The sequence below is a fragment of the Diplotaxodon limnothrissa genome, linkage group LG14, assembly GCF_057381915.1.
Source record: "Diplotaxodon limnothrissa isolate DT_005_m linkage group LG14, D_limnothrissa_male_GT1.1, whole genome shotgun sequence".
Lineage (NCBI taxonomy): Eukaryota > Metazoa > Chordata > Actinopteri > Cichliformes > Cichlidae > Diplotaxodon > Diplotaxodon limnothrissa.
The window spans coordinates 9,083,470-9,155,558 of NC_140609.1; the positions used below are offsets into that span (position 1 = coordinate 9,083,470).

Sequence of the window (72,089 nt, forward strand, 5' to 3'; positions counted from 1 at the left end):
AAAGAAACTGGCAGTTTTTCTAATGGCACCCATTGACAGGCAGACCCTGTAGACTTCTATGTTAAAATATCAAAATTGAGCAGGAAAATAGCACATTTACAGTTATTTTATTTTATTTTTATTGTTTCAAACTCTGTCTCTATGTTAGAGTGAAAGTGAAAGTAAGAGAAGCGTTTTTTCAATTCCCAATACAGCCTCACAGTGAGAATCGGGAAATGTATCATAATTTATCTATAAGTCTTAAAATAACTTGGGGAAAGTTTCAGTAACATTAATACTTCAAAATTTCAAAATTCACACCTAACAACATTCGTATTTTTCATGCGCCTCGTTTCATATAAATCTCTTATATAAGAAAAATGATGGGAATTCACAATTTATGCCATTAGGTCCGTTAAAAACGAATCTCGAATAGTTGTTGTGTCTGAGTAGCCAAATGATGTCTTTTATTCACATGCGTTATGGGGCTTAATGATGAGGAGGGTTTAAAGAAGGCATAAAAAAGCCTCACAGCAATTTACAGCTAATTTAACCAAGTCTTAATGAAAATATGTGGATCTTGCTTTTTTAAAATGCATCATATTCACTGAACACTCTACGCAGCTTTTCCTCCCCGAGTTAATCATATCGTATTTATCACGATGAGCTTACTTTCAATTCAACCTGCAATTCATTGTTTAAATAAACATGCTCTGGTCATCTCTGGCCTTCAGACTGCACTGTAACATGTGTTTCAAGATCTCGTTGACTTTGTACTTTAGTGGCAACACACCTATGCATGTGTAAATCCCCCAGCTTCCTGCCACCTAATAGCCAGCGCAGAGAAAATGTATTCCGCACTGAACCAGCAAAACCAAACCTTTTCTTTCCCCACCTCACTTTCACTCTTACTTTCTATCAATCACATCAACACCTATTTAAATCCCACCCACAATATTGAAACAAAATACCCTCTCTGGCTTTAGCACAGTGTCTTCTCACCTCAGTGCCTCCCATCCTCACTGCTTTATCAGTGACAGACCTGCTTTTTGGTGAAAGTACAACACAGAAGAAGAAAAAATACGTCAAGGCTGCCATGGCATTTTCTCCCCTCCACATTCTCCTTGCCAGGCTTGTGCTCCGCTCTGCCATTTCCATCCAAGCCGCCAACTCACAACCCAGCCCACTACCATCTTATGTATTGGCCAGGAAAAGTAGATTACAGAGCGGAAATGTCATAAACTCTATGGAGAGGAAGCATAGGTTGTCAATTATACATGCGCCACTCTGCTGCTATCTCTGACTCTCTTTTTCCACCCACTCCAAGCGACTTGGCCAAGGCTGGCCTGCTCTCCTCTTTTTTATGCTATCTCTGTCTAGGTCTGACATCTGTCTTTTATCACACTGCCACATGCGCGCGCACACACACACACACACACACACACTGGAGCAGTAATGGGATAGCTAGCTGTTTTGCAGGAGATAGAACCACGTATGTCTACATGCAGATGGCTCTATAAATAAACCTCTTCAGAGGGACACACAAAGAGAAGATGAAACTGGTGCGGAGAACATGGCTTTGCTCCTGCTAAAAACCTTCTTCAGTAGGATTTTCCGTCACGCCAAACATCTTTGGAGCATTTCTTTCCACCCCAAATGGCATTAAAGTCTAGGTGCTTTGGAAAATAAGAACAAAGGAAAATGACTTCCTGCAACTAAAATCTCATACACGGCAGCATGAAATGGAACTACTTGTGTCCAATACTCGTGCTTCTCATAAGAAAATTTAAAAAGGACTAAACACATTTTCTCCGCATTAAATTTTTAGGCGTGTTCCTAAAAAATCCTGCCAGGCTGTCAGTGTCCCTCCACTTCACAACAAACTCAGCCCATTTAGGAGGCAATGTAGCAAGTTTTCAAGTTTTAGTTAAGTTTGGAGAAAATGGGTTACTTTGCTTGTTTACAATAAACATAAGGTCATTAGAAAAAGAAAAAGAGGCTCAGCAACTGAAACACACTACTGGTACAACATGTCGGGAAGATACTGATGTAAATGTACTGTAGGATTACAGAACAACATTTTCATACTTCATGCCTTTACAAACTTAAATTCAAATTTTATTCGTCACACACACAACCATACACAGTATGACGTGGTGAAATGCCCGACCATTAAACTACAATAAAGAAATTTACAGTAAAAAATAATGTGCAAGTAACATTTAGGAAAGAAAAAGTGTGCAAGAAAATACAAAGTGTGCAATTATAAGAAGTGTGCAAATAAACAGAGTGCATATGGTGACGCGATGTATGAAAGTAGCAGGTCAGGAAGCTCTGATCGAATGATGCGTTCGGCCGAGCGCACCACTCTTTGCAGATCTCATCTGTCCTGCTTGGTGCTGTTCCCAAACCAGGTGCAGATGTATCCCATCAGGATGCTCTCGATGGTGCATGAGTAGAAGTTAAGCACCCTCAGTGGCAGATGAAAGTCTCTAAGTCTTTCTTGAACAGGATGTTGATGTGACATGACCATGAGAGGTCCTGAGTGATGTGTACACCCAGGTACTGGAAGCCGTCCATTGTCTCCACTGGTGCACCACTGATGATCAGGGCTCGTAATTCCTCGCCTGCTTTGTAGTGAAGTCCACGATCAGCTCCATAGTCTTGCTGATGCTTAGGAGGAGGTTGTTCTCTTGACACCAGTTGTCCAGGTTCCTAATCTCCTGCAGGTAGACCTTCTCTGTGTTGTCAGAGATCAGGCCCACAACAACAGTGTCGTCAGCAAACTTGACAATGGAGGTGGTGTCTGATGTGGCTACACAGTCATAAGTGTACAGTGAGTAAAGCAGGGGCACAGCCCTGAGGCACTCCAGTGTTGAGTGAGATGGAGGGGTAGACTTGTTTTTTTTACCCTCGCTGATTGTGAGGAAGTTGAGGAGCCACTGGCACAGTGATGAGCTCAGCCCTAGATCCTTCAACTTGGTAAAAAGCTTTGAGGGAATTGTTGTGTTGAATGCTAAACTGTAGTCCACAAACAGCATCCTAGCATAATTCCCTCTGCCAGTGTCCAGGTGACTCAGGGATGTGTGGGGCAGGTGAGATATGGCATGGTCTGTGGAACAATTAGTCTGGTATGCAGACTGAAGTGGGTCAATGGTGGCAGGAAGTGAAGAAGTGATGTTGTCTCTTATCAGTTTCTCAAAACACTTCATCACTATTGAAGTCAGTGCTACTGGGCGGTAATCATTGTGGAAAGCGGGCTATTGTTTCTTTGGGACAGGGACGATGATGGACCATTTAAAGCACGTGGAAACTACTGCTTGTGCCAGGGAGAGGTTGAAGATCTCAGTGAACATCGGTGCTAGCTGGTCAGCGCAGGCTCTGAGGACCCCAGATTGCATCTGATCCTGCTGCCTTCCTGATGTTCACTGTCCTGAAAGCTTTCCTCATGGCATGCTCTGTGATGGTGAAAGCATTGTCTTCACTGGTGCACTCGCAGCCGTTTGTTGTGTTATTTGCTGCAGCGTTGAAGTGAGCATAAACGTGTTCAGCTCATCAGCCAGTGAAGCATCGGCATTCATCATTGAAGAAGCTGGTTGCTTATAGTCAGTTATTGTCCGGACTATATATACTATTATAGTATTGTAGTGCATCTGTTAAGAGGGTATAAATAAATGGATGAGTATTCCTGAAAAATGTTTCAGAAGGGAGCTAGAGTGTATTTTTTAGCTTTTCCAATAATCATTTTTGGATAAAATTCATGTGTTTTTACTAGTGCTGTCAAATTAACGCGTTAACGCAAATTAATCCGCCATCATGGTCAGCACGATTGAAATTTTTAATGCAATTAACACATCTAGAGTGCAGAATGACTCAAAATCCCAGAAATGTTTCTGTCAACGCATTTCAAGCAGTTTGTCCAAGTAGAGTTACCTTTGCACATCCGCAAATGGGCAGTTGATCTGGTTGTGACAATCAATGGAAGATGATAAACGCACATTGGCCATCTCAATGGGACATTTGAGTATTAAAAAAAATAACAAGACGGAACAGTTGACCGACATAATGTACTATCACATTGGGCAAGAAGGAATTTTCCTTTCACCGAAGCACTTCCAGCTTAAAATAGTACATTGACGCAAAGCATACGTTAGTTGGGGATGCTGCTAGGACTTACGTGTCACCCAGCTTGCAACAAACCACTCACGGAGCATCGGGGACTCAGTGAGTCTACCCCGGAAATATTGACTGACACAGTTGCCAAGTGGATTGCAACAAACTGCAGAACTATTAATATCGTTGAGGATTCGTGCTTTACATAGCTTTGGTTCCTCCTTTCAAGGACTTGAAGTGCCTCCCCAAGAGTGACAGAGAGAGGGTGGATAAATGTTTATGGAGTTTTTTGTTAACATGAATGTTCTAGATGTTCAATAAACATGTTTAGTGCGTATATTTTACCTTTTTTCTTTAGTCTGTTTACTCATGCAAAATGAAATGTGATTAATATAGAATAAAAATGAATATTTAATCATGATTAATCAAAATGAATCCATTGTAACCCTGTGATGAATCTGATTAAAAAATTTTTTAATTGTTTGACAGAACTAATATATATTATATATTAGTCTATACTTACCTATTAGTATATAAGAAGAAGAAGAAAACTATTCAACTTCTCTTTGAATTTAAGCATACATTCTTTATTCTGCATTTACTTCATTATATTCAATAAATGTTAGTTACAAGCTTAAATATAAAGTTAAAAAAATGTAATTGCAACCAGGCTATTGATCAAGTAATTGCGATTAATCGCAATTAATTACAGAAAATTGTGAGATTAATTAGTTCATTTTTTTAATCTATTGACAGCACTAGTTTTTACATATTATTTTATCCTGTTTTTCACTTAAGACATGGACACATCACAGCTACAATGATTTAAATATATTTTATGCAAAGTGAAAACGAGAGCATTCTGGAAGTGTTGGGATTTGTTATTTGGTCATGTATAACCATTATAACTGTCAAAGGCTTTCCTCGCTGCTATATCATAAATAAAATCCTTATAGCAACTATCCATAATTAGCAATATTTACACTTTTACACTTTAACTTAATATACTATAAATTTTGGCCTGTGCCGTATTATTATTAGCCTGCTTCAGTGGTCGGCAACCTTGCTGATGATGCCATCTAAAATTTCCTCAGAAGTCAATGTGCCATATGATTGCGTTAGCAATAAATGTAATAACGCTCTATATTAACAGTTACACACTATATAGAACAACTTTATAGCATTATATTTGTTCGCAGATGTTGGTAGTAGGGCTGGGCGATATGGCCAAAAATCCATATCACGGTATAATTTGAAGCATGTGCGGTAACGATATATAGCGCGATTGTTACGGCCCTAGCTGGGCCTCCTGATACTGCCGTTGTGTGGGCGTGGTGTTTTTCTCCGCCTCCTCCTCTTTTGCTCCACCCCTCTGTCTCTCTCTTGCTCTCTCTCTCCCCAGGACACAGCTGCTGCTCATTGGACTCACTTACCACCTGGGCCCAGTCAGCAATCACCTCTCTGAGGTCATATAAGCTGGGGATGAGCTGTGAGCAGGGTGTGGGGTGTCTCTGCTTGGTGTGTAGGTAGCCTGCCTGAAGTGTGGAGTTGTGGAAACAGCATAGCTGCTTTACGTGAGTAGTGTGGGCTTGTGGGCCTTGGCAGCAGTAAAGCCAGCTGCTGTTAGTGACAGGGTGAGCTTGTGGGCCCCTGGAAGTACCTCCTCGTGGTGTGGAGTTTTTGTTTGGTTGTTGTGTTCTTTGTTGTTGCAACCTTTTTTCCCTTTTTTCGGCATGTTATTGGTATTACGGCATTGCCGGCTCCTTATGTTATGATTATCTACAATAAAGACTATGTTATTTACTAAGAACACCTGTCTGTTTTCCTTTCATTCTGTTCTGGACTCATTTGTTACTGGTCCCCTCACTCGTATGCCTAGACCCCTTCGGGGGGGACGTAACAAAGTGGGGGCTCGTCCGGGATCGGAATGGAAGGAATTGGGTTGATTACAAGTGTGAACAGGTGTTTGTGTGTTGTGTGAAGGTCATTTGGCTAGCTGCTGCTCTCCCCGGCTAGCACAGGGGAGTGTCTAGCTGAGCATTTGCTCTTCCTTCGGACACTCGTTTTTTGTTTTGCCTTTTTTATTTTCGGAGCAAACCCGGGTGGGGATTAATTCTCTGTTGGGGGTAGGCTTGTCGGTGCCTGTGGCACTTGATGATTTGCCTTTAAAGTGGCCTCGAGCCTGGTACGCTCCAGAAGCTAGGACAGGCTAGAGTCTGAGTAGGCAGGACTGGGGGGAGTGTGGGTAGAATTTTTAATTAATGGTTGACTTGACACAACACATTTTTATTTCGCCTGTGTGTAGTTCTGTTGTGTGTGTGTGTGGCCCTTTAGTGGTTTGCTTGTGTTTTGCAGGCCGTTTTGAGTTTTCATGGCCACTTTTGATATTGCTGGGTTTACGGCAGAGCCGTCGCTTGCCCTGCTGGATGTTTGTAGGAAGAGGGATCTGCATGAGCTGGCTACATATTACGGGATCAGTGTCTCCACTGGTCTACGCAAAGCCGAGCTGAAAGCCGCTCTGGTGTCCGGGTTGTTGGAGAAGAGGGTGGTTGTAATGCAAGAACCCCCGATCACACCTGGCCCGGCTGGACCAAGTGCGGCGCCTCACGTTCCAGGCCAGGTTGTAGAACCATCAGTGTCTACACCTATGGACCAGGGGTTGCCCGAGGGGGGGCTAGTGACGCTGCCCCGTTTTGATCCACTCTCCATCCAGTCATCAGAGGGTTCTAAGCAGGATGCTAGGCTCAAAATCCGTCTGGCTCGTCTCCAGCTGGAGAAGGACCAGCGTGAGAGAGAGTTCCAGCTGAAAAGGGCGCTAGAGCTTAGGCGTTTGGACGCGGAACTGGCTAGGGCTAGGGAGGTTGAGCTGATGAAGGTGGAGGCAGAGACGAAGGTCAAGCTGCGACAGCTGGAACTCCAGCAGGCCTCCTCCCCTCCTGTGGTGGCTTCGCTGTCACAGACAGACGTACAGTTTGATGTAGGACGGAATAGTCGTCTGGTCCCTGCGTTTCGTGACACTGAGGTGGAGATTTATTTTGAATCGTTTGAGCGGATAGCGACAGCCTTGCGTTGGCCGCGGGATGTGTGGGCCATCCTGCTGCAGTGCAAGCTGGTGGGCAAGGCACAGGAAGTTTGTTCCTCGTTGTCCGCTGAATGCAGCTTGGACTATGACAAACTGAAAAGTGCGATCCTGTTAGCCTATGAGCTAGTCCCCGAGGCTTACAGGCAGCGATTTCGGGGGCTGAAAAAGGTGCAGGGTCAATCCTTCCTGGATTTCGCAAGAGAAAAGAGTGTCCTCTTTGATCGGTGGTGTATGGCCTGTAAAGCTGCAGACCTAGCTTCGGTACGGGAATTAATTCTCATAGAGGAATTTAAGAATTGCGTCTCCGAGCAGATTGCAGTATACCTCAGTGAACAGAAGGTTTCCTCATTACAGCATGCTGCAACACTCGCTGATGAGTTTGCCCTCATCCATAAAACCAGTGTCATTAAGCACGACCGACGCGATGACCTAGTGAAGGTTAGTGATGTGCCAGCTACACAGTACCCAAAGGGTGAAGTACTTGTGTCCCATTCCAAGGTAAAACGAAAGTGTTTTTTTTTGTTTCAAGTCTGGCCATTTAATAGCAAATTGTGGAGCCTACAAACAGAAACAGTCAGTCTTGAGAGTTAGGAGTGTGCCAGCTAACAAAGCCGATACAGGCGTGGTTTCAAGAGCCAAAACAAAGCTCTGTTTCTTCTGCCACAAACATGGCCACCTGGTTGCTCACTGTTTGAAAGCAAACTCAAAGCAAAATCGATCTGCTTTCAAAAGAGTGAACTGTGGTTCACAAACCGACAAAGTTGCCAGTCCTAGGCAACAGTTGGAGCATAATTATAAGTTATTGGCAGTGTTGGGTAAGTTACTTTAAAATAGTAACTTAGTTACATTACTAGTTACTTCTCTCAAAAGTAACTCAGTTACTTCAAGTTACTCGTTACTTTCAAAGTAACTAGTTACTAGGGAAAGTAACTTTGGTTTTACTCAGAATTCTCTTGTTAATGTGTTTCTTCCATAACTTTGCCAGTCTTCTAGCTTGCTTACTTGCCACAAGTGCACTGTGCCACCTACCAATAGAAAGGATATGATAACGTGCATATTTCCACGAGAGAAATCCCACGCCTGGACTGTCATTGACTGCTGCCATGATTCTAGCCTACGTCACAGCGTCATGTGCGCCTTTTACATCCAACACAAAAACTGCAGTCGTGGTGCTTTCGATTGTACTCAGAACTCAGAAATTCTGCCTTCTGAATAGGAAGATGTAGGTAACACCAGACTGCAGATGAGCTGCATACAGGGCTGGACTGGGAAAGAAAATTGGCCCGGGCATTTTGACTAGAAACTGGCCCACCATTATAGGAAAAATCATAAAGCCTTTGAATGAAAACAAACACTGTTGTGACAGTGATGTACACTGTTTTGATGGTATATATGCATCAATCTATCAATCGTTTGTTGTAAGATTCAGATAATTATTTTTTAAAAGCGAGACATTTTAAATGAGAATAAGAAAGAAAAGTATTTCCTTGTGCCCCCCATTCCCTGTTAATGCCCTACATGCCCCCCTGGCCACACTTTGCTAGATCCGCACCTGCACAGTTACCAGCTGTCAGCTACCTAAAAAAGGATCCTGGGGTTATTTGTCTCTCAGAAACAGTTCATAACTTCCCTTCAACTCATTCATGTCACCTAAAAGGTAAACCTTTTTCTCCATCACCTGTTCAGCTCTGATGATCCAGTAAGGACATCTCCTGGTTTCATCTTCATGTTTCCCTCTCATCACATAACCAAACCGACATCATGACCAGCAGCTTTTTTTTGCAGCTGTGGCTCCAGCAAACATCAGCTGATACTAGAAATTAATATTAAATAAATTCTAACAACAGATGATCAAGCTTAAAAGTGCTGCTGTTGTTTAGCGCGACATCCGCTGGTTTCCTCTTTCGGCGCAAAGTGAGCGATAAACAAACAAGAGAGCCGATCAGCTGATCATTGATCAGTTTTCATGATTGAAGTAGAAACGGGAGAGGGAGGGGGGAGAATGAGAGAAGAAGAGGCAGCTGTGCAGCGTAAAGACACAGAATAACTCCAGCTTTGTGTCTTTTTCATTGTAGCTGAATTACGGGACAAACTGTTCCTTTTCACCTCAATAAGAAACGCGTAATATTTTCTCTGAATACCAGACGGGACGGTTGGCAACTCTAATAACTTATGAACAAAATAAGGTTCAACATCATTAACTTCATAGCACCACCCAGCTGTGTAGAAACTCCGTCATGCTAGCTAGCACGCAGTACGGAAAAAGTCAGAATGAGGAAAATAAACTCCACCTAAACTTGGTTTATATCTGACCCAGAGAGACTGCAGGTCATAACTTCTTACCTGAAGTTCAGTTCACACTTGGACCGGCGGCCGCCTCGGGTCTCTTTTCCTTCTTCGTCCCCTTTCCTTCATCCACCTGCTGGCTTCCACCACTTGCTAATGTTACTGAATCTGTGGAAACTCCGCGATGCCACCACACGAAGTAACGAGTAACGACCCTATCTAAATCCCAGTAACGAGTAACGCGTTCCTGATTTTGGCATAATAACTAGTTACCGTGCTCGTTACCACAATAATAACGTAGTTACTGTAACGCGTTACTTAATAACGCGTTAGTCCCAACACTGGTTATTGGTAATACGGCGTTGCCGGCTCCTTATGTTATGATTATCTACAATAAAGACTATGTTATTTACTAAGAACACCTGTCTGTTTTCCTTTCATTCTGTTCTGGACTCATTTGTTACTGGTCCCCTCACTCGCATGCCTAGACCCCTTCGGGGGGGACGTAACAGCGATATATTCTGCATCCACCACCTTTCATTGTTTATACCGTTACAAAAAAACAACAACAAAATCACCATCGCCCGGTATGCCCGATGTCCAGTCCCGCTATGGTCATGCCATCAGCTAACCCTTCGTGCCCAGGTTATTATGTTCTTAACATATCTGTTAATTCACTCGGAGTTGGCTTTTATTTTGAAATCAGGTTTCCACATCTCTTCCCGTATTACTTTGAATACACAGGGAACAGAAAACAAACTGGAGGATGGCTTGACGCCAGTGGGTTACAGTGTAACTATAGGTGAGCTCACTGGAAGTTGAGGGCAACAAGTCAGGTTTTTACAGGAAACAAAGAAACTACACAATAAGAAGTTTACTTTTTTTGCTAAAAATTTCCCAATTTTACATAGTAAATAAACGGTACTTTTCAGGACATGGATATGGAGTGGATTAATCTTACCTTTTTCTATTTTTTTTTTCATCTTTATTTATTATTTGTGATGCTGCTGCCTATGTGATGTTATAATGATAGAGACAATCCTCACTTATGTTTCTGTTTTTCACAATCACTGCTCAAAGATAACTTTCAAAAGGATTTTACAGCAAAGGAGTGCTGTAAAACACCTGGAAGTTAGGGAAATTTAAGTTACATTGAATGTAAGATGGGGAAATAGTGTTACTGTATTTTAAATGACTTAAAGAATAATTATTCCTTCATTCCTACCGATTATGTGAAGTTATGCAACCCTTAGAATTACTAACGCATTACCTTGCATTACCTGGACCAGTGTTGTCTCATTTCACTGTGTACTGTGTCAGTGCACATGGTTGGAATGACAATAAAACCACTTGACTTGACTTGACCTTAAATCACAGAAAGACTACTTAAATTTATTTACAGTGTACTTACATCTTTGTTTCCTGTAAAAACCTGACTTATTACCCCTGAGTTCTAGTGTCTCTGACTTTAAGTATTTGCAGGTAAACATAATTACAGTGTTTTTTTAAACGAAATACAGTGAAATACCATTGAAATACTGCATTTCGTTGCCCTGTACCTGTGCATGTGCAATGACAATAAAGTTGAATTCTATTCTATTCTATTCTATTACAGGGGAATTAGCTCTGAGCTGCAGGCTGGAATCTAAAGTTTTACGATGTGCATTCAAACCAGCGGCAGGAAACCTTGTGCTTTGAGGACTTTCACACATTTTAGATTTTGTTGACTTGCAGGCATGTTGCAATTGCTAGCATAAGTCTAGCTAGCCTAGTACGTTATTCTTTACACTTCAAACCTCAGATCCCCTGCGAACTTAGACTCGCAGCTAGCCTAGCGTGCATGTCTTTGGACTGTGGGCAAAGGAAGAGAAACCTTCTTGCTGCAAGAGTGAGTGTGCTAACCCTTCCACCACTTTGGCACCTTATTACAAATTTCATGTCTGCACTTTGAGAGAGGGTTTCTTGACATGACATAAGATCTATTTAATAAGGCGCTACGATGGTGGCGTGGTTAACACTTCACCACTGTGGTGCCTCATTACACATCTCATGTCTGTGTCAAGACGCCATCTGTCAAAGCACAGACATGAAATTTGTAATAAGGCGCCTGTGTTCTCAGTATGACCTCTGCTCCTTATTTGTACCATATATGATGGCTCTTATCAAGAGTCCACCAGCCTTTAAAGAACAACAGGTGGCTGTTTCTGCATGGACCTGGGCAAATGTGGAGTCAACACAGAGAGTTCTCTTTACTGTAATTCTAAAATCCATGTAAATAGATACCAGTCAAATCCAACCTGGAGCAGTTTCAAAGACTTGGCACACCTAAAGTACCATTAAGAAGTATTTGCCCCCTTCCTGATTTATTAGTTTGCATATTCATTACACTTGAATTGGTCTGAAACATGCAAGTGTGACAAATATGAAATGAAACAAAGAGATCAGGAAGCAAATACTACTTCACTGCACTGTACTCAATCATATACTTTTCACAGGTCATCAAACTTGAAGCTAAAAGAATGACATTTAGGGTATTTTTACTGCTGTCAGGTGTCAAAACAGGACAAATTTGACCCAAACCTCAGGTTAAATAAACTGCACTTCATTGTAACGAAGTGGTGTGATGAAGCATACTCTTGTAAATCCTTTGCTGCTGATTCAGGTTAGTGCTGGAAGCAGGTGTGAGGTGGAATTTAACTGTGTTAAGAGGTGCTTATACTGCCTGGGGCCTGGATCAGGCCAGGCATAACTTCTGCCAATTTGATTATTTTTTAAGACTTCACTAGAACCCCTCCCACTCCTCATTTCTCAGTTTGTGCATGCCCCGATTTCCTCCCTCCACAGATGTGGGTGGAGGAGGTGAGAAAGCGACACCAGCAGAGAGGAATTGAAGCAACAGCCATTTAACTAAATAAGACATCCCACATTTTAAAGGCATGCCAATTAAATATGATGTGTGGCACAGCTGCATCATAAATTGTTTTGCTGTAGCCCAACAAAACATTTAACCACAGTTGTAATTTATGTTCCAGATGTAACAGCGTTTGTGACATTTTTAATATTTTAGGAATAATTTTAATTATTGTGACAATTTTTTTAAGAAAAAAAAATAACAGATTGGCAGAGTTTAATCACTGTTGATTCTGCCAAATAGTTCAAACAACTTAATAATACAAAAGAATAGCTCTTTGAAGAGTCGCCCCCACACACCACAGTGGGTTTACCCACTGTAAAGCCTCATTGTGGATTCGCTCACGCAGGCTCTACAGGAAATACCATTACGCTTTTCTATACACAAACCATAGTGGACTTTCCCATAGAAAACTCATACAGGATGTCAAAACTGCTATCGGCACTGTGTAGGCATACCCACTTGGACCCTGCGTAGGATCAGTGTGGGTTTGCTTTTACCACACAGCCCCTACACCTGCCCACTGTGGACCCACATAAGCATCTTTGCTGACACATCTTTTATAACGAGAAAACACCATACAGAGAAGTGTAACTATTGTGGAGAAGATGAAGATGAAGATTTTATTCAACTCTGAGAAATATCACACTGAGAGAAGGCAACTGATTTTCAAACTTAAAGTGGAAGTTAAACTGGATCTTATTGATATACCAGTGAAAGCTATCAGGCCATATGCATTTTTGATAGGACTTACTAGGTCAACATGTTTGACTATTAAACAAAAGATCCTAGTTTGAGTGTGGAAAGAGACATAAAAAGGAAGGAAACCCGCTATAAAGGTCGGCCAAAAGTTGCCACGGCACACACTCCATACCAGTTGGTGGCAGTAATGTACCACGTGACACGAGATAACTGGGACTAACACAAATGACCCGAGGGCGCGATCGCACCTGCAAGAATTCGGCAGGTATCTCTCTCTATACGTTATTCCACCACCCCACCTCAAAAACAATCAACTTCACCACATTCTTTCAGAGGAGTTGTCAGAAAGCTATTAGCAGTGAGCACGGAGAAGACACTCCAGCGTGCTTCATAAGAGTGCGTCACACTGTATGTGATAATCACTCTAACAGAAGTGTTGCCACATCAGTTGTTGGATGGTTTCTGAGTAGACTCTTACTTACAAAAGTTGGGTGAAAATGAACTATTCTTTGAAGTAAGAGCGGAAAAAAAAAACCACACAGCTGCGATAAAAACACCCCCATCTTTTTTTCAAACATCCACGGCGCACGAAAGTCTGTTGATTCTCCTACGGTAAGTTACTCCTAACTAACTCAGCTTAAAAAAAGTGTTTATTCCCTAGTTAGGGTTTTCCATCCTCTTTGTTGGAGATTGTTTAAATTCTATTCAGTTTAGGAAACTGTGGCAGTAATTCCAAACACTTTAACTTGTGTTTCTTGAAGTAGTTCGTGTTCAGTGTTTATGAAGATGGAGATAGTTTTAAGTTGTAGTTTCTTGGCTTATATTTGTATCCGTAATTTACTGATATTTCATGCAAACCCTTTCCTTCCTGCTGCCTTTGAAATGGGTCTGATGCCACTGGCTGCCACAGACCCTGTGTACAGAATATTTCCAGTGCTGGTGTGTTTTTATGAATCACAAGAGAGCAGATGTGCTCTAACGAACCTAAGCTACTAATGCTGATGTACCTGCCCCCTCCCCCCCGGGTTACGTTTGGCTATGCTTCTTTTACGAGCACCAAAGCCAGTATATTTCTGTATTAAATTAATCTTACCTTCCTTTTATTCATTTGTCTGGCCTTTCATCTCCCTGCCTACACTTTTATAGACCTTTTTAAATCATAATCTACAGAAATCTATCTTCAGGAGATTTGCATTGTTTAAGTGCTACAGTGGAAGTTTGAGTCATGAAAAACAAAAGAGTGGATGACGCACATGATAAAGGCTTGGAAAAAAGGAAGAAGGCTAAGGGGGAGACATCGACAACAGGAGCAGGGCTCTCTGTGCAACTCATCAGGGTAGCTATTGTTCTATTTACAACATATTGGTGTGTAGGAGTCCAGCTGACAGTGAATGACATTCAGAAGGTTTACGGGGATATTCTAAGCTCTGTCAGCGGCCTTCTTCTTTTTAGACTGCTATTAGATCTCACTGCTGGACAAATATCAATGCTGAGAAGGACGCTAGTGTTCAGCAAGAGAAGGAATAAACTTCTGTAGGGATGGTTAGTGCTGAAAGATTTTCAAGGGTCTCTGTCTCATCCAGCAAATTCACAGAAGAAGGGGAAAGATGAATGCTACAACATGGAGTGAATTGCTCATTATGGCCGGTGCTGCAGTGAATTACACGCCTACCTATATATGTGTTTGTGTTTGTGGGTCCATTACAGTCCATTAGGTCCATATCTTCTGACTTCCCCGCAGCATGTCTGCACACTAATGATCTGCCATCACTTCTGAACCTGGATCCGGCGTTTTGCGCTGGCCCGACCACAGGGACACGTTCCTACGGAAGAGCTACTGCACTTCGGCCCTCCGGCCACAAGATACACAGAAGTACACACAGGCACACTTAATAGATTGGGCTACTTCCACAGACATAAAGACCCAATGTGATAAGCATTGATCTTGGTGTTCGCCTTATAGCACTAATAGATGTACTATGGTCTCATGTTGTTGTTTCCAAATGATCTCCCTGGTTATGACACTTAAAGGGCCAGTCCACTATAAAACCACAGAGATACATCCTTACCCCGCTATCTGCTATCGACCGATGCTGGCATCGTCCGTCATAGAGCTGAAGCTACTCCTCTCTAATACCCTTTACACTGCCTGGAATGATTCCAGTTCTTAAAATAGTGTCGGCAACTTGGAACAAGGTATGGCGCACTATGGGAAAAGGAAACTGGGTGGGGAAGACGAGGGAATATGAGAGGGAGGAAAAATGACTGCGGTGGCACGGATAAAGAGGGCTCCCATTAGGGCAGTGGAGGGAGAAATATTGGCGAGTGTAGCCCCATCCCATTTGTCCTCATCAGGATCTTAAATAGAATCAGGATCAATTATTCATACGGTCCATAACTTGCAATAAATGTTAGCCGAGACAGTGGAGCGTGGGCCAGAGCGAGGCAGAAAAGTGAGGTTAGAAGGAGTCGTGAAGGCCCAGGTTAACAATTCTGGACAAAACTGCAAATAACCAATTACAGATCAGACCTGGAAGTGACATTCAAAAAGCCCTTTCACTTGTTTGATACGCCCCTTTAAGCCCACGATAAACCTCCAGAACACAATGAACCCCTCAGACCCATGGCAACATCACATCAGCTCGGCATGAATGCGGCTCGAAGTGAAAGCTACCACACACACACACACACACACACACACACACACACACACACACACAGAGAGAGAGAGAGACACACTGACCTCAGAGCTCATCTTTTGCCTCAGAAGCAATGCATTATTGCTGGAACACACAACACGTTTTCAACTCAGCTTGTCGCATACTGACGTACTGATGTCATGCCTCCTTGGAGTCACATTTCAGTCACTGTGTAACCCCTTAGCTTCAGACTGTGACCTGCAGGGTATCAGCTGGCTGAATAAATTAGGAAGAACAATGGAAGTCTGCATAAGTAGGCAGTGGCATAAGGGAGCTCATACAAGCAGGCAGGAGCTTGTGCCCTTTTTTTTAATCATTATTATTATTATTATAATTAGTAGTAGTTTTATTTTAATTTTATTTCTTTTTGTTTTCTTTGATTTGTAGTTGCTGTTCAGCTGAACAAGTTAAGTACCTGGTTAAGGACAGGAAATGATCATGGTTTGAGGTACCCTTTGTAACCTGTTCACCACAATAACCCGTTTAACCACGTGTTAGAATGCTTGTTCCTCCCATCTGCAATAGTTTGAATATTTAGCCACAGTTTTATGATGTTTACATCATAAAACTGTGGCTTCCACTGAGGCATACAAGGAGGCCTCACGGGATGAGAACTGGTGTTACAAGTGTATCCAGTGTTTTAAGACATGATGCAGAGTGCATCCTGAGCAAATGACTGCATATTAGGAGGGCCTTGTATTACCAGGTTGAGATGTGTTGTATCAGGTTGCTCTCTTTATTAGGGCTTTAAATGCTACAGGTTTGTCAAAGCTGCAATTGCTGGCCACATGGCCATACGTGGATGTCATTTTTCAGTCTACATTGTTACCATGGTGTTGTAGCATATTTGAACATTACCATTTTCTTCTTTGTGTCTTTGTGAACTTTACCAGCAAAAGCACAAAACACAAAGTCTTCAAACAGTTCACAAACTGGGGCCTCTTGGCTGGCACACTCGTGACATGCTCCCATATAACCCCTGCAAAGACCTAATGTGGACTTTTCTGTTCCCTAAAATATGACTGTTGCACCAAGACACACACACACCTGAGATGAAAACATTTGCAGTCAGGCCTCTTTGATGGTATTTATGGTAAAAACGAGGTTATCCTATCAGTTTGTAGTGCCTGGAAGTGGCTCAACATACTCACTGGACTTACTCTTCACACAGCTGTCTGAGTGCTTTTGGTCACTTCAAGCGGAAATTATATTCTTGCTTGATTTTTGAAGTGAAAAGAACTATGTAGGAAGTAAACAGAACTCAGGGCTCTGCAGATAGATTATGTTGTAAAACTGACTTCAGTTTCACTATATCCATTCTTACACTTAAATTTAACCAATTCAGGGCCCTGAGGGCTGGAGCCTATCCCAGCTGACAAAGGGTGAGAGGCAGGGTAGATCCTGGACAGGTCACCAATGTGTTGCAGGGCTAACACAGAGAGACGGAAAACCATTTAATCATTGTCTGTGAGACGCTGGGCTCAATCCCAGTATGTTCTTACTGTGAGGCAACAGTGCCAACCACCGTGCCACCATCTTACGCTCAGTTAACTATAAAAGTATAAAAATATGTTTAGCCTGCAATGTTGGATCATTATGGAATAGTCACTAAGAAGAAGTGTATCAATGTGAGATGTGAACAGCCAAGTTTGCGAGGGGGGGCAAGGACGCTTGTTACTATGGATGCAATTTAACTCTTGCAGTTACTTCTCTCAGTAACCTGAAGCTGCTATGCTACTTTTCTTCAGTTGCAATAATGAAGTGAAATTGTGGAGTCAAAATGTTAAGGCTGCTCTGGAATGACATATATGTATGCTCTTATACATCAGTACAGACAGAACATCTTTAAACACTACTTGTAGTAGATTGATTACATCATTATGAGCGTTCAATAAACAAGTTTTAAATTGGAAATTATTTCACACATTTTTCTGTGGATGTTAACCAAAAAATGGCCAAAAAATATATGTGCTAAAATACATTTTAAAATATATTTATATATTTAAAATGTATTTTAGCACATATATTTTTTGGCCATTTTTTGTATATTTTGAAATGTATTTCAAAATGTATTTTAAAATACATTTTGAAATATGTTTATGTATTTTGAAATGTTTTTTAGCACATATATTTTTTGGCCATTTTTTGTATATTTTGAAATATATTAATAAAATATATTTCAAAATACAATTTAAATTTATTTAAAATCATTCAAAAAAATATAAATTTAACCCTTCATATATTTCTAAGAAAACACATTCACATGTAACATCTGAAAGAAATCTTTATTTGATGTTTAAAACATACATATAGCATATCAATCAAGCAAGGAATATTCATTTTATAAGTTTATTCTCATTACATACTCAAACATTCTAAAAGAAACACACACACATATACATATATGTGTGTGTGTGTATATGTGTGTGTGATTGTATGAACATAAGTCAGCATACTTAAAATGTAATTTCTTTTCCTTTTCCAGCAGTCTCAGTTCCCCCAGCTTTCACGGCAATCCTCAAAGCCCTTCTGGACACGCTGGGAAACCCCTTCCTTACCGCCACTGTAACAAACAAAAGTCACAGTTCTATTACTTTTATCAGAGTTAAAATAAAAATGTGATTTATGTTAGCTGGCTTCATTTAGCAAACAGATATTTCTGTTTATATAGATACAAATATTAATACAGATATATTTTACGCATAATTTTACCTCTTTTTTTTCCTAGATGGGAAGTCTATCCAGTTCACATTACAGTAATGCTAACACCCCTTTTGGTCGTCTCTCCTTACCTTCCAGCATTCATAAATCTGTTGACCTTCTTTGTCTGAGACCAACCACTACAATGCATTATCACCTATTTGTATTGGTAACTTACTTTACAACCTATTTTAATGGTTGCAAAGTAAGTTACTTGTGCTGTATGCAATTTTAGATACACAGAAAGTCTTCACTTACTATATATGGCTGTCATAGTGTCCTTATCAAGGGCAGTTCTTCACTCTGTGCCGATGTCCGTTTTGCTCTGTCCTCCTATAAAAAGCATGAACATTTGAGTGTTTGACTAGTTTTAGATTTCCAAAAATTTGATATTTGTACAACTAAACATTTGAACTACAATATATGCTATTGAGCGATACTTTTATGGGTAATTTTTGGTAAAGAAACTGGTGACAGAGTTGTAGGCTTTTTAAAGTACTATTAGCTAACCATTTGAACTGACTTTCAAAGCTGATTACCTTTTAAATTGCTGTGGATCAAAACCTCCAGTGGGAAGGCGGCCATTAGAAGAACACGCACCATTGAACCTGAAAATAACAAAAACAAACAAAAAACAGAACAATATATAAGAGTCCGGTAGGGTAATAAATCTCTTCTGAAGCAATATAGTTCATTTTGGGTGAAAAACAAAACATTCCTCTAAAATATATATACTGACATCAGCAATCAACATCATGATTGTAATTATTTCCTTTTTAGTACATCTACTGCTGTTTGCATGTGTCAAGCACTACGACTGTATCTATGCATATAAATTCACCATATATATCCAGCAAAAATGTTTTGTTATAGTCAAAAGGAAAACAAACAAAGGCATTCAATCAGAGGTGAGAAATTAATTGGGAATATGAATTATAGGTGAACTATTCTTTACCTACTAGCAATCAAGCTTCTTTAACCAAGAAGCTTGAAATATTTGAATGTAAAATAAAATAAATAAATAAATAATAATAAAAATAACATGATGTAATTAAAATGCACAACTTACATTAAGGAAATCTGCATTTGTATCCACAGGCTAAAAGTAAAACAGTAAATGTGTTAGTGATAGTACAGGTATTTGTAAAAAAAAAAAAAAAAAAGAGGCAGTAACTGTGACGCTTCTAGTGGGATGCTAAATGCAGAGATTTATATTTACAGTATAATACTGCATGTACGGGTAACTGTGTTGTGAACTGTAACTGAATATTAGAGAATCTCAGAGAAATTAAATGTATTTATTTTTTGAATTTATCAATCATAAAACCGTCTGTTTTGAAGGCCTGTTACGATAGCGACTTTTTGTTGGTCGGTATATTGCCCCATAAACAATTGCGACAAGTTATGTCATTGTCATTTTAAGACCATTTTATGTCTTTGAATGTATAATCATAATATAACACCATAATAATGCAAGATCTACACACTTTCAATTGACAAACCAACATCTAATTCTTAAAGTATTTAGATCATTGAAATTAGGAATCAAAATATTAGATACCTTAAAAACTTGAATAAATAGTAAATTTTCTAACAAATAGAAAACAATGTTATTTAATGTTATTGTTTTGTTATCATTATATTTTATTTTTGTAAATATAATGGCGGATAAATTACATCATCAACAATTATTGAGGTCATGTACATGTATTGTGTGTTAAGTCGATATATCGATTATTGTGATAGGCCTACTGTTTTGGTATCATAACGAGCTTGTCAAACATGCATGACCACTAAACAATGTCTAAGCAGTAGTATTGGTCTGAATGACAACAAACATAACTAGTGTTTTGGAAAATCTGTTAGAAAACAGTTATTTCAATAATTATGATTAGCATGTGACACAGACACCGCATAAAAAACTACAACAACAAATACTTACTTTAGGAGGATGGGGGAGGGCAGCATGAGGTTGAGACTTTGACATCTGTAAAAAACAAATTCATGTATTACAAACAAGTCACTTAAAAATACATTAATGTGGCAGACTGTTCCCTGTTCAGATGCAGTGTATAAGTACAATCAGGGCTGTCACAACAATGGGGTGGGGCCAAGTGGCTGCAACCCTAGGTACAATGTGCAGGTATATATAATTACATATAATATATGTGAATAAAGCAAGAATCTGTTTAGGTTAGTCACTGTGCTGACTGATGCTTGCTAGGTTTATATGATTGCAAACTGCACAAAAACAACAACAGCAACAACATTAATGACAATGACAAACAAAATTACTTACATTTATGTAAATCTCACATTAGGAAGATCTGCATTCGATTTCATGGGCTGAAATAAATAGGCAGAAACATTACTGCTAAAAAAATAAAAAACAAAAACTCTAAAAAGCCTAAAAATGACTTAAAAAGCAAGGAAATGTGGAACATTGTAATTAGCGAACATTAATAAAGCATAACTGTTCTTTGTTTCTAACCTTGGTAAGTACTCTGTAGCCAGAAGGAGAGGTAGGATTTCTGTGAAAGCCAAATTAAATGTGAATAGGCTTTGATAGTTATTGAGAAGGCAGAATAATAAGAAAAGGCAAAAGTACGTCACAATATAATTAATTAAGTTACATATTTTGATTACCAAATTATGGAAGCGTGGAGCTGCCACCCAGGCAAAAGAAAAATAGAGCTGTATCACGTTATGACGTGAAATGTTTATTGTTCTAACATTATGCTTTTCATGTTTGTATAATATAATATCACGTTATTATAATATACATAATTGTCACGTTCGCACAATATTGTACGGACTTGATAATTATGTACATTTTTCGTACAATGTTGTTCAAACATGTTGTTCAAACATGATAGTATATTGTTAGAACGATAAACTTTTCACGTTATAACGTGATATACTTATATTTCTCTTTTGCCTGGGTGGCAGCTCTACGCTTCCGTTCCAAATACACGAGAATAAAGTAATATTATATGGGAAAAGGCACCTGCTAGCTTGATGATGGAGGCTTCTTAGACTGGCCACCCGCCTTGGCTTCTTGTCGCCACTCCACGAAATAAAGGTCCGTTTCCTCCATGCCGGCTAATTATTCATCCTCATTAAAATCTCGTATATGTTCAGTTGGCAGAATTGAGAATTTTACATCTTCCAACCACTTAATTAAATCACTCATATGTGAGTATGAAGCAGGGATGGCTGATTGCTACTTTGAATTTGGAAGCTCTGCTCAAAACCTCCATCAACATGTCCCTTGTATACCCACCCTGGCACAGAGACACAAGCCCGAGGCCTGAATTATCACACAGAGACAGTTCTGGTGATAATTGACTGAAGGAATGCCAGACACTTACTGATGAACATGGAAAACACTCCACAGTGCATCTCCAAATGGCTTTAGCGAGCTAATGGCGGTGTGGGAAAAATGAGCTCACATAAGGCAGGGGAGGTAATGTAGCTTCCAGCTCAGCTCATTTTCTCCAAACGAAAGAGATAATCTGGACCCCCCGAAGGCCTCAGAGATTGAAAGCTCCGCAAGCGGAAAGGCCAAATAACTAAGAGAAATTAGACGGGAACCTGGCCCAAAGTTTTCTCATTTCACTCCCCCACCTCAAATCAGAGTCCCCGACAATGCTCCTACAGTGAGGCATAAACTCCAGATAACTAAATTAACCTATGTTTTCCTCCATTCCTTCCACATTTCACTTATGTTTGCCTTCCTTTCCTTGTTCCCACAATGCTTTCACATCGCTTTTTCTTCAGTCATTCCTGTCCTTTTCACCATTTCTCTCAGTAACACAGGACAGAAATGCAGACTGTTTGTGACAACTGGAGCACTTTTCATACCCAGATGGACTGGCAACCAACTGTCTCAGCACAACAGACTCTCATTTCCGCCAGCAGCCTCTCCTCTCCTCGATCTACACATGAAATATCTAAGTGAAGTGAATACACTGTTAAATAATGCACACTTCGCATGCAAGAGGTGTCGCAAAGCGAAGCTGAGCTAAGGTTGATTTTTTCCCCCAGTCAGTATAATGATACAGAATGACAAACTATGAAATAAAAGAAAATGACTTGTGCAATAATTGTGTTCTTTGCTAGTGAATTACTTGCAGTACTGACAGGTGGAACAAAGGTAAACCGCTGCCGTCCAGCCATTGTCCTCGCAGTCAAAAAGTCATAGTAACACAGTATGAGTATCTTACTTTCCCCCACTGACGTTGTGTTCAGATATATTGGCAACAATATCAATTCAATTCAATTCAATTGTATTTATATAGCACCAAATCACAACAAAAGTCGCCTCAAGGCACTTTATCGGTTTCAATTAAATAGAACAAAAGTTTAGAACAAATTATGTTCATTCTGATAGTAAATGTTTTATTTATAAGACTCAGTATGTGTCTCTACTAATGACAGTGCCCCCCTTTTACTTATTTCCTTCTTGATTTTGTTAGAGGAGAAAAACGCACTTTCATGAATAAATCACAGTACGAGCCATATAAACCTGAAGAGTCATGTGATGGGAAGTTATTTTGGTCACTTTCTGAGCCAGAGGCAGGGGCACCGTGGAAGATGTGCGCAGGGATTAAAAAGATAGAAATAATATGGGACTATCATATAACCACTCCAAGGTCTCACAACGAAGACCTTGAGCAGTGTTTGGGAAGCATCTTGAAATTAGAGGACGGTCCTGCTACAAATTTTGTTTTGATCTTAATTACACGCCCAAAGACATCAAGTCCCGGCATCAGTTGCTTTTTAGTGTTTAAAGCAGGGGGATTTAATCATTCGAGATATATATATGATGCTTCTAAAGTGAACACATTATATATAGGCTTCTTCTTCCAAACTCTGGCGTTTTCTTTTCTTTTCCTCTGCTAATTACTTAATCAAACAAATGTTTGAACACAAGGCAGCGTCGGATGTAAGAGAATGAATGCTCATTATACAAATCCAAACTTGCACGACAACAGGTTAGCAGCATAAGAGTCTACGGCGCACTGGTTTTTGTCAACAACTGGGAAGAAGAAGAAGCAGTGCACTGAAATTCATTTTCCATCGGGGAGGGGCTATGGATACAAGCATGACTGTGACAGCTGACATGCCTGTGCATACTAATGTTTAGAATAAACAACTGTACGCGTGAGAGACGCACAGAGATTCTGTTTCAACACAACAGGAAAACACTGGATTGGCAGGATAAAAGCCGCCACGCTGCGCAAAAAAAAAACCAAACCCAGCGTCAACTCTGCATAAATATGCCAAGGAATGCACCGATAGCACAGAGCCTCAGATTTACTTGAACCACCACAGGATAAGGGATAATGACGTTGTCAGGAACAGATAAAGCAAATCTCTTATGAGGCAGTCTTTACATGTCATTTCTACAAGTCCAGCTGTCTTGCCACCTAGGTCAAAATCAGATTTGTCCCAGGAATGGAAGGCCTGAAGGCATGACAGATCAGGCATCAATGACAACACTTGGTGTTGGTTAAGTCAGAAATACAGTAGCATGAATAGAATGAAATGGAAAAAGCTGAGATAGTGGTGGGTTCCTAAGTGGCTTGCAGTTGCACCACCAACTCTATGAACCAAAGTAGCCTATATAGCAGTTAGGTCCATAAGTATTTGAGTAACGACATAAATCGGTTTAAATTTTTCTCTTTTCAACACCACATCAAACAAAAAAGAAAACTGTCCAAATACTTATGGACCCATGTGTATGAGATTTGACAGCTGGATGTGTAGAATCCTATCAGCTGACCATCAGCTGATGTGAGCTGGCAGTGAAATCAGCTGATCTGCCGCAGCTTGACTCCCATGGAACGCCTGAACCAACACGGTGCTCGAATATAATATTATTTGAATCATAAAAATTAAATACACACTAGAAGAAACTTTCAATTAATAATAGATTTGACAAAAAGAGCCCTACATTTTCTCTCGTGGCCCTGATTTAGATGAAAGCCAGTAAGATATCTTACAGTAATCTGAACAGGAAATTTTAAAAAACACACAAACTTCATGTTTTCCTTCAAGCTCCGTTTTCTTTTTTTTTGTTTTGGTTTTTGAGGTGCCCAGCCCCATGCAGCAGAATGTGAATCTGGACACCCCTTTCCCAGGCTGATCCCACAGGACTCACAGCCCTTTCCAGCTGCACATAGGAAGCCCCATGCATTATGCACCACCACCCAGGCATATTTTGGAGCAGAGAGGCAAAAAAATAAAATAAAAAAATAAAAGAGAAACACACAGCTTCCCAGGCTCCTGCAATCAGTCCCAAAGTTGCTCATGTTTCTGTGGAAAACGAGGTCTCGTTCCAACCGCACGGAATTACCAAGAGGAAAACATGAAATATTTAACATTGTCATTCCCCTCTCCTCTTCTTTACTTTCCTGCTCAAACTTCCTGAGGGAAAAAAAAGTTAGTTACTTTTTTTGATTTTTTAAGTGAAAGATGGCAGCAGAGAGTTTATTTACAGTATGTGGTCTTGCTATATCTGAATGGTTGGCGGGGGGGGGGAGCCACGATGTGGATTGGCAAAGGTCAGAGTTTTTTTTAAAGGGGTGGGTTCCCCCTCTCTGGGGAATGAGTCCACACAGAGGTGTAAAAAAAAGATTTTGATTTATTGTGAGAATGATAGACTCGGTGCAGGCAAGCAACAAAGAACACATGTAGCGATGCTGATTGGTTGGGGGTGAATCATTTAGCATGCATAAATGGACAAACAAGCACAGCTGAGTGCATGCAGCACGTGCATACATTCATGGCAGCATTCTGTACAAATGACAGGAAGCAGAGCTTGCTTTGTAGATCTGACTGTTGGGGGTTTTTTTCTTCTTTTTTTTCTTTTTGTTATGAAGCAGCCTGCAGTGCACATTGAGTGACCTTGACAAAGGATACCTCCACAGAGCGTGTCTTTGACACCTGAAAGGACCCTGTGTATTGACAGCAACACTGTATAACCAGCAGATCTATTATTTTCTGCAGTCTAAAGCCCTGCATATCATTTGTAAAAGTGCAGAAGCAATAAAAACAGACTTACACTCTACCTGGATTGTGTCCTCTGTCTGAAATTGCAAAGGTTATTTAGGATGAAAATGTCTTTTTATGCATCTTTTTGTGCGCGTGAGCATGCTTTCCCCCTGTTTGCGCAATTTCCTCTAACACGGCTATTTTTCAGTGTGTACTGATGCATGTAACACTGCTGAGCTTCTTTTTTTCCCAAACAGGCTTCCATAAGGAGGGTAAAAGCAAAAAAAAAAAACCATTCATTTGTGTGGGAACATTGGGGCCCTTTCAATTCTCTTTTTTTTTTTTTTTTTTTTTTTTTTTTTTTCCAATTCTCACTGGGACATCAAAGCACACAGCAAGACACTGCACTATTAGAATCCATGGGTGGGATGAAGGAAAAATACTGCAAATATATCTATTCTCTGCTGAAATCTGCAACTAAGATTTCATAACAAAGAGCAGACTTCTCTCAGTCATCCGTCTCCTCTGAGGATTGTGATTAATCTAACCTTTGATGTTTTTTAAAACAACGGGGAGGAGGAAGAGATGAGGGAGGGATGAGAAGCCCACTGCGGGAGCTGCACGGGGGTGTAAAGACTTCGTAATGCAAAGCTTTGAATGCCACACTAATGAAGCAAATTGAATTGAATCGCACAGGATATTGAAATCGCATTTTGTGGAGACTGATGCAGAATGCGAGCACAATGCACGACATCTCACCGTTAAAAAGATTATGCTGAGATAAGTGGAATAAGGCACTCACAAGTTGGGGTGGGGAGGTGGGTAGGTGTGAAGTCTAGCAGGAAACAGAATCGTGAGACTATTTCAAAGATGTGTATCAGTTAGATGCCAACGTTGCAGGCAAGTTGTGAAGATATCTTGAAACACACACACACACACAAGGAAGTGTGTAATCAGCTGACAGAAGTAAATGTCAATGCAGTGTGTGCCTACAAGGTTACGGGGGCTGTGCCATTAGGTGTGAATCAGGCAGAATTGAAAATGTGATGCACTGTCATGCATTATTAAAACTACCCTAATTGCATTTGCATACGTTTATGAGACGCCGTGCACACATGTTCACATAGTTGCAGCCATTCTTTCTTAGGGGACTGCTTGTCATTCTCTGTGTAATTAACCGTCTCTGTCTTTGTGTTTACTATAAATCAGCTAATACTTTTCTTTAACCTAACAAAAAAAAGAAAAAAAACATGAACAGATTTCCACTAAGTCGGCCTCTCAGTTCCCAGATGGCTCCGTGTCGTCTTAACTTTGATCGCAGTATGAAATGTGCTAATATTTTTGCACAGAGTCCAAGATATTCTCACAAGGTCTCACGAGGTACTTTGTCTCGTGTGTAGCAACATCGCCCCTGTGTGGTAAAATGGGGAAACTGTAGAGAGGGAACTTGAGAAGAAAGAGACTTTTTCGTTTTCTGCTGCGTGTGCGGCAGCGAGGAAAGCTTGGTGAACCCTCACTTATCAAATGTAAGCTCACCTTCATGTGACTTCATCTTACAAACAAAGAGATGAACACACAACAAGAAGTAAGTGTTACTGCAGTAACTCATACAAACTCCTTTAGCATTAACAATAGATGCTTCCTGTGGCTGCCTATGATAATTACACAAAGAACAGTAGGAAGTGGTAATCATTTCTCAGTCCAATCTCAGTCTATCAATATTCCTAACGAACCACAGCATCTCATTTGGTGTGAAGTCAGGATTTAGCGCCTCACAAACATGGATTTTCTTCTTTCTTTTTCCTGGGCTGTGGATAAATTGCCTGGTTGCGTTGCTGACCTTTCATAAGTTTCAGGTGATGAACTGCTGCCCTGACATTCTCCTTAATTCAAATTCAAATTTGCTGTCCCTACAAAACCATGAAGCCTTAAATGATGTTCCCTCCACACTCGTTCATAGCAGTGGTGAGTAGTGATGTGTCGGTCGCGAACGAAATGGCTCTTAGAGCCGGGTCTTTGAGGTGAACGACACGAGCCGGCTCCTTATCGTGAGCCGTGGGTTTTTTATTTTTCTTTCTCTCACCCTCTCTCTCGCACTTTTTTTCCGCTTTGCTCTTTGCGCTGGGCAGAGGGGGGAGGGGCGGTTGCACTCGCAGTACCACAGGAACAGAGCAGGAGGGAGAGAGAAAGAGAGCCAGGGACAACAACGTCACATTAGAAAGGTATAGTAATCATCCACAACTATTTTCAGTTGCAGATGATAAAGGATTCAGGAAGTTTATTCATGCGGGCCCATATGGCAGAGAATATGCATCTTCTTTTCGTTTTCATATTTTAATTTATATTTAATTGTGTTGTGGTTTGCAGTGTTTTGTGTTGTTTCACTTTAAATTTGTTTAAAAGGAAAAAGCTGAAAATTTAAATAGTTAAAAGTTGAAATGTGAATAGTTGGTTTTTGTATTATATGATTTATTTATTACATTTTATGTGGAGGGAATAAATAAAAGTATATTTACGGTGGCCCCTACAGACAAAGCACATACTGTCATATGCTGTGGGAGTTTCTGGTCGGGTGTGGTCCAGGTTCCTGTTGTCCGCCCCCTGGGGTGGAGTTGGCCAGCTCATCACCTGCTTCCAATTTCCGGGGCTCCATCTAGAGGGTTTTTAAGCCAGCACTGCCTGCTACTCCTCGCCAGTTCGTCCTGCTACCACCCATGGTAAACTTGGCCTCCTCTGTGCTCAGACTCTGTGTGCCTGGATCGTGGGTTAATGTGTCCTCCGTCTCCTGTATTCTCCAGATTCGTCACCCGTCGTACTCACCAGCAGTGCTGGTTCTGTTTCCGTCCCGTTCTCCCATCTGCCCAGAACCCGAGGACCACACACTCATCTTCTCCTCAGCCTGCCCTCCAGCCCGTACTTCAACCTCCCTGGACACCTTGGAACCTGGACCAGCCTCCCCACACTCTCAACCATCCCTGGAACGCTCCCACGGCAACCCCTTCCCCGCCTAATAGCCGGTGTTTTCAAGTAAGCCCAAGACTCTCCACTAGTACCACTCACCTCTGCCCTTTAATTGTTTCCCATTCAGTAAAACCCTTCTCCTGTGTTTGCAGAAGTTCCCGCCCGTGTCCTCCCTGTGTTCTACGTCCGTTTCTCCGCCCTCGGGCCTCCCTCAGTTCTTGCGAATGATTTCTGTTAGACCCAGTCTTGTTTAAGCTCCTTTTCCTTTCAATAAATTGTACATAGTTCGAGCAATTGAGTCTGCTCTTGAGTCCACTGCATCCTTGTTTGTGACACATACAAACTTCAAAACATGTACGAACTTCAAAACATGTACGAACTCCAAAACACGTAAAAACTCAGAAGCACATAAAAACTCAAAACACGTACAAAAGACAACAGAAGTGCTTCAGGATGCTGGGCGCAGTGTTGAGCTTTTGTTACCTAGTGGCTACACAAGCCAGGAAGTACCAACGACTGGATTTGGTGTGTGGTAGTAACAGGTAAACTTTTTTTTTTAATTAGTTGAATATATATGAGTGCTTGTGTATAAATGCACAAACAATAAATAAATTCAAATTTTATTTGTCACGTACACAGTCATACACAGTACGATATGTAGTGAAATGCTTGGACAACTGCTCGTGACCTAAAGAAAACAAAAAAGGAAAAGGCTATGAATAAGATAGGAAATAAATATGAAAAATTAAAAAGGGTAAATTTAACTAGGAAGGAATAAAATATAAATTAAGGTTAAAAATGAAATAGCTGTACAACACAAATTAGAATGAAGGGTAAATTTAACTGGGAAAGAATAAGATAAAATATATAAATTAAAGTTGAAAATAAAATAACTGTACAACAAAATACACAATATAGAACTATATAAGAATGTATGAAGAAATATAAATAAATATATACACAATAACAGCAGCTGTACAAGTATTACAGTTTTTTCTGAATGCTTAAACCCTAACTGTGATTCCTGTAGCACAATCTCTAAAACTATTCAGACTTATAGCAAAACCACTCACTGAGTTTGCAAAACTAAAAGCACAAAAACTGCTTTGCACTCAGTTTGCAATTTTGTAACACACACTTTGCAAAACTGTAGGCACAATTCACTGCACAACACTCAATTACCAAATTTCCAACACACTCCTAGCAAAAGTATACACATGTATGGCTATCATTAACACTAATTTGCCAACTGTCTGGCACACTTTCACATGTGAAAACTTTTTTAGATAATTAGTTCACTTTGCAATCAGCCTAAGCACTACAATACAGGTAAGCTGTGTGTGCGGAGTACAATGGAGGGAGCAGAAAGAGTGAGAAGTAGAGGAGGCCGAGGAAGAGGATGTGGAGGTGAAGAAGTAGGATGAAGAGGACGACAAGGACAAGGAGGAGCAAGAGGAAGACGAGGAGGGGGGAGAGGAAGATGAGGAGGGGGGAGAGGAAGGGTAGGAAGAGTAAGAAATAGAATTGCTGATGACATCAGAGCTACAATAGTGGACCATGTAATCAACCGTGGAATGACCCTGAGGGTAGCTGGCCAACGGGTCCAGCCTAACTCGAGCCACTACACTGTAGCAAGTACCATAAGGACATCTTGAAATGAGAATCGGTTAGTACAGTCACTTCGCACAAAGATTTGTAGCACTGCCATATGCCAATGAGAAACACACCAATACCATTGATGTAAAAATACTGAAATTGTACTTTACAGAATTGCTAGATGACCAGATGCTGGGGGCAGAGGAAGCATGTTCACTGCAGACCAAGTAACCCATATAGTCATTATAGCGATTGCAAATAATCCTATACTTGGAAATAAACACTTGTGTTTGTTTTGATGTGTTTGAATAAACACCAGTACTTGAAGTTTGGATTCCTCTATGCTTATGGATCTATGACAGCAGTATGAGCTCAAACTGACATAGCCTACCTTGTGCACAGAGAAAGCAAAAGCCAGATGTGTTTTGTATTCATACCATCAGTGTGCAGTTGGCGCATTGTGTGCTTAGTAGATGATGGCTTGTGTGTACTGTTTGATACGGAAACACCATTTTTACGAAGGTGTGAAGAGTTAATCTAGCTGTGTTTGCTTTTGCAAGAGAACTACAATGTTTTGATTATTGGGTGACAGGTTTTCTTATTTGTGTGAAGAGTTTTGCAAAATTAGCCAATAGTTACAAAAAATGTGCTTAAGCATTCAGAAAAAACTGTAACTGGAAATGAAGAATGTAGTGACCAGTGTTGTGCAATCTACATTATGTCTTGTGCAGTGCAAATATGCTTAAAGTGATTTAAGTGATGAAGTGAAAACAATGTCCAGAATGTCCAGTGTGTGTAAGAACTATATGTGTGGGTCAGTACTGTGTGGTGGTGTGATTGAGAGACCGTATCGCCTGCGGGAAGAAGCTCCTCCTCAGTCTCTCTGTGTTGGTCTTCAGGGAGCGGAAACGCTTTCCTGACCTCAACAGAGAATACACATATGCTTTCAATTGTGTAATTTAAGTGATCTAGGTAGCTCTGTTTTGGAAGTTCAGTTAACGCTAGAAATGTGTTTTGGAGTTTGTACATGCTTTGTCTCTAGAGGTCATCGCATTTTTTTACATTAGTAATTTCTTTTGTGCATAATTTTATATTATTGTTAATAATGGTAAATGGTAAATGGCCTGTATTTATATAGCGCTTTACTAGTCCCTAAGGACCCCAAAGGGCTTTACATATCCAGTCATCCACCCATTCACACAATGGTGATGGCAAGCTACATTGTAGCCACAGCCACCCTGGGGCGCACTGACAGAGGCGAGGCTGCCGGACACTGGCGCCACCGGGCCCTCTGACCACCACCAGTAGGCAACGGGTGAAGTGTCTTGCCCAAGGACACAACGAGCAAGACTGTCCAAGCTGGGGCTCGAACCGGCAACCTTCCGATTACAAGGCGAGCTCCCAACTCTTGAGCCACGATCGCCCCATAATAATAAATTAATTAAAGCAACAAAACAACCTGAAGAGCCGGTTCGGAGCCGAAAGAGCCGGTTCTCTAAAAAGAGCCGGAAATCCCATCACTAGTGGTGAGGATTTAGAGTCAGTGTGGAGTTCCATTTTTATTTAAAAAACTACACAGTGCTAACCACCTGTTGCCGCACAGCAAGAAGGTCCTGAGTTCAATTCCACCATCAGGCCGGGGTCTTTCTGTGTGGAGTTTGCATGTTCTCCCCGTGTTTGCGTGGGTTCTCTCCGGGTACTCCGGCTTCCTCCCACCGTCCAAAGACATGCAGCTTGTGGGGATAGGTTAATTGAATAATCCAAATTGCCACTAGGTGTGAATGTGAGTGTGAATGGTTGTCTGTCCCTATGTGTTAGCCCTGCGACAGACTGGCGACCTGTCCAGGGTGTACCCCGCCTTTCGCCCTATGACAGCTGGGATAGGCTCCAGCACCCCCCGCGACCCTGAAAAGGATAAGCGGAAGCGAATGGATGGATGGAACTACAAAAAAAGAGAAATCAAACCAAGGATAAAGATGTGACTATGAAGTTCAACATTTCTACTTCTTTTCGCTAAATTTCAGACGTCCAGTTTTCCGTTTTATTTTTTCTGGAGAGTAACAGTTTTGTTTTTTTTGATTAGTTCAGTTAAAAGCATGAAGCTGATGTTCATATAATGGACGCACGGTTTAATATTTAGTCAGTTGTAGAGATTTCTGCAGGTGTTGCTGTTACCTTTCTTCTTATCTAATTCAGGGCTGGATGCTGTGGTCTTGATGTTGTTTGCAGGACTCCCTCTCATGCGAACTGATAAACATCTGGGTCGAGAAATGATTTGTAGCATTTCTCAGATTTGTGCTTCTCGATAATGCTTCTCCTCAGGGCTAAAGGGAAATTTGCTGTGCTTGAAGCGTGGTTTACATGAACCAATCTCTCTTGAAAAGATCAAACGTTGCCGGTAACCAGACTATGCAAGATTTTTTTTTACGGAGAGGGACACAGTTACAGCCCACAATCCTTCTCCAAAATGAAAATTTTGGTATCAAGTAGCTTTGTGAGACATTTGTAGATGATCAAATGCTTTTTTCCAGCATAAACTGTTAATGACTACCCAGTGTGTCATCAAGACATCAAGAGTAAAGCTGTTCGTGTGTTTAGTTCAGTTTAGTTTAGTTTATTGTAACTTTGATGAAGAGCAGTCCACATTTCAAAGTGTAGGTAGATACAGGTAGAAACTGTTGTGATGTACAGGCACAGTTCTGTATTGTGAGTTAGAAATGTGGTTTTTAATTAGGATAAATAAGTGCAATAGTTTTCTCTCTAACCTTAAATATGCAGAAACAGCCACCAATCAAGCTCAAGTTAAAATGTTAAAGAGGGAAAGCAACCTCTAGTAATTTGCTTTATCAGTGCTGTGCTGGTGCACTTTGATCAGATGTGATTAGCAACTTGGCAGTATAAGCAAACAACCCTTCAACTTTTGTTAGATTTTGCTTCAGTTCATAACATCTTTTTTTTTTTTTTACAGCAGAGCCTGTTCTACTGTCCAGAGCAGAGAAAAAAGTGCAGCAATATTTCATATTGAATCATCACAAGTGTTCCAAGTTGGCCAAAAGATGCACATTCATAAAGTCCCTCATACTTTTTAGTGAATAGATAGCGTGCACAGAGTTTTTCAAATCTTATAAACTGCTCAAAGCACATTAAACTACAAGAAACATTCAATTATTCTGGCTGTGAACATGTGTGAATGAGTGAACAATTTACCTGTGCAAGTGCAGAGGACGGATTGAATAATAAGTATCTGAGTAGTGGACAGCCTACATGCTATACCTCCTGAGCCCCATAGAAGGCTTCCAGGCCCTTTCTGCCGTTCCTGTTCATTTGATCGAGACCTTGCGCAAGAGCCACACTGACTAAAGATCAGGACAGGAGGGCACTGAACAAACTGCTGCATCGAGGACGACACATCACACTCACTCCACATTCAGCAGAGCTCCTTTGCTCTCACACTGATTCAACCACACTGCCATAAAGACTGCTTTAATACTAGAAAACTTTATAACTCTTCTGTGTATGACAGGTGAACACACCTGTCAGGCATACGATTCCACACACATATGTCTGTATTATACCTTGCTGTAGCTGTTGTTCTTAGATCTATAGTGTACATATTAGTTATGCAATTTGCACTACTCAGTCAGTCTTATTTTTACTCTGCTTTGAGTAACTTCATTTTTACTTTTCTTTCTTTTTTAATCAGTGTTGCACATGTACATTTTTGCACTAATAATATAAGACCTCAGTATTGACAATTTCATCTATTCATCCATCTACCTTGCAGGTGTACCTTAAAGTGTCATTGTTGTGTAACTGTTTATAGAATCTATGTTCTCTTATGTTAAATGTATAGTGCTTGATTTTATTGAGGGCTTGGGGAGTGTGCATCTGTCTGACATACTGTTAAATATACAAAGCTCTTATTTTTGCAGTTTCTATACATTCAACAAACATAAATTAAGTCTGTTATTCAGCCTCATAGATATTTTTTTTTTGCTCTCTTTTAAATAACCAGCTTTTGACTTGTTGTCAACTAACTGTTGTTTGTGCTGGGCAGGTAGAAGCCTATACAGTGGCTTTACCTGAGCTGTTTTTTGCTTTATGTGCTGCTGATGAAAATAAAACCATTGGGTGAGATCACTTTGTGCCAGAACCTTCAAGGTGGCGGCTTTAACAAAATGAATACAATGAGCTGAGAGTTGCTAAAAGTCTCAGAATTTTGGAAAATTAGAGATAAGAGATAAGAGATAACTCTTTATTGTCATTGCACAGTCATACATAGTACAGTAGTACAATGAAATTGGAAAACTGTCCTAAGTCGGCACATGTAACACAACACGACACGATACGACACATCACAACGCAACACAAACAACACAACACAGTATAATAACTTAGTAATAAAAAAGAAGAATAAGTGTATTTGTATTGCACACTGGTATTATTGCACATTAATTATTATTGCACGTTGTTATAAATATAAATATAATTATTATTATTACTGTTTTTACTGTTGTTAAAGCCCCCCCAAAGAAAAAAAAAGTCCAGGTAGGTAGCCAGTCAGGTCAGCTATTTGCATTGATCAGGGCTATTGCCCTGTTGTAAAAGCTGTCCTTGAGTCTATTTGTTCGGGACCTCAGCAGCCTGAACCTCCTGCGAGACGGCAGCAGCTTAAACACCCGGTGTCCTCGGTGTGTACCGTCCCGTAGGATGCTGCGTGCCCTCTTGAGACAGTGAGTGCTGTACAGGTCCTTCAGGGAGGGAAGAGGATGTCCAATGATTTTTTGGGCCATATTGATGACCCTCTGGAGTGCCTTTCTCTGTGCTGTGGTGCAGCTGGAGAACCACACACCGATGCAAGCACACTTTCAATGGAGCAGCGGTAGAAGACGGTCAGCAGCTCCTTCTTCAGCTCCATTTTTCTGAGGATTCTCAGAAAGTGGAGACGCTGTTGGGCCTTCTTTAAAACTGCAGAGGTGTGTGTGCACACCCAGAAACTTGAAACTGGAGACCCTTTCCACACACTCCCCGTTGATGCTGACAGGCTGCAGCTCAGACTTCCTCCTTCTGAAATCAACTACCAGTTCTTTTGTCTTGTTGGTATTGAGGTCCAGGTTGTTGTCTACACACCAATCTGACAGCCTCTGAACTTCAGCTCTGTATGCAGTCTCATCTCCCCCAGAGATGAGCCCCACCACAGTGGTATCATCTGCAAACTTGATGACTGTGTTGTCTGGGTGGGAACTAACACAGTCATGTGTGTACAGAGTGTACAGTAGGGGACTCAGTACACAGCCTTGTGGAGAGCCGGTGTTAAGGCTGAGGGCCGAGGAAAGATGAGGCCCCACTCTAACTCTCTGTACACGGTCTGAGAGGAAGTCTCTGATCCAGCGGCAGGTGGTAGAAGGAAGTCCAATTTCCAGCAGTTTAACTATTAGTCTGTCCGGAGTATCGTATTGAAAGCAGAGCTAAAGTCAACAAAGAGCAGCCTGGTGTAACGGCCCTGCACTTCCAGGTGAGAGATGGTGGTGTGGAGCGTTGTAGCAATGGCACACGATGTGACGTCGGACCAGTTTCTCGAAGCACTTCATTATAACAGGTGTTAGAGCAACTGGTCAGTAGTCGTTGAGGCTGCTAATGTTAGTACGCTTTGGCAGTGGGACAATTGGCAATTTGTTCTTGTTGAGATGACATCATACAATCTAGTAAGAGCGGTTAATTGCCTGGATCCAGCCACTCTTACTTAATTAAGTTGCTGAATTTCATGCAGATGCTACATGATTTAATTACGTTCACCATAAAAACATGGAATTATTTAGTTCAAATTACAAGTTTGGATCTTATGCATGTAACAACCACCCAATTTCATTTTTTTGAGTGTACCCTTGAGCAAGATACCGAATCCAGAGTTGCTCCTGATGCATTCATTAGAGTGTGAATGTTAGATATGCAGCACTGTAAAAGAACCAGTTTTGTTTGCTTTAATTTTATGGTTGATACAAAATCCCAAAACACACCCAGATTTGCCTCAAAGCAGATTTGGTGAGCCTGGGGTCAGACCCATTTTTAAATATGTATTATGTAAAAATTTCAGCAGTAGGTGAGACAGTGTAGAAGGATTCTTCTCTGATTCTTATTTCGGCAATCAGTGTATTAGTCTTACTAGTATTACTTAGTCTTACTAATTCTCTACTGCATATGTATTATGCATAGAATCATGCATAGTGTAAGGAGAACACAAACTAAACAGACTGCAGGCAGAGTCTGTCAATGATTACACTAGACAGCTGAAATGCAGTGAGATGAAGCAAAGAGTGCAGTTGGACATTGCGATCTGTTCTTCTCTCTGTGTTAAATGTAAGTGTTGCTGTGGTTAGGTTATTATCAGCTCTGATAAATTATGAGGTTTATCAGAGCTTCTGCTCCAACATCACCTTTGGCCCTCCACATACAACATGATCTTTGAGCCGTAGATGAATTAAATGCGAGCGTGAGCGCGCGGTACCGCTGCCGTTGTGAAACCATGTGACAACAGCACAATATTTTATGAAAATCACTGCAGCTTCTGAAAGAGATCCAGAGAGTGAGTCATATTGACTCAGTGTCGGACACAGTCTCTGCTGGGGTATCTGATTCAATGAACAGACATGGAAGAGGACTGGATTAGATGGCAGCTTTCAGAATTCTTAAACACAAATAAGGAACTGTGATCCAATGCCGAAACCCCCGCACACATAAACCAACCAGAAACTTTTCATTAACCCGAACTAAGCAGCTCAGACATTAACACAGAGAAAGACTGTGTTGTAAAAATGTGAGCACACACTCACACTCAATTGCTGATAAAGTAACTCCAGCTGACTGAGGCCTGAGTGTCTTATCTTATCAAACGATTTGCCAATAAAGAAAAAAAAGTCTGTGTTTGAGTCAACAGAATTTCTTCCTTTGAAGTTAAAAAAAAGAGAGAAAAGAATGTCTCCACTGCTAAAACTCCCAAACCTATCCCTAAGGTAATCAGCACACATCTCCATGCTCCACTACAGCTCATCTCCACTCCAGCACATTAGAATGAGTGATTGCGGAAGTTGGAAATGGAGATTGGAACAAGTGCAGGAGACTCTTTACAGTGCATCAGTGTGATGCTCGGAACTCGAAGCATGCACAAAGTCTACTCTCAGCTGTAGGTAATATGAGATTTTATATCACAACATTACACACAAACCCACATGAGTGTGTTTACAATGCAAAAAATGCAAACCTAAGCTTATTCTGCATACATACACACACACACACACACACACACACTCACTGAAAGGACAAACAATGACCCTGTCCTTTGGTCCACACACACATGCACACAGACGCACACACATGCTTCCCTTTTATGCCTTAGTGAGGACATCTAATTGACATAATGCTTTCCTTAGCCGCTCATCCTAACCCTAACCATCAAAAATGAATGCCTAACCCCAAACCTCAGCCTAAACCTAACCATAACCTAACTGTAACCCTGACACTAAAACCACATTTTGACCCTCAAGCTTGTGGGAAATGTTGGTTCCCACAAGCATAGTCCTCACATAGTGGTATAAGTGTGAACACACACACACATGCACACTCAAGCACTTTCACACACACACACACAGGAACAAACACAGTATATATAAAGGGCTGGGCGTCGCACTGCCTCTCTCTCTCTGCTTAACAAACACACGTTACAGTAAACTCCTGCCTTCAAACGCACACCAGTCAAACATGCCTGCAGATTACAATGGACGTTGGGAGATGGTGAGCAATGACAACTTTGAGGACATCATGAAAGCCCTCGGTAAGTCACGCTCATGCAACATCTGATACGGCATAGAACGAGACAATTTGGCTTGACAACTTTCTTTAAAAAACCAACCCAAAAACACACACTGTAGCTTACTGTAGCTCAGTTACAGTGCTGTAATTAAAAGCAGCCAAATAGACAGGAAGGTCTGGGCATGAAATCTAGCATGTGTGTGACAGAAAAGATGAGAGAGCAGCAGCGTGAGAGACAGATGAAGACAGTGGAAAGAGGAAGGGAAAAAAAAGAAGAGTGCTATGGCACTGCTTCATTTCCTCATTGAGCTGCTGTCAGGCCGAGTTAACCTCCACTCTGTGAGCGGTTGCCATCTGTTACGACGCCAAATAAATATTGATTCACTCCTTTCTGCATTTTCATCCTCCACGATCCGCAGAAATGGAAGACAGATTCCGACCCTGGATCAGCCAGCTCGTCAATTTTTTAAAAAGGAGGGGGAAAAAAGGCTCTCCTTCCTTTTTTTTTTTTTTTTGGCGTGTCGTTGATCAGGCCCAGAAACACTTTCATTATTCACGACTCTATCTGCAATTCATAAAACAACCCTCAGTACACTCGGCTCACACGAAATCCAGGAAATCCTCAATGCCTCCGCCTCATTTCCATCCAGCGGATGGGAAAATGACATCCTTATGGAAATGGGTCAAAAATATCATTTAGATGGGTAAATATAGGGACCTCATCTGTAAGAGTGATGGGAAGAAATTGAATTTTCACTTTAGGGCAAATGGGATATGAATATCTAAACGGTCAGGATGGGTGGTTCTCTTTGGCAGAGCCCAAACTGAGCAGGATGGAAAACTCATTTAGGCCTCTTCTGACTGGGAGCAAGGTCATTTTTAAAGGGTAAACAAAACTGTCAAAAGGACCGGCAGGAGAGGAATCATAATAAGTGGCCTGTGGTGTTGTGTGTATTTCTGTTGGATGTGTGCTTTGGGTGTGTGCACGCACACACAAAGACAGGACAGAATATTCTTCACAGACCCACAAAGAGTTGATGCCTCAGCTGACACTGCGTTCACTTTTTGCATCCCTGCATGCTTGCAGACATTGACTTTGCCACCAGGAAGATCGCCGTCCACCTGCATCAGACGAAAGTGATAGTCCAGAATGGAGACAAGTTTGAAACGAAGACCCTCAGCACCTTCCGAAACTACGAAGTCAACTTCACCGTGGGTGAGGAGTTTGAGGAGTACACAAAGGGACTGGACAGCCGAAAGGTCAAGGTAGGACTGAATTTGTTTACTCCTAGAACCTTTAACAAGTGCACCTTGTGTTGAACCAGTGATGCATTAAGCGCTATGTCTTTGTCCTATATTGTGGTGTAACAGACACTAGTTACCTGGGATGGGGATAAGCTGGTGTGTGTTCAGAAGGGGGAGAAAGAAAATCGTGGCTGGAGACACTGGATTGAGGGAGACCTACTACACCTGGTAAGAAAAAATGTGACATGCTGGGAAATTTCCACCATATATTTAGATGTTCTTGTGTTTTGAATCTTTCAAAAGCAGTTAAACTTACTTATTGGAATCTTATCCATTAAGTCAGTTAAATGTCATAACAAAGATAATGAATCACTATCTAAAAAAAAAAAAACACACATGCGGGCTCAGCCTTGTTGTGTAATCTAGACAGACATGTGTTGCACCATGTTGGACTTTAAGTCTGAAGGTCTGTACCCTCTCTTCTAGGAAATCCACGTTCTCGACAAAATCTGCCACCAAGTATTTAAGAAGGCGAAATAACATGGGAATGAAGTTCAACTGCACAAAACCGTCTGCTGTGTCTTTTTTTTAAATGTGATTATGGAGAGCTGCAATAAACTGATGTCACACAACTTTTCTAATTTACTGTGATTTTGATATGATATATTTTGTTTATTAAATGCATACAAAAAGTGAAGTCCAACCTTGCTCATAAATCCAGCACTGGATTAAAAAGTACAGGCTTTTAAACACATAAAGAGTGTATGTTTTATACATTAAAATTAACTTTTATAATTAAAGGTTTCTCTGATATGTAAGTGATGTATGTAATAATGTCTGATGTCTAAACTATAAACAGAGAAATACTAATTATACACGCCAGAATGAATAAAGGAATGCGTCAGAAAATAACGTTCATCTGTTCTTCTGTCAGACAAACGTAAATAAAAGACCAAAATAATAATTTGCTTGGAAATTATTGAGAACCAAATGCGGAGGTAAAAGTGTACAAGTGATGCCGTGTGTTGCCTCTACAGGAAATGCGCAAGAATCCACGTTGGAGGAAGCTGTGTAAATCACACAGCGGCTGAGATATACAGGCTGGAAATTTCTGTCTTCACAAGAAAAGATTTATGCTGTTGCTGAGAAATGTGTTTGAAATGGTGCTCACCCCCAAAAAACAGGAAGCAGCACATATATAAACCTGCATACATACTGTAAAACGGGATACAGTCTATCCCGTATAGCCCACTGTAACTTGTTGAAATATCAACCTTTATATATTTAGTGTTGCATTAATTACTATACCTAATAGTTAAAAAAAATTATTCACAGCTATTGTGTAGCTCTGACAACGAGAAAACCTGTTATAAAATGGTATTTTCTTAACCATATTTATATGTGCAGAACAACTGCTAGCTTAGCTTTCCTAAGTGTGAACATGCAGAGCTAGCATCTTGTTATTGAAGAAATACTAGTCACTTATTTGCACAAACGCCTTTAAAGCTAGCAAAATCTACAAGACGGGTGTTTATACTGAGCCTTGTGGTTCTATATTCGGCTTTATAACGCTGTTGAAAGTTGGGCGTTCAGGCTTATTTTGGAAAATCTGTACCGGAGGTAGTTTTTGAAGCTCCTCGAACTTTCTTACAGAAACTTCCTCCGCTGAGCTCCACAGGCAGGCAGCAGTGAGGCCCGTATTTACAGTGGACAGCACCGCAGAGACTCACCGATGTGCAGCCATGGTAGGTACAACTGAAACACTAAACTGTTTATGTGACTATTCTTTAAGAAAAAAATTATAGTTATTTCGTTTGCAGTTTTTTTAAGGGTGTTTGTCAGCGACATAATAATTGTGACATAATAACTTGGAATAACTTTGTATGTCTTAAACTCTCAAAATGAGACAATGAAAAGGCTGAAAAAAACACTTTTGTCCTTTGGTTGTTGGATATTTTGAACATGCATTCGTAATACTAAATAAGCAGAGTTATGCAAAGACTTGAAAGGACTTGTTATGGAGCAGGCATGCATATAAAATCTGGTATGGGAAGTATCAACAGACACAACCCCACCCTCAAGGTAGCCAAAAACTGAAATCAAACCGCAGCTGAGACACGCTGATTACTGACAAAATTGGATGATTAAAGCTTACTTTAACATATTTTTGCAGCGTTATTATCTCTTTGTCTTTTCACTCTTATTCCACAGCCTCTGAGACTGGACATCAAGCGGAAGCTGACAGCTCGGTCAGACCGGGTGAAGAGTGCGGACCTGCATCCCACTGAGCCGTGGATGGTGGTCAGCCTCTACAGCGGCACCGTGGTGGTCTGGAACCATGAAACACAGGTCACCATCCATCTCTGCACATTTGTACAAAGCCGTTTGATCTCCCCCCTAATCGCTCGTTAAGTGGTTACATGAAATAACCAATCTTTTCATCTTCCTTCATCTGTGCTTTTGATGTCTTTAATGGTGATGTAGTCTGACAGCATGGGGCTTTTTTCTGTGTGTAGACGATAGTGAAAACATTCGAGCTGTGTGATCTGCCTGTAAGAGTGGCCAAGTTCATAGCCAGGAAACACTGGGTCATCACTGGAGCCGTAAGTATTTGAATTCATGTGCACTGCTGATTCAAATCTTTTATTTTTACTGTATGTTTTTTGTGCAAATACCAATACAAATGTGACAGTTTTAAGGTTAAAAAGAATGAGTCTGTTGTGTGTAATGTTGGCTTTGGTAGATGACCCGTTTCTAATTGGCAGAGAAATTCAAATCTCTTTGACTGTCTGCAGGATGACATGCAGGTCCGAGTGTTTAACTACAACACGCTGGAGAGAGTTCACTTGTTTGAGGCTCACTCTGACTACATCCGATGCATCGTTGTCCACCCCACACAGCCATACATCCTCACCAGCAGTGGTAGGAAACTGCCACCGCACATACTCACATAAACACAAATGCTCTCATATAAAATGACCTCATGCATGTAACTTTTTAAACTTTGCAAGCTGTAATCATCATCATCATGTTTTTTCCTGCTTCTTGTTTACTGCCTCTCTACGCTCTTCTCTCCTTGCCTTTTCCCTCACCCCAACCGATCACAGCAGTTGGATGGCCTTTCCGTGTCTGGCTTTTTTTTTGTGATGTGGTGCTACGGTGTGTAAATAAAATTGAATTGAAATTACGTTTCTCGTGTTTCCGTGTTTTTAGATGACATGTTGATCAAGCTGTGGGACTGGGACAGAAAGTGGTTGTGCAGTCAGGTGTTTGAGGGACACACTCACTATGTCATGCAGATTGTCATCAACCCCAGAGATACCAACCAGTTTGCCAGTGCCTCTCTGGACAGGACTATTAAGGTATACACATACGCACACACAAGCACACCTAGCGAATACAGGAAAGTAATTGTGAGAACAGGCAAGGAAGACCGCTGTAAGCCATGAAGAAATGAAAGTGTTTTTCAGTTTAAATGAAGTTAAAGGAGACAAAAAGGAGGAACACACAGGTGTAGTTTCTCTACAGGAGGAAGAAAAGGGGGATTGGTGGTCTTCATTTTGAGAAACACTACTGCTAACAATACAATTTAAGTGAGACAGGAGCAGTAATTTGCTGACATTATTCAGTTGCTCAGTGATAAACAACTCAATTGTTGTACTGTAGGTGTGGCAGCTGGGCTCCAAGACTCCCAACTTTACTCTGGAGGGCCATGAGAAGGGAGTGAATTGTATTGATTACAACAGTGGCGGAGACAAGCCGTACCTCATATCAGGGGCTGATGATCGCCTGGTCAAGATCTGGGATTATCAGGTTATCACAAACACACTAGACTGCTTTTTTCTTCCTTTCTGCACCCTAGGATCAAAACAGTTTATTGCCATAATTATGTGACATCTATTATACAAAACATGCAAAGAGGTACACAAAAACAATAAATACAATAACAACACACTACAGTATTAAGAAAATATTTCCACCATAACCTGTATATAAAAGATGGACATATTACCCACTGTTATTTTCAAGCCTTCAGTTTGATCATTTGTATTTGATTTGATTTGATTTGATTTGTGGATGAAAAGTTTCATGTCTAACTCATCCGCTAACAGTAACTAGCTTGGTTAGCAAGGAGTATCCAAACACTGTACATAGTGCATGACACAGACACAGCTACCTGCTAATTAGGGCTAATATATAAATAAAATATTAGAATTTCACTCAACAAAAAAATGTAATGCAGAGATTTTTGGATGGTCTGATTATCAACACTATAAAAAACACGGTCAAATGGTAACACTGTTATCTTTCCTGCATCAGTGTAACTCCTCTTTCGTCTATAAAAGCAAACATGGAAAATGATGGACAAAAGGCCAAACTCTCATCGCCACTCCAAAATAGATAATCAAGCACTATCAAGTCTTTTGATAGTTTCATATTTGAAGTTAGCTCTCTGAGCCAGCGGTGATGTTGCTGCACTGTATAAAAGTATCCACAATCTACCAGAGTGTGTAAAAATATGAAAAACATGTAGTGCTGACTCAAGGTTAATGACAGCTTCAACTCAAGGAGTCTTTCATCTTTGGTTTCCATCTACAACATTTGGGCAAAGCTGCTTTCAGTTAAGGCGGCTGAGGTGTGTGTGTGCATCAGAGTGTGAAGCACAGATTGCAAATATAGTCTGAAGACGTAACTGAAAGACTCTCAGGTCTGCCTTAAACTGTAGCCAACATTGGTACCCATAGCTGAAATTTCCTTGCCCTGATGAAGTGTTTGTTTTCTTTGGGACTGTTGATAGTGATTCTCATTAGCTAAAAACTAGACACAATTAAGTGCTATCATTATTACTTTGGACATTAGGGGCCTTTGTATTAGATTTTTTTCTATATCTGGTACAATTTATGTATGTACACTGTACATGCTAAAAAGCAAAATAAGAAAAAGGCTTAAAGATAAACACCTTTTATTCTAAATACAGCTAAATCAGGACAGTTAAATAACTCATATGGTTATTATAAATGGAAAGCAAAACCATATCTATGTAACCATTTCTATTTCTGCTGTTCCCATTTAATTTTGCAACAGTAAGAGGTGCATCTGTAGTAGAAGTAAACGTAAGAAGGTGTTATATAGCCATTATATGCAAAGTCGTTGTCCTTCAGCGTTGATATAGTCAATTCACACACGTTCATGTGCATTCATATAAAAAACTTACCACATGTGAAAAGAACAAGAAACAGTGTGTGCTTTATCTCCCTAGAACAAAACGTGTGTTCAGACTCTGGAAGGTCACGCTCAGAATGTGACCTGCGTCAGCTTCCATCCGCAGCTGCCAATCATTCTCACAGGCGCTGAAGATGGTGGGTCAAACATTGGTACATGTTTCTGCTCCCAAATGGGCACGGCATCTTGCTTAAAGTTTGACCTTTTGTCCTTTCCATAGGCACTGTTCGTGTGTGGCACTCCAACACCTACCGGCTGGAAAACACACTCAACTATGGCATGGAGCGGGTGTGGTGCATATGTGGCCAGCCCGGCTCCAACAGTGTGGCTATAGGCTTTGATGAAGGCAGCATCATCATCAAGGTAGTTATATTTGTAGTTTTCTCACAGATTTTCTGAATAGACTTTTTAAGTAGTGGCGTGGTTAAGATTCAGCTGATGATGTAACATCTCCGTCCTCCATTTCTTCATATACCTTTCTCTCTTGTTTCCCTTTATTATTCTTAATCCTTCTTCATCCACTCCCTCTTTGTTTCAGATTGGTCGAGTGGAGCCCGTCATGTCCATGGACTCTAGCGGGAAGGTCATCTGGGCTCGTCACTCTGAAGTGCAGCAGGCCAACCTAAAGGCACTGACAGAGACTGAGATAAGGGATGGAGAGAGGCTCCCTCTGAGTGTGAAAGACCTGGGAAGCTGTGAGATTTACCCCCAGACAATCAGACACAGCCCTAATGGGAGGTAAAGCGCCAGGCTTTGGGTGGAAACAGCATGAGGTTTTGACTAATCTTTCTTTTTCCTCTAACCAAAATATGACCGTTATTAAAGTGTAAATTAGACTTGAACTGGATTTATGTCTAACTGCAGTGTGATTGTGTAATGCCTATGATTGTTTCAGTGCAGGTAAGATAGTGGCAGCCTGCGTGCTCACGGAGTCTTTGGGGTAAAAATCTTAAAGTATAATTTGATAATCATGTGTGTAATTTGTATATTTGCACACTGACAGATTTGTAGTGGTGTGTGGGGATGGGGAGTATATCATCTATACTGCCATGGCTTTGAGGAACAAGAGCTTCGGCTCTGCTCTGGAGTTTATCTGGGCACATGACTCTTCACAGTAAGTCTTTACCTTTACATTAAGGCTCAGCATTTTAGAAAATGTACTTTGTGCTGACTTAGATAAGAAAACCAATATCACACGTATGCTAAATATGCAGAGGCTGATTAGCTCAGAGTAAATACTGGAAACAGTAAACACTGTAAAAAGTTGCAGTTTTATAGGGTGAGTGGTACAGCCCAATTTCCAAAAAAGGTCTGAGGACTGAGTTCATTTTTAGGGAAGACCTAGCTTGTTTCAGCAGTGCAAATCTTAATCTATTTACAGAAGTGTTGCTTGATAGTAAAAGAGTCTAGGTGTGTAAATGGGCCTGTTTGCAAGATAGAACTATCGCCCATTAAAACCATTTGGCTCATTTTGAAATAAGAAATATGAAAAAGGAGGCTCTGTTGAGCAGCTAAATATCTATATTTTACATCAAGAATTGAAATATATTTGGCTTTCAAAAATCTACATCATCAGTCCCCCCCCCCCCCCCCCCCCCCCCAAAAAAAAAAAAAATCACAGAATATTCTTAATGTGATGTAACTCAGGGGTAATAGTAACATCAAATGAATTTAACCTTAAGATAAAATCAGACTTCCTTGATTTAAACCCTGATATGTTGCCTTGTACTTTTTGCAAATGAACATAGCATTCATATGATTTGCAAAGTGTTCTTGCTCTCTTTTTTTTTTTTTTTACATTTTACACATCGTCCAATTTCAAATCAGTTCAATTTAGTTTTATTTGCTAAATCGCAGTAGCCTTAAGGCTCTTTTGTTATTGTAAGGCCCTACAGCAATACAGCAAAAAGTCCAGTTATCAGACAACCCCCCAGCGAGTAAAGCACTTGGCAACAATCGTAAGGAAATACTCCCTTTTAACAGGAAGAAACCCGGACAATCAGGGAGCGGCAGCCATCTGCTGAGACTGTTTGGGGATAAAGAGAGAGAGAGAGGACAAAAACATGCTGTGAAGAAGAGCCAGAGATTAATAATAACTAATGATTATATGGAGAGTGATTTTTTTAAAAACAGGATTTAAACTTGCTCATCGAACTGTCAACATAAACCCAAAATATGTACTCGTGAAAATGGTCAAAGGACTGATTAGCCTTACTGTAAGTCCCCTGTGGTCTGGTACATTATCATTATTATTATTATAAATATTGTTATAGGTATGCAGTCAGAGAAAGCAACAGTGTGGTCAAAATATTTAAGAACTTCAAAGAGAAGAAGACATTCAAACCCGAATTTGGAGCTGAAGGTGAGTTTCATGTCACGTTTTTGTTTGAATTTGTTGAATATATTTTTGAGAGCATATGTGTGAGTATCTGTGCCTATGTATTACTATCCTGCATCCCTACAGACATCTTTGGTGGCTTCCTACTAGGAGTGAGGTCAAACAGCGGCCTGGCCTTTTACGACTGGGAGAGCTCTGAATTGATCCGGCGTATTGAGATCCAGCCTAAACATGTCAGCTATAATCCAATGAGCACTTTATCAGCTTAAATCGATACTAAATTTACTACTGTGGCTTTCTAATAAGAGTTGTTTTTTAATTGTGTCTTTAGGTCTTGTGGTCTGACTCTGGGGAGCTCGTCTGTATCGCTACAGATGAGTCTTTTTTCGTGCTGCGCTACCTAACAGAGCGAGTGTCCACAGCCCAGGAGTCTAAAGAAGGGGTGACAGAAGATGGGATAGAGGCTGCCTTTGAGGTCAGAGACTCACATGGTTAATTGTCTAGACTATTTAAGTAAAAATTTGACGTCTTAGAAGAATTCTGTTACCTTTTTAGATCATTTTTCAATCTCTTTTATGTCTGTCCTCTTTTTCCTGCTGGTCAGGTGCTGGGGGAGGTCCAAGAGGTGGTAAAGACAGGGGTTTGGGTGGGAGACTGCTTCATCTACACCAGCTCTGTTAACAGACTCAGCTATTATGTAGGAGGAGAGATAATCACCATTGCTCACATGGACAGGTAAACTCACAAATATGTATCTGCATTGTTTTTTTTTCCTTGGGATATTCATAAATGTTCCTGTAATGCTGCAAAATCTGTTGTATGGCTATGAATCCATTTAGTGTCTTATTTCACGTTTTATTTCCACTTGCTATCCAGTAAATTCAAAACTACAGACAGTCTTTCTTTGGTGTAGGACGATGTATCTGCTGGGCTACATCCCGAAGGATGACCGTCTCTACCTTGGAGACAAGGAGCTGAACGTTATCAGCTATTCGCTGCTGCTTTCTGTGCTAGAATATCAGACAGCTGTCATGAGGAAGGACTTCAGCACTGCTGACAAGGTTCTACCCACGATTCCCAAGAAGCAGCAGACCCGTGTAGCCCGCTTCTTGGAGAAACAGGTATGTTTGCATGCCAGCTTTTACCTTGAAAATCCATCTTTGTGCTTCTCTTGCTCCTTTGGCTGAGTAAAAATTCAGGACTTGGACGAATGCATAATTTACAGAACATGAGGCAGCCAGATGGTGTGATACCTCTGGGCAGAATTTCTGTGTGTTTCTTATAAAACATATTTATCATGCAAGGGTTTTGGCTTCTCACGCAGTCACTTTTCCCCTATTCATATTGCTTCATATATCTAGCCTCTACTGCTGGCCATCACAACGAGTGAGAAAGGATAATATACAGAATATAGACTAATGACATTGTTATTTTGTGCTGTGTAGGGCTTTAGGCAGCAGGCCCTCGCTGTGTCCAATGACCCAGAGCATAAGTTTGAACTTGCTCTGCAGCTGGGAGAGCTCAAGACAGCCTATCAACTGGCCCTGAAAGTGGAGGTGAGAGCCTGGACAATTTCTATAGCTACTAAATGTTAGCGGCTATGTAAGGATGTCTTTAGACACTGTGCTACTCTGAGCTAAATGCTAAAGTTAGCTAAAGCTACAGAGTGGAATAGTTGTGTGGTGTATATTCACATAAATAAATCAATGATTATTGGTTTTGTTTTTTAATCAACAGCTGTGTAATTTGATGCATAATGTGCGCAGAATCAGTTATTTCCCCTATACAAGCCTGAGAGTGTGAGTCACAGACCCGGTGTCCCTTATTTAGTAACCGCTTTACAGTGTTTTGTTGTCGAGGTTCATGCCTTTCGTCCTGAGATAATCCGCTCTCCTGTCTCTTTGGCACCTCTGCTCGCGGGGGCCGAGTCAGTCAGAACAAAAATGGAAGCAGCTGGCAGAGCTTGCAACTACAAAGTGCCAGTTTAGCTTGGCTCAGGAGTGTCTCCACCAAGCTCAGGATTATGGGGGATTATTGCTTCTGGCCACCACTTCAGGCAACGTTGACATGGTGGGCCAACTGGCTGAGGGGGCAGAGAGAGATGGGAAGACCAACGTGGCCTTCCTCACCTACTTCCTGCAGGGGAGGTTAGTGCGTCAGGGGTAAAGAGCACAAAGGAGGTTTTTAAACTGACTTATGTGTTTAAACTTTATTCTTTTTTTCTGTCACCACCATCTTTGTTTTTTTGTACTTGCTCAGAGTGGACAAATGTCTGGACCTTTTGATCAAAACAGATCGACTGCCAGAAGCTGCATTCCTGGCAAGAACATATGTGCCCAGCCATGTCTCAAGGTAATGCTGCTTCTAATGAATACCTAACATATGTCCAAGTGTAACACTCTTTGCCTGTGGGCCTATCTGTTTGTGTCCTGAAGAACCTCTGCATGTATCACTTGGTGTGCCTGTTTTCCTCCCAGCTGTTGAAATAATTACTAGTCTGAATCAGAGTTTTTAGAAAAATGTTCTTTCTTATTAATTAGAATTTCTATAATATATTATGCATCACTGTGGCGATGTGTGTGCCTCTCTTCCTTCAGGGTGGTGAAACTCTGGAAGGAGAGTCTTTCCAAGGTCAACCAGAAGGCAGCAGATGCTCTGGCTGACCCCAGCCAGTACACCAACCTGTTCCCTGGCTTCCAGCAAGCCCTGCTGGCTGAGCAGTACCTGAAGGAGACTCATGTCGGGGTCAGACCTGCTTCAGAATACCCTCTCATTACGGTCAGTGCGAGAGTCAGTCGAACTGTATTTTCAAAGTTAAATCAGCATCTAAGATTTTTTGCATTTTCTGCAAAGCTCGTTGGACTATAGCTGTTCATACTTTGAACATAAGTTAAGAGTCTGAGATCCCACTTTTCCCATTTCTTTGGTTCTTTAGCCAAATGAAGAGCGCAGTCTTCTGGAGGAATCAGCAGGTTTTAGACCTAAAGGAGAAATCACTGACTCAGAGGTGAGAGCACAGTCTTCATCTCTACACATGCTCATTCAGTCAGTGCAGTCAAACAGGCTGCTCCTGTGTGTCAATAAGTGCCTAAGCTACTCTAAATGTCACAGCAGCATACCAGTCTTTTTTAATTTCCTTCCATGGTATCTTGACTACAGTGTAATATCCTAACCTAATATGTGTTTTTAGGGTAACAATATAAGCTAATGGATGATAACAAAAATGAAAAAGATTTGTAAAGATTTGTAATGGTTCACTGTGAGAAGCGAAAAAAACCCATTCAAATTTACCACTGATTCAGCTCCTTTCACACTTGACTGTTCTCTTTCATGCACCACGTCTGGCACATGGTGCATGAAAGAGAACAGTGTTGCTCCTTCTGTAAAACTTAAATGTAGTATCCAAATTTTAAAAAAGATATAACTTAAACAGATAATTAAAGCCAGCGGTTGAGCAAACACTGCAACTCCTTTTCTGAATTTGATCGTTCTGTGTTTTCTTTAAAGCAAGGGGCAGAGAGCATTAGTGAGGCCACCAGTGTGCCAGCAGTAACAGAAAGTAAATATTCAAAAGTTGCAGTAGTGGAGGAGGACACTTCAGTAAAACAAGAGTCGACTGATCCCGTTTCAGCAAGTGAAGTAGAATCTGTCCTGAGAGGAGCAGACCCTTTTCCTACTGCTGCTACAGAAGAACAAGCAGTGTCAGAATCAGGCGAGTTTAAAGCAGTGGAGGTGGGCACTAAAGCAGACACTCTAGTCTCTGTAGAGGAAATCACCAGGATGCCTGATGAGGAGGCTGAGATGGTACAGCTCAGTCCTGTGGAAGATGTCAGGTCATGTATGAAGAAAGACGTTCAGGAATTATCTTCAGAAACTGAAGCTCCACCTGCTGTTTGTGCTTCTGAAACAGAAACCACTCTAACAACACAAGAAGCGCCAAATGAGGCATTAGCAGCTGAGGATGTCCTGGTTAGCGCTGGTCTGACGGTCGATAATGAAGTTACGTCCGAGCCTATAGCACCTGGGGAAATGATCATTCATCAAGATCTGGAAAAAGATGGGATCGCCTCAGAAGTTCCAGGTTCAATGGGTGGAGCAGCAGAAACAGAAGAGACTCCTGTTACGTGCGAACTTGTTCCAGAAACAGCACCTTCACACACAGCAGTGGAGGAGCTCATCTCTTTTGAAACCGCAGATGTTCCAGCGCTGGACGCAGCTGTCCAGATTTTACCGGAGCTGACCCTGGATCCTCTGCTAGACTTGCTTGAAGATGCAGCGCCAGTACTGAAGCCTGTCCCAGCACAAGAACGAGAACAAGAGAAACAAACTGGAGAACTTCCAGTAAAGCCTCCTGTTATTCACAAGGCTGAGCCAGAGGTTTTAGCCCTCACTGTAGCTCATGCAGAAGGCCATGCAGCAGAAGAGGAAGGTCCTGAAAGACCTGAGGTACTGCCAGAGGACCTCGAGGCAAATGATGAGGTAAACAAAGGTTTATAAGTTTGTTACACTAATATTGCTATGAATGTTAAATCCAGAATCGTTTTGCCTTACACCTGTAGGCTCTGGATGATCTGGACAACTTTGACCTGGAGGATATTGACACCACAGATGTCAACCTAGATGAAGAGTTCCTGGGTGAATAGAAACTAGCCTTTCACAAGCCATTTTTTTCTGTTCAGTGATGCGAGTTTCATAAATCAAAACAATTAAGACTGAAGTGAATATTATTAGGCATTTTGCGTTCTTAGTTCTGGCCTAAACCCTTATCCAAACACGACAAAAAACAGCCTCCCAACTGCCCAGATCCCAGACTAATCGAACACAATGGAATAAGCCCAACCCACCTACCTTGCAGCCCACAAATCCCAAAGTATCTGCTCTCGATGCACGATGCCAGACACCGTGAAAACCCTTAGGAAGCCCGTCTATGCTTCAGTGGGACAGAGCTGTTTTGCTGGTTTCCAGCCACAACTCTGATGAGACCAGGCTGTATTTTAACACTATCTGCATATGCAGTGTATTAAAGCCAAAAATGTACTGACAGACAAATAGGCATTTCTTCATTGTTGCTAGCGTGCCTTTATGATTTTATTTTAAATGGTTTGTATCTTTAAATAAATACTTTGGGGTTTGCTGTGTCTCAAATCTAAGTGCTTCACGCTTTACTTGCTGACAGAAACATAGCCTTCATAGGAAAGAATCGCAATACCTCTCCCACAAGCATCACAGCATTTTATCAGACTCCAAATTACCATTGCACCGGTTCAATGCGAGTTAAATGTTCCGCATGCCATTCCACTTTATGCATTGTCTTAAATGATAAAGTCATAATTTTATTTCTAAGCTTATTAAATGATCAAAAACATACAAAATGTTGCTGTTGTTAGTGTGTTTAACATGGTTTTCTGCTTCCTTTGTTTGAAATAAAAACTGCATGCTACTGTGACTGTTTTCTTGGCGAGTAAATTAAAGGAGCTTCCACAGTCTCTAATATAATTCCAATAACATGACACTCAAGTACAAAGGCTGTATTTATTTTATGTACATGATATAAGCAGACATGAAGCTTGATTCAAAGAACCACACTGACAATTTCTCCGCATAACAAACAAACATCTTAAAGTATCTCACAAGACGTTGCAGCCAACTCTTCAAATTGTTGGTTGTGATGTGAAAAGGTTTCCTTTGGAGAAGCATATTTTACTCTTGGCCCAACACAAAAACAACAAACTGTCATATTTTATACATGAGAGGCAGGATTTCCAGACGTTCTGTATAGCATTTCTCTATTGAGGTATGGACCAATCATGAAGCAGAGCCCTCAACAGCAGTCTGTTCATAGGCCTGCAGAGCCAGCTCGATGTAGCCCGACCTTTGGGAGTCCCTCTGGGCATAGATCTGAAGGGGCACACGTGAGTAAATAGAAAAAGAAAAGAGATCAATTACACTAAAGTGCAGTCAAAGTGCAATCACAGTATTAATAGTATTATTACTGGACGTAGTAAACACAGCTAAGATTGGGTTTCGAAATCAACTGTGACTAAATGAGAGGCCTTGAATGTAGAAGACAGACACACACCCACACCTCCTGCCGCTAACCTTTCACATTAAATGGTTGTCATTCTCAGTGTCTCTCCCCCTTACTTCAAGGCTGAAGGCCTGTGAGAACAAATAAGACCTGATGTATCCTGGACCTGGTCCCTCTATTCCCACTTTAGAGTAAAAACCCAAACGTCTAATGCAGGAAACAGCCTAGATTTGACCTCTTAACAGCTATACTGACTCCTGATTCGCCTTGAACATCCAGGAATACCATTTATATAAACTAGATCAAATAGCAATACGTTAAACAGACTTCAAATGAACTCAAGTGCCAAACAGAGATACAAATCGGCACACTGTTTGTCACAGTTCAACTACCTTAAGCAGGTCGGTGCCTGTGGCCTGTTGGCTGGCAGCTTCCCGGGCTGACTCACTGTGGGGGTGGACCATGTGGAACAGAGACACGAGGCTTACAGCATCCTGGAGCCTGGAAACACCAACACACACACTGAAGGCTCAGATCAGAGCTTTTGCCAGCAGGTACAATGAGTACATACTCAATGTAACTCAATTCTAAAATAATGCAAATGCTTAAAAAAAACTCACAGCTCTCTTTTTAGCATGTCCACTATGAGCCCATCCACCCTACGAACACTGACTAGGTACCAGGCCATGCCTCCGAAGTGTCTGGTGGACCGCAGCAGATCATATTTGCCATGCTTGTCCAAGTCCTCATATGTGGCTGTGTGTACCTAGACACAAAACACATTAAATGAATACAGACCTTGATGATTTAGCTCATTTGTAATTAATCAGCACAACACTCATTATGCACATTTTTTCACTTCATATCAAATGAAGCAGAGAACATATAAAAAGACAGAAAATTTCACAGCATAACAAGTTCTAGATAGAGTTTACAGATCTCAGTGCAGCCAACGATGAGGTCAAAATACCACAAGGTCACTGGTATTTTACCTTGATGTATTCTGAAGAGTCTGGTTCAAACTGGACGAGGCACAAGTCCAACACATCCTCATGGCGGTCCTGGGAAAACACCAACTAATGAAGAGAAAGAGGTTTAAGTGGGTAACAGTGTACTGAGGAAAACCCTCCAGACACAATGACAATGAACAACATGAGGTGATGATCAGTTGTCAGTCATGGTTAATAGCCGTTTTTTAAATGGACAGAATAATGTGTAGATCATGATATTATCACAACACTTCACTCGTGATATTTTGTGATTTTAAACATTTTGTGATATGCTGAGTTCTGCAATAACATATACTGCGATTTATCTGCAAATTATGGCCTCCAGTGATAAACTTAATCTTATTAATTAAAACAAATGTTGACAAGGTTTTCAGTCTCTTCCACTTGAATGACTTTTATTGTTAGGCACACAGGTGGACCGACATTGTCATTAAAACCTGTCGTAAATGCAGCACCCACCTGTCAAACTGTTTGTATCACATTCTAGTCAAACAACTGAATGCAAATGTGTGAACCATTACATACATTTAGAATATGAGACAGCAGTCACCGCTCCTCTGAGACAAAATGAGCCATATTAATCACATATGACTCCACTGCCTGCGACTTAATGTAACCCTTTGTGTTCTACACTAACTTTCCTCGGCCTTACAGTTCACTCCTCTGTACAGCCTAGACAGGGCTGCATCTGTGATAAAACACTGTGACAGTGTCACATATCTCATTCCAGTGGCTTCAGCATGTACCCTATTCTCTTAGCTCACCGTTAACTGTGAGGTAGGTTTCTCATTTCATTCCAGGCCAACTTTCGGGATCAAAAAAGTTTTACTGAATTGAATCGTGATAAGTAGGTCAAGTGTTAGTTGTTTTTTGACTGATCTGATTTAACATGAGGTATTTCAGGATAGCGGTGCATGAGACAACTCCTCACGTTTGTAACATTCTCAGAGTATTTCACTTGCATACTGCACCTTTATCCCGGGCTTGTTACAAAAGTAAAAAACAAACAAACATATTTTTCATCTTAATGCAGATGGTGCTTTTCTCATTTCTTTCTCTGATGCCCATTTGTTTAATGAACGTTCCTCCTGCATGCTGACAATCATCATAGCTGACCTGGCTAGGAAAACCCCACAGCACCCTCTGGTGGACTACAAAAGGAACTGATTTTACCATTCTGGTACTTAAAAGTTAATTTGTATCTGCAATTTAAATAATAAACTAAAATTTGGTGCCCATGTATGGATACAATGTATCCACGGTAATGCTATACAAGCAGCAATATTCTGAAATACATGAAGTTTGGAAAATGGGGTCCAAACAAGAGTTTTCCCTTGTTAGCCCTGTTAATAGAACATCAGTGTAAACAAGGATTATGCTGACTGTGTGTAAATAAAAAAACAACTTTAAAAAGTAAAGTAGATTACATCAACACATTTTATATCAGAGCAAACATGAGCTACATACTGGGGGAAAATAAATAAATAAAATAAATAAATAAATCACAGATCCAACAAATCACAATAATGGCTAATAGTGTTCAGCAAACTGTGACGATGAGCCCAGCATGCAGAATAAAACAACGCTGGAACAGGCAGACATAAATGGAAGGCAACCATTATTAAACATATTAACTACAGCAGTTCAAGGCCAAGTATCTGCTGTTGGCCAGCACCACACTCTAGTGTAACACTTTCAGCACATGATGTTTTCACTGCGACCAATAAAAAATAAAAGGGAACAACTCATGGGCATAAAATGAAGCCTTTGTCTACAGAAGGCTGCTGCCGCTTATAAAACCTGAGCTCTGTAAAAGATGCATCGAAGGAGTTTTATGGAATATCATTTAAAAAGAAAGAGAGGTAGGAGAATTCTTAGGTCCTACCTTGAGGTTCTCCTCTTTGAACAGAAGTGGTGCAGTGAGCTTGCGTCCTTCCTTAGGGAAGTAGACCTGGATAAGTCGGTCTCTCTCTTCCCAAGTGGCCTTCCTAAGGATTCCATTAGGTTCCCGTACAACTATGAATCTCTCCTGTTGAAAAGACATACAGAATATATATATGGTATATTTTAGTAACATTCTTGAATCCAAAGCTAAATCAAATTGGTGAGTTTTAGGCAATTAGGGGTAGGGCTAGGCCATATCATACCGTTCACGGTAATACCGGTATAATGTTGGGCAACGATAAGAAAATGAAATATCGCGATAGAATATGGGTGAAACGCACATGCGCAGTGCCTTTGTTTTCATATGGCGGAAAAAGCATGGCAGTGACGGAGAATAAGAAGGGCGAAAGCGGGTTGTTGAATGAAACGAATGAACCAGAATTTGTTTGTAAAAATGCTGCAACTTCAGTGATGTGGAACTGGTTTAGCTTTCGTCCGTCAGATACACAACAAAGCACTATTTTTGGTAGAGCATGCTAGCAGGCCATCGTTATTACCGTGTTTTTTGGAAAATACGGCACACTTAAAATCAATCCTTTGCTTTTTCTGAAAGTCGACAGTGCCCCTTATAATCCCGTGTGCCTTATGTATGAATTCTGGTTGTGTTTACTGACCTTGAAACGATTTTATGTGGTACACGGCGCTCGAACATCGGTCAAATGTTTTAGTACGACTTTGCTAAGCTACGAACCCACACCGTTGGATGGATTGTCGGAGCATTATGGCTATCGTAGGCAGGAGCCTCGCGGAGTGATACGTACTGTGCTTCAACATAATATTACCGTATTGTGTGTGTATAACCTCTTTTTAAGTTTTGTGGATATTATACATGATTATGCTGAGGATATGTCAGCTAATTTCCACTGGAAATGCCTTTTGGTTAAACTGTCAGCGAGGAATTTGCACTGTTAAACTTTAATGCACATAAAAAACAGCTGCTTGTTTAAGTGAAAATACATTGATGTTTTTTTATTTGCACTAATAAAGTTGTGGAGTTGTAAAGTATTTTGTCTAGTGTCAATTATATCATTATTGCACATTTTCAAATGTATATTGTGATAAATATTTTTGGTCATATCACCCTGCTCTAATTAGGGGCATAGAGATGTATATATTATGGAAGCTCACGTCAGTCAGGACCCCTATAATAAAAAGCCTGTATTTTATATATGGCAGTCTGGCACAGAGCAGGTACCATTAAAAGCAATAGTGATGGTGACTAAATGAGAAGCAGCATGAAAAGATGAGCTGGGGTGGAAGTGGATTGCAAAGTCACTTGCAGATATGATGCAAATGTAGCTTAAAGCAAATAAAACGGAGCATCCTATACGAGAGTCGCACGTTGGATATGTGGAAGGGTAACTACTGCTCTGCCAGGACTGCGGCTGATGGACTTGTGGAAGCCAACTAATACCCACTTAAGCACACACACACACACACACACACACACACACACACACACACACGAAGCAAGATGTGTGTACCCTGTGTGGAATATTATAGGTGATGTCTGTAAAGGCGTATTTAGCTGTGTCCATGCCATCCAGGATCTTATCCTCACAGAGCACATCGCTGATGGGCTTCCTCTCTTGTAACACAAGGGGCATCTGCAGCAGCTTTTTAGCTCGCTCTTTGGCTAACTCGACTGCCTAGAATCACAAAAAAAGGATTGGATGAAACAAAAGCAACACCAACATATGTAAGAATGTATGCGATCAAAAGGGGTGGACTCTGTAACACTTCAACAGGGCACCTGTTCCAGCTGTTCATCCGTCATGAGTTTATACGTGGGTGGCTTCAGCTCCTGCTTAATTGGTCGGTACACTTTCTGCAGGTCCAGGCCTGTAATCCTGGTGAGGATGTCCTGTACAGCTGAATCGGTGAATTGGGGCTTTGCATGGTCTGTAGCAGCTGCAGAGAAAGACATACTAGTTAATGAGTTAAATAATTTACAAAGTCTGGCTTGGTGACAGTTATGTTTAACTGTAGATTGTTTACTTTCCAGACGAAGTTAGCTTGTATAGCATCATTCATTGGGATTAGCAAGCATCGACTATACTGGCCAACACCTCCAAATACAGCGGCTTGTAAAAGAAGCTAAGCCTTTACATGCTGCACATAGGTGCCGAAAGGCAGAGCGACAATAAAGCGTCCGTGAGCGTTTGTCACCGGCACCCCAACTGCTGAGCCCAACGAGCTACAAGGTCAGCGTTACAGCGAAGAAGAAGCCTGAGCTGCAGTCATGTTACCAGCAATAAAACGCACCTTTATCTTGTGTTTCACTACAAAAAGTCCTCGCGCCAGACCTCATCAGTATCTGTTTGCTGCTTTGCACATTTTTCACCCCAGAGCAGCTCCGCAACAAGCACCGTGCAGTACCGAGGGCCGCCATCTTTGTTATTACCTCATCTGTGCGACAGGACCTTTCAACCCTCGCCCCCAAGTGATCATGGGATATGTAGTATGTTTACACAACGCTACGAAAAATAAAATAAAATCACCTGTATTTGTTTGTTGCTTTCTCATAGCTTGCGCAGTTTAAATTAATAATAATTAAGCAATTTAAAACTATTTTTTCTTTCGAGTGTTAAACTGTGGCTGTTTAAAAAAAAGAGAAGCTTTTTTAATTTGTTGTTTTTGGGTACTTCATTTTTTTGGTAATGTATTGATATTTAGAACTTGTCTACAACAAAACTTCATTGTAGAATATTAAAAAAGTTAATTCCATTAAAAGATAATCTCAGTGAAAATATCCACCAGGTGGCACTGTGCTGCCACATGCGATTAGTCCCTTATGAAAGCGTTCACTTGTGACCTTAGTGTGGGCACTGGAAAATAATTCATTTTCAAAAATGTCGTACCATTGTATCAGATTTTCAAAGACCTTTTTTTCTTGTTTTTTGTTCCTCTTGTGCGGATTAACTTTGGGTAGCCCACACACATTCCTAACTTGCCATTACAGCGTGTTCTTGAATTGTCTGATAACTGGATAATCTGTCTGGATGATAAATTACACACTCTTCTTCCAGCGAAAAACACATGCTACATTTTTTTCTATGTAAAGATAGGTCTGTCTCAAAAAATACCCATTGGGTGTTTTGAACTTTGTCCTATTTAACACCAAGTTTGTGCAGTGTGGGACTAAAAGAATTAAGTGTAGCTATAAAACGCTAGACGGTCAAGACTGTGTTTTTTTTTCTCTTTCCCACTTTTTGAAACATTTTTTTAAAGAATATGAAAAGATTTAAGAAATTCTGTTATTTTAACAGACTTTAACGGTGAAAAAAATAGTGTAATATGTTTAAACAAAAAAAGTTGTCGATGACTTTATAGCTTCAAGAAAATGCATGCTTTCAAATATTTACAATATTAAGAACGAGCAAAAACTGTACAGTGGTGTTTTACACTTTTTTCTTACTTCAGATTAACTGAGACAGTGTGGGAAAATGTGGAAAAGTGTTGCGAGTAAAAAGGATGAAAGTTTTGCTTAATGCGGTTGAAAATGCCCTTGAACGGTGGAGCATTTTAGTCACTTGCCCTCTCGAGTATGAGAGGGCAATTAAGGGCAAGTGAGTCAGTTGCTGACACACAAAAAATCAAACCACATGTTATCAACGCTGTATAGACACTCCAGCCTTGACTTAAAAATAAGCAGTGTCTATTGGCCAACCGGAAAAATGAAAAGAAAATATTTTTTAAAAAGAAGTGATAATGAGTAATCATTAGCGGAAGTGCTTGGCTTGGAAATTCAATCCAAGATCTTTTTCAATATAAGTTTCCAAGATATTGTTATTATTTTATTTTTAAGTGAGTCACTTTTATGTTTGAAATAGTTTGTAATTCCATGGTGGCTCTACTTTAGAATGATTAAGGTAATTTCATCATCTATGATGCCTAATTTGTCTAGAGTAATATTAATATTACAAACATATCCTTCTCCACTATTATTAAATGTATAAAAGATAGTAAAAACTAACAAATAAAAAAAAGTTTAAAAAAAAAGAAATAACACCTCTGAATTATCTTGGGAGGTGCAATTAACGTCTAGTACTGATTTGAACTAGTTCAGCAGGCCTACCACAAGCTTTCTTTTAATGTTTTTATATATGTTTTGTGATGCATGGTAAAATAGGATTAAAGGGTAATTCTGGCAGGGTTTTTTATACTGTAATATAGTTCTCAGACTGACACTCAATTGTTTCCAAGCTTTAAAAACAAATAAAATAAAAAAAACAAAACTTTAAAAAAAAAAAACCTAAAAGTATCTCTTTTAAAAAAGAAAAAAAAAGCCTGATTCAATAATAAAGCAACACTTTATTTTTAGAAAATGTCACTAGAGTATGAGGGAGCACTATTATTCCACATTTGGTGCTCTATATTAAAGGCATTAATACCAGAGTAATAGCATTCGATAGTGATCATTCAACAGGGAACGTGAGATCCAGTCCAGTATTTAACCATCACTGTGACTCTGTGGCACAGAGGAAAAGGATAAATTAGACTTTGTCTACACAGGCGATACATATGCACAAAGACAGGCATTGAAAAGAAGGCTGTCATGCAGCTGACCTTCACTATTTGCAGACCAGAAACTTTAGAAATAAGTCTTTTCTAGATTTTATATGACGGCACTTCTCTCAGTTTCTCTCTTTCTCTGTTTGTCCTTCAACACTCGTGTGCACAAACGACAGTAGCCACAAGCCCCCCACATGCTACCACAGTCCGCAAACCCAAAATGCAGCCGCTTTACCCTCCACCCGAACACCACCACCATCACCACCGCCACCACATAGCCATGGGGATCATTAATATAACTTCATGCGCCATGCACAAACTCTTCCGCCAGGATCTTAGTTGCCTTCTCCCCCTCGACCCCCTTCCTCCTCCTCCGGGCCCCGACTCCCCCACTAATCTGCAGTGGGATTTAGATATTAGACGGACAGATGGAGGTGTGGCTCAGTTGGTAATGAGGTGAGCAGTGGCAGTGAATCCGGAGGCCCAGACACCGGCGAAACGACGTGTGGATTGAGATGTAAGAGGCCCCTACGCAACCAGATGTACACAGCTGTCACACTGCTGACAGAAAGTAATCCTGCCACCGAAGCACAGAGCCAGAGAGAGACAGAGACAGAATTAGTGTCTATCCCGTGGAGGTTTAAATGACCGCAAGTACTTTTACTTCCAATTCAATTAATCTATCTATCTATCTATCTATCTATCTATCTATCTATCTATCTATCTATCTATCTATCTATCTATCTATCTATCTATCTATCTATCTATCTATCTATCTATCTATCTATCTATCTATTAAAATTCTTACTGTCGAGTCGTAGTACACGTGCAACACTCACACACACAGATTTAAGGGTTTTACTGTAAGATTCTGAAGTATCTTTGAAAAACTCCAGAAAAATCACGCTGAAATGATTTAACTCCTAAATGCATGATCATCTTTGAAAATATGATGGATAATATTAAATAAAAAGGCCATATAGCCATTAAAACAAGCTCATCCTCCACCAGCTGTAACAAATACTGTTTGTTCATTCATTCATAACTATAAAAATGTGATAGAATAAACTTCAAATTTAAGTGATTTTAAAAAATATATATTTTAAATATATTTTGCTGCCAGTCTCTGCTTTTTCTTACTGAAAGTGTCATTTCATCATGAGCCTTTATCTATAATGGAAGACTTCTTAATAAAGGTTTGTTACTTCTGCTCTATTAATGAAAAGGACTTTTCTACTGCTGCTCTGGCTACAGTGAATAGGTTGAGTGTAAGAGTGTGTGTCAGCGTGACTGGGAGCAGCAGGAAGCTGAGAGGTGAAACCTGAGTGTGGACGAGAGGCTGGATGTGGAGGGGGGGTGGATGGGATGAATCGGGGAGAGGGGATGCAGGGTTGAGGAGTGCGGTGAGCCGGTGGGTGGGTGGGTGAGTGGTGATGGTGGTGGTGGTAGGGGCACTCTGGGAATGACTTGCCGCATATGTTTATTTAGCTTTCTGCACGGTCAACGGAGAACGAGTTCAGAGCGAGGTGAAACGGAAAGGTGTGTGTGTGTGTGTGTGTGTGTGTGTGTGTGTGTGTGTGTGTGTGTGTGTGTGTGTGGAAAGAGAGAGAGAATGTGAAGAGGATGTCTGTGCTCAAACAACTGGAGTGTAAAAAACGCAGGGCTGTGAGAGGAGATGCTGGAACAAATAAGTTCAACTTTTTCAGCTCGCCATTGTCAGTTCGGCCCCGATACAGTCTGCCCCCCCCTCGCCCACACACACACACACACACACACACACACACACACACACACACTACCAACTGTGTGTGACACTTTTAAAAAAGAGTTCAATGTTGAAAATGATGTGGAGTTATATGGCACTATCATTTTTTATGATGTTGATTTTTTCATGTAAAAATGCAAAAATAGATACAAAAGCTGTTATTTCCCCCTCTTTTTAACCTTTACTTAACCATGAAAAAATTGAGCTCTTGAGATCAAAAATCTCTTTTACAAGAGTGTCCTGGCCAAAGAAGGACAGCAGTGCAACCATAAGTTGCATAAATAAATATTGCATGCAGATATAAATCCATACACCAGTTAAATATGTTTCTGTGTGTGTCAGGTGTTCACTCTCCTCTGTCACTTTGTGCTTCTTTATCGTGCTTCTTTTCATTGTTGTCATATTGTGACTGTGCCAGAGTGCAGAAATGATTCTGAATGAATGTTTTCACACCACAGTGTGAATACGTCAAATGACAGCATATTTCATCATTTTTATTATTGCACAAAGGTAATTGCTGAATGCTAAATATCAAAGAATTGGACAACATCTACATTATTAACATTATTAACCTTCATTAACAACCTTTATTACAGTTTTTCCCGCTATGAGATAAAGAAACAATTCAAGATTAGAAAAAATATTTATAACGCGAACATGTGTACTTGTGACTTCTATTAGCCATGACGTTTTGTATCCTACTGCTGTGCGCTGTATACTGCATGAGCCTTGTGAGTTTGACTGTTTCTTCTATTCTGAGCAGCTTTCTTATAAAAGAGGTATTTTATCTCCAGAGGCTTCCTGTTGAAAGATAAAGGCCATGTATGAATGATTTGCTTTTAAATGGATTCATGTAAGTTAAAAATATGAAGAATGTTGCTGTGTGTGTGTGTGTGTGTGTGTGTGTGTGTGTGTGTGTGTGTGTGTGTGTGTGTGTGTGTGTGTGTGTGTGTGTGATATGCACCTGTGCATGAGTGCATGAGCTGTTGTGGCTTGGCAGTGGGCTCTCAAGGCCAGTGTTATTCTCCTCTGCCTCCTCCATCCCGTCTTTGAAGAGGAATGTGGATGGGAGAAAGAGGGCAGATGGAAGGTCAGAGGAGACGTAGTGATAGCAGGAGTGAGAGGGAGGGAAGGAAAAGATTCGGGTGGGGGTATCACAGTGACACTGGCTTCAGCAGCCTCCCTCTCAAACTCTGTAATTCAAAGGCCGAGAAAAAAAAAATCACTTCTATAGACATTATTGTTTATTTATTTGACTTTTTAAAAAGAAAATTGAGCAGCAAGGTATGTGTTTAGTGTTTTTAATCTAATACCGTCTAATCTAATACCGTAAAAGACAATTTTTGCAATTTTGCCTCTGTACACCACCACAGTGGGTTTAAAAAAAAATCAAACAATCACTAATTGGTTCTATTCTCCCATCATTTATTGCAAAGAATTTTCATCCAAGTATTTAAAACAATCCTTTTATATAAATTATGTTAGTTTTTCCAGTTACATTAGAGCCTCTGAAAATAAGGTATAAATAAAAATAACTGTAATCCCTAAAACTTCATAAATTCAAGCTGAAAATCTGCACTTCGATCTTGATTGCCCCATCCATTCACTCCTTTTCTTAACCACTTATATAATCCAAACTGGGTGGGGGAGCTGAAGTGAGTGGTGCGGTGCCCCTTGGACAGGTCTCCTGTCTCTCACAGGCTAACACGCAGACACAGACAACCATTAATGCTCACATCCACAGCTGCACCCAGTTTAGAAACCCCAGTTTACCAGTCTAATCAGCATGACGGAGCAAGGAACTTCTTGCTGTGTGGGTAAGAGTGCCAACCGCATCTTGACTGTTTGATTTAAAACTTACTGTAGTGGTGTACAAGGAGACAAAATTACACACCTGTGTCACTTTCCAGACTAAAGCAGTATCTTGTCCCAGCAACTTTGTGCATTCCAAACTAGACTGGGAGGTGTCTGGTATCGCCGAAGGCAACACTTCAAGGGCACACAACCATAATATTGCTATCTCACGGGAGTTAAGAGATGCAGTTCTGTAAGAGCAAAGATACAGACCGGGAACTAGGAGAGGTACCTCATTAAAACCAGTTTAAAGACACTTCTACTACGGTAGTTCTTATTTGCAGGAACCGTTTCCTACAAGTGGAATAATTTTTAATAGACAACAACAAAAAAGGCTTCTGACTTTGCCGACATTTACCGCTGTTTGAGAGAAGAGAAGCTGGAGGAGAGGGTCATATGGAGTTTGGCGTGTGTGCTTTAGAAAGTGGGGGCTGTGAGAAGGGTCAAAATAGGGGAATGTAGAAGGTATGAACAGTAATGGCAGCGCAGTTCACCTGCCCCTCATGACCTTCACTAACCTCCATCCATCTGTTTATATTCACTGATTCGTGCCTCCCAGAGAAGACCACTGCACACTCACAAGCACATATGGATACACGCATGCCTTACAGAAAATTTATTCATGTATATTTTTAGTAGGTTTAAAAATAAAATCTTTAGACTTATATTTGTGTTACTTAGAATTTGACACTATGACATGTTATCCATCCATCCATCCATCCATGTTATAGTCAGATAAGGAAACATATAAACGCAGGAAATAGTACTGTCTTCAGAAACTGGAGTGGATCAGGGTGATTCTGATCAGTAGCGGGTTTAACATGGTATTTACCAAGTCAAGTGTTGAGAGAAGGGAATATCATTAAACAATATCAGGATAAAATTCCTAACCAGTTGTAAGTAACACATAAGACTGGGACTGGTAACCAGTGTGCAGTAATACAGCATGTAGTTTCGCTGTTGCATTAACTCTAGGGAAGATTTTAAAAGAGTTTAAAAGGATGGTAATGGAGGAAAAAAAGACTTTTCCTTGTGTTGTTTTAATGAATCCTACATTACTAACAGCCATTTACAAAAACAAGTAGAGAGTGTATTTATACTTTTTTTTTCAACCAAACCAAGTTACGCTTTGGTGCCATTTAACAATCAGCCCACATTTTAACAGGTTATGTAACATTACTAGCAGAAGTTGGGGTATTTCCCGTGGAAGAAAACTGTGGCAGACATAATCGTGGCCAATCATTGGTGACTCATTGGCTTTTACATCAGTGGTTCCATCATCGTGTCCAACAATTTCGTGATGCTGTGGTGCTGCAAGCATGTTGTCTTTTTTTCTTTCTTTGACAAAACGGATTCTAGATTGGGCAACTGCATCAGCATTGACATTGCACAGCTGGAAAAAAGGGATTTCATTTTTTATCTCCTTTCACTCACCATGTGTTTACACCCTATGAATTAAAGTATTAGTATTTACTGATCTTTGGCTCTCTTCTGGAGTGTCTCTTTTTCGTCCTGTCTTCCTCCCCAGCTGTTTTCCTTCTGTTAAGAGGGAGTTCTTTCTTCCCACCATTGGCAAATGCTTGCAAATAGGAGGTTATATGATTTGGGGGGGTTTCTCACCATTATTGTAGGGTCTTTACCTTACAATAACAAACACCTTGAGCTAATTGCTGTTGTAAATTGGTGCCATAGAAATCAAATTGAATTGAACCAAACTAACGCTTTTCATATCATCAAAGCAACTTGAAATATCCTGATCAAAGACTGGTTTTCTTGGTTTCAGTGGGAGCTGTTTTCTGCAGCAGTGAAAAATCATGTGCAAAAAATTGTGCAATTAACATAAATTAGGGCCTTGATGGAACCTTGGGGTATACCACACAAGCCCGGAGTTGGAGAGGATTAAAAACATTAAAATTGAAGCTGATCTGTGTTAGACAACTTCAAAGTCTCTTCTTTAATGCCACACAGGTGATAAAAAGTACACAGCAATCAATTATATCACAAATGGAAAGGATCCAACCAACTGGAAGTACCTGATGTCCCCTGTGTAAGGAATTCTTTATGACTAAATGTTGAAAAATTTCATATTTGCCCCAAATAATTTGTGTTTCAAGTTCTGAGGGATTGCAATAGCTTAAGTTTTAATAATAGTAATAGATCAGATCTTGAAAAAACTTTGCAGTCACAAATGTTCTTTTTCAAATAAAAGCATTCATATGCACACAATAACCCCCGCCTCCAATGCATTTGTTTCTAACTAAACCCACAGTCAGCTTGGTTTACAGGGTTTACATGCAATGTGAGAAGCAACACACACATACTTCTCCATGTTCCCTCCACCTCCTCTTTCACCCTCACATTGTTATTTTTATAATTCAAGACTGGGGAGAGTAAGAGATGAGGTGACAGGGGGAGCGTGGCACTGATAAGGTAGCTAATACCCAGCTTTTTAAAATGTCAAAGGTCACCTCTGCTTGACTGCTGGTGATTGGGGTGTGTGTGTGTGTGTGTGGGGGGGGGGGGGGGGGGGGGGGGTGAATGGGTATTGTGTGGTATTATTGTTCATCACATAATATTCAGGGGTGAAAAATTTCAACCAAAACACTGCAGCAGGAAAATGAAGGTGCTTTGCCTAAGTGACAGCAAGCAGAATCAGTGGCTCAGAGGAACAGGAAATCCACTGGGATCAGTCTTCTGATCTGCCCTAGCACTCAGACAACAAACACACACAGTTTACCACACACACATGCTAGCACTAAATCAGCCTGTTGATTGAGCAGGCCTCTAATTTTAGCCGTCGGCCCCTGGCTCCCAAATAGCAGCTCTTTGCGAACAGGCGGAAGAAAAGGTGATTAATAACTGTCATGTCTGTCACGGCAAAGTCGCGCACGAGAGGGGAGGGTCTGCAGCGCTGATGCTGTCGGGGAAATGGAGTTACACGCGAGATGCTAACAGCTGTTGTTGTTATTGTTGTCTAGGGAGGGGGACAGCTGGAGCATATGCACTGTATTTCATTTGTTAGAGCTACGCACAGACTCTTGACTCAGACAGTTTTATGTGACTTTAACTGTATAGATTACATTTCACTGGATGGAATTTTTAGCCACAAAAAGAAAACAAATGAGGACAAAATAAAAGATTCTGATAATTTTGTGAGGGAACTTTGTCAGTATTTACAGATTCTGAGAATATGATTTTGAATCTGTGTTTTTTTCCAACCAAATAAAATAGAGTGGTGCACATAGCTGAAGTCACATTCGTTTCAGGAGCTGCACATTCATTTCATTTCTTTCTTTTTAAAAAAAAAAATAAGAGTAGGATTTAAATTTGTAGCTGAAACACAGTTTTACCTCATGGCTCTGCTTTTTATGGTTATTTCATAATTAAGCAATGACATACATGTGATAGAGGTGTGTGTGCACACTGTTGTCCCTTAATGTCTGCATGCACAGTATCTCAGTGTGTTCTGAGATAGGAGTTATTATTTAATGGAAGATAAACCACTAGAGGGCATCAGGCCAGAGCTCTGTTTGGAATAACTGAACTAACACTACCTGACTTTCACAGATTTTCCACATGGGTTGAAAAATATTGCATGAATTATGGTTGTACTATATGGGCTTGCATGGCCTACATGATTTATTTTTATAGCTACATACATAATTCTCTCATGTATCTTACATTATGGTATGTTGTCACTTTCATTTGGAGCAAATCTTGTTCTTTAACATTTGGGTAGGAAATACCGTGAAATGGATCTGCCTTCTTCCCCTTCTTTGTTGTTGCATATATAATAGCGGATGTCATTTTTTAATGAGAGTTTTTAAAATTTCAGGAAAAAAGGATGAATCAAAGTTGCATCCGAAATAATTAGATGATCTTAGTTGAGTAGAAATTCCGCTGTCGGTCATTATACCATCTTAAATTGAGATTTTTTTGGTGTCACTGGTTTAAATACACAAAATAAAAATTCAGCTCAAGAAAAAATATTAAGATTTAAATCTAGCCAATGAAATGAAAGCAGAGATGCAAAAACTGTCATTGGGAATAAACAGACATAAGAAAGAATGTTTTTAAACTAGGTGGAGAGCGTGCTCGGAGGTTTTAGTTCAAAACAATACATGTTTAAGGTTCACCTCGGCTGAAGCTGGATGTTTAAATGTAATGTCACGAGACGTTACACACTTTCTTTGTATTACACTTCTCCTATCACTCAGGCACTCTTCACAAATACACCCAGACACCCTACACCCATATATTATATTGCTTGTCAGTGGCGTGTAGAAGGGTTTAATTTTAATTAGCAGACAACATTAGAGATGTTTAGACGTGTCTGTCAGCACTAATCACTCTGAGCTGTGCTGGCAAATCAGCCACACTTGACTTTGTTCTGCTAATGATTGCCCTTTTAGCACCTGTTCGATCTGCCACAGGTAAATGTCCCTGTCATGGCTGCTTCTTGTATAAAGTGATAGAAGTACGGAAAACGTGCTGCAAAGCTCGATGACACTGCAATAGACACAATGGACCTCTACTGGTAAGCTGAACCTCGGTGCACAGTGTGCATGCACTGAAGCATGCACGTGGGGGTGTGCGTCCATCTGTGTGAGTGACCTCAGTCTGTCCACCATACTGTATCTCCGGCTCTTCTGACTTTGTACCCTTGAGAGTGGGAGGTTGCAGGCTTTTGATGTGGCTGACAGTCGCCTCCTCTCTCCCTCTGGCTTCAGATCAGTGGCCAGGGCCCTCGTGGGCTAGCCCGGTTAAGATGACCACAACGGCAATGGTCAGCTGCCAAACCCACTAGTCAGGTTCTCCTCGGTCACATGACCCTGGTCACGTGACTCAGTGGGGGCAGCCAATAGTGCTGCTGCCCTCGCTTCTTCGTGCGGTGGGAAAACATTCCAACAGCTGGCCTCGGACAGTTCCAGAAACATCTGCAACGTCCGCCAGTGGTGAGAATCTCCCCCCTGCAGCTTTAGAACTCAACCTTACGATAATAGAGTTGGTGGATTAAGGATGATATTGAAGGGCCACGCTTTTTCTTTGATATGCACTGCGGTTGTCTCCCATGATACAAAGGTTGTGGGAGAGCAAGTTTTTAGAGCTCCCTTGTCATATCAGTGTGACACACACACACACACACACTCACCGTGCACTGCTCTGAAGAGGTGCTGGGGTTATTTCTTATCTTCAAGCAGATCTGAGTGTGTGTGCCGGAGAGCGCTCCATAGCCTTTGACATATCTTTAATTTGAAGAATGTTTGAAGTATGATGCAACATCAGCTGCTCTCACTTAGCTCTGAGCCGCTTTCCTCTGAAAAGTCCCCCTTACTTACTCAAATTACCAGAGCGACAGCACAAGTACCACACTGTGCGTCCGTTATGGGGGCGAAAAATGCTTTAAATGCCTCGTTAGTGCACTTTCATTGAGAGTCATATTTATTTTTACGGTGTTCATTTAAAGCATAATGATAAAAAAAATTGGGGGGGGGGGGGAGATTCCAAATATCCAGATCCAAAATGTGGAATTGATAAGATCCGTATTTGTTTTGGAAATTTGTGCATGGTTAGTGCACCACTGAGACACAGTCTCCAGTTTGGGGGTTGTTATGAATAATATTCAGTTTAGCACATGGCTTCTTTGTTGTGATGTGGATGTTAGCATATAAAGAGGGTGGAATTAAACAGTGTTTCCCCAATTTTCCATAATGTGTTTGTGGAAGTGTGCGGCAGAGATCGTTTTGTTTTCCACTGCGTTTAATTTGTTTCTGTTCTTTTTAACCTGGAGGAAGGCGTTTTCACTAAACCTCTTCATCCTCTTGTCATGATGTCATATGAAAGGTTTTTGTTATCTGGAATTGCAACCAAAGCCCCTCGTGTCCTATTGTTAAGGTGAAGTTATGACATGCCGAGTATCCAGTGCTAGGCAGTCACAGAAAAGTGCTTGTGTGTGTGTGTGCTACAGCTTTGACTTTACCCCTGACTCATGGAAGACTCTGTTTCCTCACTTGCACTCTCTTCCTTTCACATGCTACTTCTTTCATTCTTGCCATCTTCCTTATTGCATGAGCTCATTTCGTTCATTTACCTTTTCAGCTCGGCCACTATCTGTCTACATCGTCCCCGGTGCTTACTCTCGATCTCGATCTTTGGTACTTTACTGTCCGTTGGCGTTTTACATGAGCATCACGGTTACTGGAATTTGATAAACAAGGAAAGACAGGATTGGCGGCGCCTAACCTGGCTACAGTTAGTTTCTGCTCAAATTTACATAGTACTTGGCTTTATTTATTGTAAATGCATCAGTTCTGTTTGTGCAGACGTTATGTGGCACATGGCTGATAAAGCATTTAAAGTACATATATATAAGGTTAATGTCATCCTTTCACTCCGTAAGCATTAAGTTGCTGCAATCATTACATCCACATACTTTGTAAAAGTATCAGGTTTTTTGCCGCTAGTTTTAGTTAATGTGTATAAAAGAATAACTAATATTTTTCATTTTTAAAAGTAAGAATAAAAATAACTAAATAACTGACTTGTGTATCCCAAGCTTATAATGTAGGCCACGGTAATATAATATAATGTGATAAGACACAAAATAATGTAATAGAATGTAATCTAATATAATGGTGGGAATCAAACTGGATCTTATTTTGACCCGATGTCAGAAATGTTGTTAAGCACATACGTCATGTACGGTAGTTAAAGATTAAAGAGGAAACTGAAAAAATGAAAATGACAGTAAAATAAATAAGACAGCTCTTGATGCTATCTGAAATAATGGATAGCATCAAGTAATTACAAATGAATAGCAAATTAGTAGTAATTTTATGACACAGATGGTTTAACGACAGAAAAATACAAATAACCCTTCTGTCCCTATTTCCATCCATGATTAGCAGATGTATTAAATCTTCAATAGACTGGCATCTGTGTAGCATTTTTATCTTGCTGTCCACTCACAGCATTTTTGTGCTGACAGTTAAATGAAACAGCGGGTTTCTCACTGGTCCTCTGTATACAAGATGAACAGGGGTTACAATTTGTGATGGTATTGTCTTTGACCTCTCACCTACATGCAGTGACCTCAGTGTCTGACCTCGTCTTTCAACTCCGAGTGCAGACACGGGCCCTCTAGTTGCTAGCCCTTGGGTCGACTTGGATAAAAAGCTCTCCATTATAGGAAAAGGAAGCAGCACATGTTGAGTTTGTTTTACGTGCAGCTTAATGGATTCCCGCTTATGCGTGCATGTGTGAACGTCCGCTTCCCTTCGCCACTGGCCCAGCGGCACAGAAACGCGTGACCACCACGCACCATGCCTGGGGACAGGATGGGCACCCGCACATATGCCTTTAGTGGTGGGGGCTCAGGAGACGCGATGCAAGGGCAGACAGTTGCCGAGGCGGGCACAGCAGGCACAATAGAAGGATGTGATATATTGTTTTAGCCCATGGGGCAACAGGGCGAGGGCTACCAGGGTGCGAACGTCATGATTTGACATGTGACAGAGCCGATGACTGATGGTAGTAAGAACTGAACCGGTGCACGTGGTACTGAGCCCAAATCTAAAAGTTGAACTTTTGACTGTGGCCCGTATAAAAGCGTGCTATCAGTGACACGAGAAGGTCAGGAATGGAAGGCGAAAAAAAATACTAACACAGAGCAGGTGCTGCCAAAGTAGCTTCAACTGAGGCTATTTGCTAATTATGCAGCAAAGCAGCTACAGCTTATTCACCGAAGTCTCCCGAGCTTACATTTAGACCAGATTTAGCACATTTCAGCAGTGTTTAGCAGCCGCATATAATTTGATAAGGCGACAGCAGTGTGAATGCAAGTTGGAGTGTGTTAGAATGTGGAATGTGCCACAGCCAATCAGACGTCTCAGTCTCAGGCTGACAGCCAATCAGGTCATGGTACTTCGGGTTCCCAGGAGAGCCCTGAACTCCACGCAGAGGACATTTCTGAGGAGATCATGAACTTTTCACTCCAGGAGATCTCTGCTTCCTTTTCTCTTTGCATAAATTGCTTTTTTCTCTCTCTCTTAGAGAAGTATGTCTGTCTGGTAATTGTATTTCACTTCATGCCAAAGAAATGTTTCCTCTCTCTCTCTGCCCCTGATCTCTCTGTCATATTCTGTCTCTGTCCATTCCCCCCCGGCCACTGCTTCACTTCAGTGATGGGAAAAGAGCCGGAGCAGGAATTTCTGTGTCTGCAAGTGCTGTTTGGTTAGACAGAGTCATATAACACGGCGATGGTGCGCTCACATGTGCCTGAGCGTAGAGGCAGCAACAGCTATTTACATTAAAGAGCCCAGAGTGGGCAGCGC

At 40.8% G+C, this 72,089-nt stretch overlaps 3 protein-coding genes across 3 annotated transcripts; 2 read left to right on the top strand and 1 right to left on the bottom strand.

Annotated features, from left to right (window-relative positions):
- The first annotated feature begins 37,729 nt into the window (after positions 1-37,729).
- On the top strand, positions 37,730-39,845 carry LOC146618340 (retinol-binding protein 2-like). Its single transcript, XM_085370070.1, has 4 exons — positions 37,730-37,856; positions 38,922-39,100; positions 39,206-39,307; positions 39,566-39,845. The coding sequence occupies exons 1-4, from the start codon at positions 37,784-37,786 to the stop codon at positions 39,617-39,619; spliced, it is 408 nt and encodes a 135-aa protein (XP_085226196.1). The 5' UTR covers positions 37,730-37,783; the 3' UTR covers positions 39,620-39,845.
- Positions 39,846-41,107: 1,262 nt separating this feature from the next.
- Positions 41,108-51,283, top strand: LOC146618341 (coatomer subunit beta'-like). Its single transcript, XM_085371495.1, has 22 exons — positions 41,108-41,161; positions 41,291-41,428; positions 41,596-41,682; positions 41,875-42,001; positions 42,293-42,441; positions 42,746-42,892; positions 44,340-44,439; positions 44,523-44,665; positions 44,841-45,040; positions 45,306-45,416; positions 46,576-46,664; positions 46,767-46,873; positions 46,972-47,115; positions 47,245-47,375; positions 47,554-47,761; positions 48,086-48,196; positions 48,573-48,787; positions 48,900-48,992; positions 49,238-49,418; positions 49,576-49,647; positions 50,148-51,119; positions 51,200-51,283. The coding sequence occupies exons 1-22, from the start codon at positions 41,108-41,110 to the stop codon at positions 51,281-51,283; spliced, it is 3,663 nt and encodes a 1,220-aa protein (XP_085227621.1).
- An 887-nt stretch (positions 51,284-52,170) lies between these two features.
- mrps22 (mitochondrial ribosomal protein S22) lies at positions 52,171-58,014 on the bottom strand. Its single transcript, XM_085371726.1, has 8 exons — positions 57,888-58,014; positions 57,376-57,533; positions 57,107-57,271; positions 55,564-55,707; positions 53,661-53,744; positions 53,289-53,434; positions 53,061-53,169; positions 52,171-52,538 (listed from the first exon to the last, which is right to left on the bottom strand). The coding sequence occupies exons 1-8, from the start codon at positions 58,012-58,014 to the stop codon at positions 52,446-52,448; spliced, it is 1,026 nt and encodes a 341-aa protein (XP_085227852.1). The 3' UTR covers positions 52,171-52,445.
- Between the last annotated feature and the right edge of the window lie 14,075 nt (positions 58,015-72,089).

Coding starts and splice junctions, on each gene's coding strand:
- mrps22 (XM_085371726.1), bottom strand. CDS start 58,014: ATGGCGGCCCTCGGTACTGCACGGTGCTTGTTGCGGAGCTGCTCTGGG. Junction 57,534..57,887: donor TAGTGAAACACAAGATAAAG/GTGCGTTTTATT, acceptor CTTTCTCTGCAG/CTGCTACAGACCATGCAAAG. Junction 52,539..53,060: donor CAGGCACCGACCTGCTTAAG/GTAGTTGAACTG, acceptor GTGCCCCTTCAG/ATCTATGCCCAGAGGGACTC.
- LOC146618340 (XM_085370070.1), top strand. CDS start 37,784: ATGCCTGCAGATTACAATGGACGTTGGGAGATGGTGAGCAATGACAAC. Junction 37,857..38,921: donor GGACATCATGAAAGCCCTCG/GTAAGTCACGCT, acceptor GCATGCTTGCAG/ACATTGACTTTGCCACCAGG. Junction 39,308..39,565: donor AGGGAGACCTACTACACCTG/GTAAGAAAAAAT, acceptor CCTCTCTTCTAG/GAAATCCACGTTCTCGACAA.
- LOC146618341 (XM_085371495.1), top strand. CDS start 41,108: ATGCATATAAAATCTGGTATGGGAAGTATCAACAGACACAACCCCACC. Junction 42,002..42,292: donor ATACATCCTCACCAGCAGTG/GTAGGAAACTGC, acceptor CCGTGTTTTTAG/ATGACATGTTGATCAAGCTG. Junction 49,648..50,147: donor GAGAAATCACTGACTCAGAG/GTGAGAGCACAG, acceptor TTTTCTTTAAAG/CAAGGGGCAGAGAGCATTAG.